The following is a 72,089-nucleotide window of genomic DNA, read 5'->3' as shown; positions in this document are numbered from 1 at the left end:
ACCCGGAACATCACTGCACTAAAATGCACACTGTATTGTATATTCACCACGAGCACTACAGCACTCACTATAGGACTGCTGACCGTGTATGTTTTGTCTGTGCGTGTCTATTTGTGACTGCCCCGTGCATTATTAATACAGAGCAGTACTCATAATTGTGTACTGCCTGTACTCCTTTATAGTTTTCTGCTGGTCAGTTTCGACCGTTGGATTATAAATAAAAACCCATCACTTCATCAGAACTGTGTTTGTCGTTGTTTGGAGCACAGCATCACCTCTACATCTGCACACTATAACCCACTTTTCCACATCTACACAATTAAAAACAAATAAACACAAAAACTGAATTTATACTGTTCTGTAGAGTAACTGAAGATTTTATGAGCTTCCTTTACATATACAGTTGTCACGGTTAGGCTTTGCGGTGAAGTCAGACCAGGATGTAGACAGACACAGTACTGGGGTGAGTGAAGCGCTGTTGCGCAAATTTATTGTGAATAAATAAACAAACAAATAAAAAGGCTGAACAAACAAAACAAACAAAACACTCAAAACAAAACGGCACGGTGGCCAAACAAACAAGACAGACAGACACGGAACAAAACAAGTATCGTGCTGGCGTTAAATCCAACACGAGTAGCCATTGTTATGGTCTTTCTCTAGTTCTCTTTACCTTACGTTCCGCCTCTGAACAACCCAACCTCGAGTGAGTGATTTGTGCCTCTTTTTATGAAACTGTGCCAGGACTTGATCTGCATGTGAACTACTTTGTGACACACATGTGCCCAAATACAAATATACATTTTAAATCATCCATGCTACATAACCCAAACCATACCCCATGCACCAATGCATACATACAAACAATAATACACCACATAAAACATAAAATATGCACAGGGGCATGGGTACCCTGCCACAAGCTTCCTGCACATGTACAGTAAATAACATTGTGTATTTAGCTTTGTTACATTAAGGATAGGCTTGATGGCATCAACCCAACAGCAGGGTATACCTAAACTTTCATTCACAGAAGTATAGTTGTGTTAAGAGGTTTGAAATAATAGTCAGAATGCACTGACTTTCAGCAAGAACAGCAATTAAGACTTGATATACTTTTTTCGAATTTAACAGTAATATATATATATATATATATATATATATATATATATATATATATATATATATATATATATATATGTATATATGTATATATATATATATATATATATATATATATATATATATATATATACATATATATATATATATATATATATATATATATATATATATATATATATATATATATAACATCAGTGCAAACAGCCAGGAGAGGACCAGAAGTCCAGAGGACAACAAGTAGCAAGATCAATTGGACAGTGACGGAAGCAGGGAAAATTCTTTAAAATACAGCAAATTCCCTGAAGCACCAGGGCAGCCAAAACAAAAACAAACCAGGCCTAGGTTATGTGCAGCCAGAGGCAGTATCAGCTAGAGTTTTGAAGTAGTAGAGAATAAAGACTTTCAGAAGCCCTGTCAAAGCAACCTAGCCAGAATGTAACTACAACAAGCAACTCCAATTCCAAGCAACTCTGAGATTTAAGTAGTAGGAACAGGTAGGCTTGTTTTTTGAGAACGATTGAGCTTCCTGGTTTCAGTGTACTGCTGATATCCCTATAGTTGGGTCATCTCCTTTACCAGTATGTGACACTGTATCTGTTCTTTCAATGATGAATTATGTGTAACTGTATAAACCTTACCTGACCTGTCCCTCTATAATCAGTACTGGTAGGTCTCAAGTGCACCAAACCAGCTGATCTGACTGTCAGCTCATTGAATAAAATGACATCATCCCATTCGTATGGACCAATAGGGTTCTCCTCTCTACTGCAGTAAAGCATTATAAATGATTCATATTGATGATCATTAGTGTCGGTAACTCAATGTGAACAGTTTTAGTTACAGAACAAAGCTTACAATTCATAGCAACTTTAAACCCACCCCCGACTTCTCTCAGACCTCCCACTTCCATTTTAAATTACGATTCCCAGTATGAAATAAAAAAAGACCACATTTGTAACGTGTCCAGTTCATAGGAGCTGATTTATGATTTAAGTCCATTCTTAAAAGATACCACTGATTCAGCACAAAAGATGTGGCTTGGTAACCCATTCCATATCCTCACCAAACTGTGTACAAACTGTCTCCTACCCTCTGTCCTAAGTTTGTCTCCACATAATTGTGGCCCCTGATCCAGGTTTATGTGCTGCACTTAATATAAAGTACAGGTTAAAATGAAAATTAAAATCAATTTAAGATTTTAATAGCTTTGTGGCAGAGCCGAGCCCTGCATGTAAATAGTCTGGCAGGGCAGGGCCCATCTTGTAAATAATGTGGTTTGTGTGTTGTTGGTGGTGGTTGGCAGGGATGGGGTTAATTTGCTTAAACCCACAGCTACTGTCTCTGTGTCTCTCTAACACTTTGCCATCCTATCACATATGGTGTCCTACATGGGATTCGAGTGCCGCAAAGAGTCTCAGAGCGGGACTGTGGTTTTAAAAAAAAGGCAAGGCAAGACCACACATCTCAAAGAGACATGGAGAGGTACGAGAGCTGGCTCATGGACCCCAGCACCCCCTGTGGCTGAGAACAGAGGGAGACACCTACTGGGGGACAGTCACCTGGATATCCTGGTGGATCTCATACACCTGAAGCCCGAAGTCCAGCTCAAGGGGATCAGCAGGCAGTACCCAGGGCTCATGGAAGCTGTGGAAACCATGATAGAGGTCGTGGACCGGGTCTATGAGGAGCAGGAGGCGGAGCAGTCCAGGTTGGCCCGGGCCGGTGCACCAAAGTGCTCCTGTTGCCTGTGCTATGGGCATGAGGAGGCCAACTGCCCGGAGTGAGCCCACATCTCCGGCGCCCAAGAGGGAGGAGGCTGAGTGTCTAGAGCCCAAGAGGGGGAAGCCCGAGCCTCCAACGCCACTGGGAGAAGCTTCGTTGTCTCCAGCTCTTGAGGAAAAGCTGCACCAGTCTCCAGCACGAGAGGGAGACTACCTGCTACTCCCGCCTTCCCCGCCAGAGTTGCCGCCGCCTCCTTGGCCAGAGGCTCCAGAGTGGCCATTGTCTCCTGAGGGTCCGCTCCTGCCATCGCCTCCCGAGGGTCCGCTCCTGCCATCGCCTCCCGAGGGTCCGCTCCTGCCGTCGCCTCCCGAGGGTCCGCTCCTGCCATCGCCTCCCGAGGGTCCGGGAACAGCCACATGATATAAAAAGGGAGCTAGAAGCTCCATTAGGGGGAAGAGTGTTTGGAAGAGAGAGAAGTTGTTGGAGCTGCATGGAGAGAAAGTAAGGAGGATACAAACTTTAAAACAATTGCTACACGTGCTGGGTTAAGACCAGCACGATGCTTGTTTTCCTTATTGTCTCTGTTTTTTTGTCACTGGGCTGTTTTTGATTTAGTGTTTGTGACTTGTTTTGTTTAGCCTTTTTCTTTTGCTCTGTGAGCAGTGTTTTCATTTGTTTTTGTTTAATAAATGTGCACCCCAGTGCTTAAATCCGCAGCTACTGTCTCTTATGCCTCTTTTCCACTGTACAACCGAGCCCTCACGGTGCAGTAAAGGGGAGCCTGGGTTGTTTATCCACTGCAGAGCCGAGCCGTGCTACTGACTTCACATGCAATGAAAGACAGTTGTTATTAATTATTGTTATTAATTAACTTGTTTGCCAAAAGATGCCCAAACAAATGGTGTTAAAAAATTAATAGACCAACGGTACAGCTGTATCTTATATCGCTATATTTTGTAAATATTTTTAGGAATGTCTTTATAATCAACACATTTTACTGATTATATCTGCTTACTAAAATTAAATCAGTTATGTTGAAGAAGAAGGTTTTAAAAATATGATTTACCAAAGATATCTCATTTAAGGATAGTTGTTATTGTTTTTTTCTAGTTGTTTTTAGTTTGGGTGCTTAAAAAAGAAGCTGCGCAAACGCAACAAGAGCCATAGTTGCATGCATGGTACAGCTGGACAGTATTTTGTTTTACTATATTTTTGTCAATAAGTTTAGAATTGTTTTATTCTCTTTTTTGCTTTATATTAATATAATAAAAGTCAAGGATGAGAAATTTGGTAGAACTTTGTGTTTTTGAGTGTGTGAGTTAAGTGTACCCTACCCGCAGTTTATGTCCATTTGCTAAATCGTCAGAAATTCGGGCATAAACTTTCTCATTTCTCCAGATCTTTCTGAACACTTCTATCTGCCCACAGAGAAACTAGAGCCTACACTTCCTCAGCATCCCAAGGCTGTACTTTTCTCTCCTCACACTCGCTGCCCTCCATGTTTGTTGTTTTTGCAACAAAAACATGTTTGTAGATGCAACATAGTGACGAAAATCCTTAACCCCGCCCCTGGCTCAGCTCGGCTCGCAGTCGGATTCAGATGTCTTGTGAGGCCAGAGTTTCACGGTTTGGTTCTCGCTCAGTTCGACAAATAGCCAATGGAGAACCACCCATACCCGTACCGTACCAAGCCCTCACGGGCCGGATGTGACAGTGGAGAAGGGGTATTAGTCTCTCTAACCCTTTGCCATCCTGTCACACGTTTAAAATAAAAATAAAATATGTAGGATGTCCCAAATTACATTATAGTCCTTGTAAATACCATTGAATAGGTTGATTACAAATCAAGCCAGTTAACCAGGCCCTCCACCCACATGCAGAAGTGTATTGCATTTAACTAGTCATTGCAAGGCAAAGTCATTAAGCAGTGATGAAGGAGAAGGAGAAGGAGAAGGAAAAGGCTGATGGGTGATATTCTAAAACAAAAAATGTAAATGGTACATTTTCAGGAGATTATGCTTGTATAGCAAAACAAACATGAGTGCATTAAAAGTAAATGCAATTTAAAATGCATGTTTAAAAACATCTGAGAAATTTAAAACTGAGTTAAAGAGAGCAACCATTGTGCTAAACAGTATTATAACCTTTAAGTGTTGTTCGGGGGGCAGGAGTCGGGCTCCTCCCTAGTTACATCAGCCAATCTATCAATGAACCTCCCTATTAATGCCCTGGATCGAATACTTCTTTGTCTTTCTTTTTCGTTTTCCACCGTCGTCCCCTCCTCCAAAACGCAGCACCATCTCTGCAACGGTCTCCCTCTGGGGGCAAGTGACGCTCATTTCCCAACCTTAGGCACAGACGCGCTGGCCTTGTCCTAACCCAGGAAGGTTCTCCGAGAGCCAGAGGAGGCTGTGTGGTCCAGTGGTTAAAGAAAAGGGCTTGTAACCAGGAGGTCCCCGGTTCAAATCCCACCTCAGCCACTGACTCAGTGTGACCCTGAGCAAGTCACTTAACCTCCTTGTACTCTGTCTTTCGGGTGAGACGTAATTGTATGTGAACTATGCAACTGATGCATAGTTCACATACCCTAGTCTCTGTAAGTCGCCTTGGATAAAGGCGTCTGCTAAATAAACAATTAATAATAATAATAATAATAACAATCTCTCTATCACTCTAGGTTCCCCTTGGGGGAAGCATCAATGCTCCCAGCCTTGGAGGCCGAAGAGAGCAGCTCTCCCTGAACCAGAGGGAAACCCAACTAACAACTTGCTTTCATCTGTGCCAGTGTCCCTCTCTGGCTCCTTCTTGCATGTTAATTTCCTTCTCTCCCTGTGTGGATCTGCCTTGGAAGTCTGGTCACGCTGACCTCCCTAAGCATAGGTGTTCCTTGTAAGCTGAGGCGACTTCTAGTCTTCTTAAATGTATCCACTATTCTCTTAATTTCCCTCATACTTCCCAGCCTTGGAGGCTATTGGTTCGGTCCCACCTTCGTGAGGGCGGCTCTCCACAAGCCAAGGGGAAAGCATGTCATCTTCCTAAAGTCACAAACACATAATTCCTATTTCAAGTCCCAGGGCTTTACTCCACACAGCCCTTGCTTCAGTCCTGAGAATGTACAGGTACTGTATCCCACCCTATTATTCAGTTATTTGACTCACACCCTCCACACACCCATCATGAAAAGTTGAGATAAAGTTGTAAATGTGATACTGTCACAAAGACGGCCAGAGTGGGTGGCGTCAGACCGGAAGCAGGAAGGAATACAGAGACAGTGGTTGTGATGAGCTGAGTGCAATGGCTGTACTCAGCGTTTATTAACAAATAAAAGGGTTGTAAACAGACAAAAACACTGGACACGGCACTTGACGCCAAAAGAAACATATAAACAAAACGACTAAACACTTAACAAACGGTGCACGGAGACAAACAAACACGGTGAGAACAAACACTTATCTTTACTATCTTTCTAATGATTTTAACTCTCCTCTCTCTCTCACCCGTTCTCCTCTTCCGAACACCCAACCACGACTGAGTGAAAATGTGCATCTATATATACTGTTGTGCTGGGATTCAATTACTAATTAATCATTCACTTGAATCCCAGCACGTGAATTAATTCTGTGCAACCCCGTGCTCACATATTACATTTAACCAGCACGTGAAGTGATTTGTGCTCTCCTCGTGCCTAAATACAAATCTACACTTTAAATATACGTGAAACACAGACCCGTTTATATCCCGTGTACCAATCTATACACCAACATTAACACACACACGCACGCAACATACAACACAGATCACACAAATGCACACAGGGGCGGGGCACTTTGCCACATATACCCCCCCTTGTGCGCAGCACACATGGCCTCAACGGCCACCTCCCCCCTTAAAAACCCAGCAGTCCAGAACAAAGTCTCGGGCTGGGAAGGGAGGCTTCAGTGGGCCCTTGGCTGGCAATGCTGTCAGCACCCCTGCCGGTAGTGGCACGGCTGACAGCCTGTTGGTCCCATCCTGCAGCGAAAAAGCTGCGGGGGCAGGTGGTCCCCCGACCTCCCCCTTCTTCGTAGCCGGCAGCTCCCTCCTGTGGGGCTCCGGCCACAAGAACTCCTGCAGCGAAACTGCTGCTGGGGAAAGTGGTCTCCAGACCTCGTCCCCCTTCTTCGTGGCCGGCAGCTCCCCTTTCTGGGGCTCCGGCCACCGTACTCCCTGCGGAGGTACGGGCAGCAGAGGCAGCTCCTGCTCCTCTGCTCCGGGCGGTGGCGGAGGCAGAGGCAGCTCCAGCTCCTCTGCTCCTGGCGGTGGTGGAGGCAGAGGCAGCTCCAGCTCCTCTGCTCCTGGAGGTGGTGGAGGCAGAGGCAGCTCCAGCTCCTCTGCTCCTGGCGGTGGTGGAGGCAGAGGCAGCTCCAGCTCCTCTGCTCCTGGAGGTGGTGGAGGCAGAGGCAGCTCCTGCTCCTCTGCTCCTGGAGGTGGTGGAGGCAGAGGCAGCTCCTGCTCCTCTGCTCCTGGAGGTGGTGGAGGCAGAGGCAGCTCCAGCTCCTCTGCTCCTGGAGGTGGTGGAGGCAGAGGCAGCTCCAGCTCCTCTGCTCCTGGCGGTGGTGGAGGCAGAGGCAGCTCCTGCTCCTCTGCTCCTGGTGGTGGTGGAGGCAGAGGCAGCTCCTGCTCCTCTGCTCCTAGTGGAGGAAGCGGTGGAGGTGGCGGAGGCAGAGGCAGCTCCTCTGCTCCTGGCGGCGCTGGCTCCATCCGCTGTGGCGGCTGGGCTGGTGCGCGCCGTGCTGCCTTCAGCAGCATGAATAGAGGCTGCTGGGGGACACCAGCCTCCTTCCCCTCTCCCCCCCAAAAATTTCCAGGGGGTTGGGCCTGTAACTCCTCCCCTTCCGGCCCTTGGGGCTGAACCAGCAGGCATTTTCCCTCTGCTGGTGGCTTGGGTCCCAGGGCTGTGGAAGCCCCGACTTGCCTCCCTTTGGGCTGTGGACGCACCGACTCCTCCCTTTTGGGCTGTGGACGCACCGACTCCTCCCTTTTGGGCTGTGGACGCACCGACTCCTCCCTTTTGGGCTGTGGACGCACCGACTCCCCCCTCTTGGGCTGTGGACGTTCGGGCTCCCCCCACTCAGGCGTAGGACGTTCGGGCTCCTCCCACTCAGGCGTAGGACGTTCAGGCTCCTCCCATTTGGGCTGTGGACGCTCAGGCTCCTCCCGCTTGGTCTGTGGACGCTCAGGCTCCTCCCCATAGCTGCGGAAGGGACAGTGGGCGAACAGGTGATCCTGGTCGCAGAGGAGGCACCCCGGCGATGGCTTGTTACATCGCCGTGGATGCCTGGCCCTTAGGCGGCACTCCTCCTCCCTGTCCTTCACCTCTTTATCCGGTTCCTCCTCCTCCTCACCTTGGAAGGGGCAGATCGCCACCGTGTGTCCGTAGACTCCACAGGCCATGCACCAGCCTTGGTCCTCGAGGCCCCCGAGGAGGTCCTCCAGGTCCCGGCAGCCGTCTCTCCAGCCTTCCATTTTCACTTTTTTTTTTTTTGAAACCAGTCCTGTGGGTTTTTTTTTTTTTTTTTTAAACACAAAACCCCCTCTCCTGGTCTGACGCTTGGAGGCGCTGTTATCCCACGATGACACCACGTGTCACAAAGACGGCCAGAGTGGGTGGCGTCAGACCGGAAGCAGGAAGGAATACAGAGACAGTGGTTGTGATGAGCTGAGTGCAATGGCTGCACTCAGCGTTTATTAACAAATAAAAGGGTTGTAAACAGACAAAAACACTGGACACGGCACTTGACGCCAAAAGAAACATATAAACAAAACGACTAAACACTTAACAAACGGTGCACGGAGACAAACAAACACGGTGAGAACAAACACTTATCTTTACTATCTTTCTAATGATTTTAACTCTCCTCTCTCTCTCACCCGTTCTCCTCTTCCGAACACCCAACCACGACTGAGTGAAAATGTGCATCTATATATACTGTTGTGCTGGGATTCAATTACTAATTAATCATTCACTTGAATCCCAGCACGTGAATTAATTCTGTGCAACCCCGTGCTCACATATTACATTTAACCAGCACGTGAAGTGATTTGTGCTCTCCTCGTGCCTAAATACAAATCTACACTTTAAATATACGTGAAACACAGACCCGTTTATATCCCGTGTACCAATCTATACACCAACATTAACACACACACGCACGCAACATACAACACAGATCACACAAATGCACACAGGGGCGGGGCACTTTGCCACAGATACCTATTTAGCAAACTTAAAACTTTGATATAAGCATATCTAACGAAGCCACATCTCTACTTCTCTGAAACTTCTTTTGCATTAAAATCGTATCATTAATCTTGCCGCATGAGTGTTTTTATTTTGTAATTCTGCAAAAAAAAAAAAAAAAACTCCACATAAACTTGTACTGATTGAAGCCATGAAAGGTTCTGTACTGTAGAAATACTAATGTGTGGAAAAGAAACACATCAATATCTCCAAAACAAGTATTGCATAATATATTTACTGAGAAAAAACAATACCATTTTACCTCAGTAAATATATTGAACTATGTATGGCAGGGAATAGGATGAAAATGTAGATAGCAATTCAATTACTTAAAGGGTGCAATTCTGTGTATTTTATTTTCCATTAAGTTTAAAAGCTCCTGAGCCACTTAAAGCCTCTATTAATTTGGTTCTCAACTGTTTTATCGACGAGAGTGAGTGAGCAATATATTAAATTGTCTTTGTGTTTCTAAAAGTTGGAGTTTATGTACAGTTATGTGGCAACTGCCTACAGCTATTTGGGGTGAAAATTGTACATATTTATCCTGTCAACAGAGGCAACTTGGAAAACAGGCTAATGAAATGCAAACAATAAATAAATAAAGTCTGGCAGCTATAAAAGGTCATCCATTCACTTAGTCGTAGATTTAGAGGTAAAACTATTAGAACTAAGCCAAGCAGACAAACGTTTTCGGCAGGGATGTTAATATATTACTTTGAAAAATTGTTGTACAGTATTATAAATAACTGATTACTTGATCTGCAAAGTAATCTGTTACTGATTACTTTCTTTTAAAAAGTAATATATTATGTACTGATTACTCATAGATCACTTGCCAATCTCTTTCAAATTTACACAAAATAATTTGGATTTGCTGTCTGGTGACGCACTGATGACAGTATTGACAGTATTTCTTAGAGTTTTATCCTCAGCTGTAACGTGACAATATGTAAAAGTGTTAACTCCAAATGGTATTTTGAAAAATATAATTTAAATAGGAGGCATACGTTTGAGAACCCAGGTCAATGAATTGTCCCTTTTTAGTACAAGCCACCTATCACCCAACCCCATCACTAAAACAAAAAATCTCCCAACCTCTGTCATCTCCGGCTAAAAACAGTCGACCAAAATATAGAAAATAATAGAAACAGCCCTGAATATTGTATTGAACTTGTGATATAGTAACGAGAGCTTAGTAGCAAGTGATTTTCAAATGAAATGTGTTAATTAAATCAATCTGTTAATGCTTTGAAATGTAGTCGATGAGGTCATTAATGAACGCATTTCTTATTAAAAAGCTTAATTGTCGCAGGTCATGTACATCATTATGACTAGATAAGAACATAAGAACATAAGAACGTTTACAAACGAGAGGAGGCCATTCGGCCCATCTTTCTCGTTTGGTTGTTAGTAGCTTATTGATCCCAGAATCTCATCAAGCAGCTTCTTGAAGGATCCCAGGGTGTCAGCTTCAACAACATTACTGTGGAGTTGGTTCCAGACTCTCATAATTCTCTGTGTAAAAAAGTGCCTCCTATTTTCTGTTCTGAATGCCCCTTTATCTAATCTCCATTTGTGACCCCTGGTCCTTGTTTCTTTTTTCAGGTCGAAAAAGTCCCCTGGGTCGACACTGTCAATACCTTTTAGAATTTTGAATGCTTGAATCAGATCACTGCATAGTCTTCTTTGTTCAAGACTGAATAGATTCAATTCTTTTAGTCTGTCTGCATACGACGTGCCTTTTAAACCCGGGATAATTCTGGTCGCTCTTCTTTGCACTCTTTCTACTGCAGCAATATCCTTTTTGTAACAAGGTGACCAGAACTGAACACAATATTCTAGACAAGGTCTTACTAATGCATTGTAAAGCTGTGGTATAAACTGTGATATTCTATATTCTATTTTCAAAAAATGACTGGATCTCATATTTTTCTATTGGTCCATGAGGCCATAATACTGGTTGAAGCTGGTTTAAACAAAAAAACAGTCCTTTACTTTAAAATGTTAAAGTCAAGTCATTTTTCACTACACTACTTAATGTGCTTGACCAAAACAAACAGTGGACCAAAATGTCATTTAAATTTGCAGGGGAACTTGTTACTCAACATGCATGTTAAGGAGATCAAGAAAAATGAATGGAAGCATAATTCGCTGTTATGGAAACTAACGTACATGGAGATGACTTTCCCACCAGCGAGCAGAAGCAAATTGTAAATAAAAAAATAATAGGAATATCTATTTTGTGTATAATTTGTAAACTTCATTTAAAATTTGGCATTTTGTCATGCATAATGTACAATTATTTAGAACACTTCACATATAAAATGCTGATTTACGATTATCTGGCGTGTGGGTAAAAATCGGACAGCACAGATTAAAAAAGTAAACTAGAGTTGCCAGCAACTTTACGGCTTCCAGTACCAGTACCAAACACTTTAGCAAATAGTGCAGAATGTCATTATTACATAGTAACCATAACCCTATGAGCACTCTATAAGGAGTTATAAGCCAGTTTTACATTTGACCTTTAGGAAAGGTCAGAGGTCACAGGCAATATCATTTTTTTATATTATTATTATTTATTTCTTAGCAGACACCCTTATCCAGGGCGACTTACAATTGTTATGATATCACATTATTTTTACATACAATTACATTCTTTTTTACACATTACTTTTCACACACAATTACCCATTTATACAGTTGGGGTTTTTACTGGAGCAATCTAGGTAAAGTACCTTGCTCAAGGGTACAGCAGCAGTGTCCCCCACCTGGGACTGAACCCACGACCCGTCGGTCAAGAGTCCAAGACCTAAACACTACTCCACACTGCTGCCCCTATAGAAAACACATGGGTTACAATATGTGTTCCATAGTAACCATGACCCTATATGCACTATCTCAGGAGTTATTAAGCCAGTTTTACATTTGACCTTTAGGAGAGGTCAAAGGTCACGGGCAATTACATTTTTTTTATAGAGCATACATGGGTTACAATATGTGTTCCATAGTAACCATCGTCCTATCTGCACTCTATAAGGAGTTATTAGCCAGTTTTGTATGTTGACGATGTCATCTAACATGGCCGCTATGTTTTTTTTTTTTTTAGTTTAGCAACTTCCCTTGAACAAAGACAACGACACTAGGATCATGTGTGCCAATTTTTGGTTCAATCGGACTAGCGGTTTCAGAGACAAAGGTTTTTGGAAGCCAGTTTTGTATGTTGATGATGTCATCCAACATGGCCGCCATGTTTTTTATTGTAGCAACTTCCCTTGACCAAATCTTAAAGACAACCATACTAGGTGTGCCAATTTTTGGTTCAATTGGACTAGCGGTTTGAGAGAAGATCTTTGTAGTTTGTGATTATGACGTCTGTACCGTGTGATTATGATGTCATGCAGCATGGCCGCCATACCACACAACCTATCAGCTTCTTACGAACACCAGTTAATCTTGCACTATCCCTCAACAAGTTTACCAACTTTCAGTACTCTGCAATAAGAGGTTTTCGAAAGACGAATTTTTACATTTAGGCAAAATGTTTTTTTTCAATCCAATATGGCGGCCAAACCATGTTCAATTAACATCTACCAACTTCCCATAAGCATCTACCATCCTACTGAATTTCATCAGTTTTTTAGCAACTTTTGGCAGGAATAAGAAGAAGACGAAGAAGAAGAAGAAGAATCCCAGAAATAACAATAGGCTTCCCAGCCCTATGGGAATAAATCTCATTCATAGCCACAAGAATAGAAAAGGCTAAAATATTTTCATAACTACAAATATTGAATTATCTAGGTAGTCTGTAAGAAATGAACTCTGATCATATACACTCTCTGTATCGTTGGCGTCACAGCCGCTGTCTGTTAAATTTCTGTTTCAAGGTGAGTTATATACTCTTTTGTAAAAACCCTCTTTTTCCAAGTGCAAATTAACTCCTGTTAAATGATGACAGTTAACACGGATTTGCTTTTAAATTCCCAAGCAAACAAAATAAATTGTCACAAGAAGCCCTGCTCATTAAGATATTAACATTATTTCATAAATCAACATAATTTCGGAAATCACATCAGCACGGTAAATTGAATAATGAAATAAGCATAATGACCACTTGAAAATGCCTAAATCAATGCTACATACCGATTTCTTGATTAACACTGGAGTTATAATTTACAACCTTTTGAAAATCCTGCCCATACCTATAAATATTTATGACATTTGTTTAACAATTGGACAATTAGTAAATTGACCAATGACATGTTAAATGAAACACCAAAAAGTGCAAGTTTATGTTAAGCTAAACATAAATGTTTAAAACAGAGCATTATTATAAAGGATTTGATTCAATTACATGCATCTACGTATCGACTCTGGCTCATACTTTATTTAGTTGCATTTATAGCAATGTGTTAACATGTCATTCTAACATTGCTATACACTTATTTTAGTTACATTTGTAAGTGCCAGTACCATGAAGTTAATTCAGACATGAAATGCCAGCATTACATTCTCTAAAGCAAGACTTCTTGTACCATGCAAGCAGAAAGAAAATGAATGTGAAGCAAGATGAGTGACATTTAGAAAAATTATCAATACTAAGCAAAGCTGTTGTATTATAACATCAAGATTTATTTTGGCTCGAGGCAAAGTTAAGATTAAAGAAGCAAAACTGTTATGATGGGGTAGCCTCATAAAACACCAGGCTATTATTGCATACTTTAATACAGAACTTAGAATTCAAGACATCAATTTCATTCTGTTATGCTTCTCTTTCATTTGGAATTCAGATAAAGTTGGTCTCAGCAACATTGCTAGTCATGATCTTACAAAACACAGATATTTATTTATATAACATAAGAGGTAGGGGGCTCTGGGGATATAGGGGAAAGAGAAATAGAGCTCACCTTCAGTTTAACGTTTTTTTCAATAAATCAAAACATATATTCAATAAAAAACAGTACCATATACATGTTAATACAGATACAATCCAACCACAATGAAAACAGTTTAATACTACTGATATAATCAAGTGCTACCAAGTGGCCATATCTAGTCTTTGAAACAGGAAGTGATCTACTTGTCCTGCAACAATTAAGCTTTTTAACAAGAAATGCATTCATTAACCACATAATCGACTACATTTCAAAGCATAACGGATTGATTTTATAAACAGATTTCGTGTGAAAATCACTTGCTACTAAAGATGTCGTTACAATACCACGAGTTCGATACAATAACACTGGTTTTTGAATCCCCCCCAGTATGTGTAGACATAAGTGATTATGTATTTGTAATTCTTTTTTTTTTTATTGATATTCTACACCTTATACTTTCATTTCTTTCAGTTGTCTAATGTTGATAACTTAAGTTGCTGCTGAAATATAAGCATAACCTTACAAGAGTGTTTTTGGATCAGGGGAAGCACTGAGACATGAAGAGCCTTGACAGAGACATTTTACAAGAAAAGTAATAATTAAAACATTCAAGCTGTCACAACAGCTTTACAATGTTCTAACCAGTGGGGGCTCTCCACATTCACATACAAAATAAGAAGCTTCAGTGGAAATTGTATAAAATATCATTGCACAAAACCAATTTGTGTTTTATGGAAAATAAATGTACCATAAATTCTATGATCAGGTAATTGGTAAAGAGAAAAAAACAATTGGTGTTCACATAACAATCCGATTAATATTCAGATATAAATAGGTTTGTCCTTATTCCATAGAATAAATGTAAACTCAACAGAAGCTTATTTGGTGGTGTTATTGATCTTTTAAAAGAATACTGCTTGTTAATGCTTATGTATTATATTTCCACATTACTGGAATGTCAACCAGTCATATTAAGGGCTTTATAAAAGGCTTTGGATTACCATATTCCTACATTTTATTTAATCCATTGAAAAACATTAAACAACTGTTTCACTGCCATTTAGTTTTAACTTCTGGTCATATCAATGATACAGATTTTCTACATATCCATTTTAATTAATGTTAATCAATCAGACATGCCATTCTCCTACATAATGCCCTCAGAAATGCTTTGTTTTTGTTCCATTTGAAGTAATTTAGCTTATTTAGAAAATATTTTTATACTAAAAGCATATTAGAGTCCTTGTATGGTCACCTAATTCTAATCTGAATAATTGAAAATAATACCTTTGTGAGCTTTATATACTGACAATGCAGTTACTTGACAAAAACAAGGGGCACCATTACCTATCTTAAAGAGAAACAATCTAAATAATCTAAGATTGCTTGTAAACACTGGGGTACCAGACAACAATATATATTTCACTGGGCTCTGCTGTATTCTCTTTTAACTAATGCATTATCAAGTAGATGAAAATATGGTGCCATTAATGCCATTACGTCACACAAAAATTATGTTTAGTTTTTATGCTGTGTGTCTCGTTTATGTAGTCTGCTGCATCTGCTTCAAAGTCAAAGATCTCATGAAATTGGCATTACAGATTATTATTATTATTATTATTATTATTATTATTATTATTATTATTATTATTATTTATTTCTTAGCAGACGCCCTTATCCAGGGCGTCTTACAATTGTTACAAGGTATCACATTATTTCACATTATACAGATATCACATTATTTTTACATACAATTACCAATTTATACAGTTGGGTTTTAACTGGAGCAATCTAGGTAAAGTACCTTGCTCAAGGGTACAACAGCAGTGTCCCCCACTGGGGATTGAACCCACGACCCTCCGGTCAAGAGTCCAGAGCCCTCAAACTGTATGGTGGCAAACTGTTGAACTCATGATGTACTTTAGCTGTGTTCATTCTTGTCTTTTTTAGTTTTTTGATTCAGGGGACTTTTTTCATTGGTAGACTTAATAAATATTTAATTTTTTCATGGAGAGCGATGCAAGGTCCATTTACTGAACCAAAGAATCAGTGCCGTGGGTTTAAAATGCGTCACGTGTCAGGTTAGAGTTTAGTATTCGGTTCTTGTTATGCAGATAAGTATCCATACATTATATGTAATGACCATTACAACAGCTCTTGATAGGTGTGCTTTCTCATATTGGGAATGGTTAACTATTGTTCTTAGCAAATCCCATACTAGCAGTCATCAACTACTTTCCCATCTTTTCGACTAGTTTGACATAAAGCACAGTGTCATGTGTTCAGTCATTTGCATTGGAATACTGAATAATTGTTTCTCTATCATTAAAAGGACAAGAGAGTGGAGAGGCATTAAAATCACTGCTTTAATTACACACTTTAATGAGAATGGTCAATGTATACATGAATCCGAGAGTATGACATTTTTTTTTTTTTTTATTTTAATACATTTTTACACGGTTTTCTCCCCAATTTGAAATGCCCAATCGTTCTCCGTATCCTGGTCCACTGCTGCAGCTCCCCTGGCAACTCGGGGAACGAAGGCTGGAACACTGCAGATCCACAGCGATGCCACCAGACTTATAGTGCCAGAGGACAACACAGATCCGATGGCTCCACTGCAGAACCGCAGGCGCCCTATCGGCAACAGGGGTTGTTGGTGCGTGGTGAACCGTGGATTCCCCTGCCGACCTAATCCCTCCCTACCCGGGCGGCGCTTGGCCAATTGTGCGCCGCCCCCTAGGAACCCCCGGTCATGGTCGGCTGTGACATAGCCTGGATTCAAACCTGCGATCTCCAGGCTAGCGCATCCTACACGCCACGCAGAGTGCTTTTTACTGGATGCGCCACTCAGGGGGCCTGAGTATGACATTTTTAACTTTTTTTTTAATATATGTCCTGTCTCATGATACAAGTATTTCAAAAGTGATAACTGGTGAATGTTCAGCATGACTACTTTGCTCAGTTCCCTGTTAAGAAATATTATTCATTCATAGAATAAGCATGATACCCCACTGTGAGGTATTTTGTGAACATTGCATGGTTTAAATCAAATCAAGTCCCCTGTTATTACTGTTACTCTTATTGAAGTATGTAATAGAAACAGGAAACTCAAGTCATACCTATTCATTTCTATATCTGTGTGTGAATGTGAGAGCGTGAGAGTCACTCAACACAGGCAGTAGGTAAAGGGCAAACACTTGCAGGTTTGGGTCAGGTTGCAGGTCTTATTTAAGCGGGTCTGGTCGAGGGTAAGAAGACGGTGTTGGAGCGGGAAGCGGGTCATAAAAATCGGACCCGTGCAGAACTCTACGTTATAGCATACATGCATTTTCATTTTAAACATGCAGAGTTGTGTGATGTACTACCGTTACAGATTCTATCCTGTCGGTGAGATAAGATGAGGTTAAAAGCTTTGAGTCTAAAACCATGAATGCAGAAGAGACCTGCTCAAGCTTCTGAGGTGTGTGAGGTCGCTGGTTCACTCCCAGCTTCCGCCCTATTACACAATAACACGTGTTTCTTTCAGAACTGCATTTTTGAGACCAATAAAATGCATAGATGTGCATGGCAGAGACATTTTATGGAGCTATTTTCTTAGCAAAAGAACAATCTATGCTCAATAGCTTATCAAGCTACAGTTTTCTAACTAATGAATTACCAAGTTTAAAAGACATATTTGTGCTGGTTTCCCAGGCAAATACTGCATCAGATATTCAATAAAGAGGAGGGAAGACTGCAATACAAAAAAAGAAGAAAAAAATGCAAACACACATAAGTATCATTGAGATTAGGTAATTGGTTTTTCAAGTATAATACAATAAACTGTTAACTAATTTAAGAATAAAAGAACATTTTAGAACTGCATTTAAGTTTGGTATACAGACCAGTTAGGATTCGTTACAAATAAAAAGCTGTTTCTAACTGAACTCCCAGCCGGTATTGAAGTTGGTTATTGATGCTGTTTGTTTCTGCAGTTAGTTTAAATTAAGGGTGTGTGCAACAATCGATTGCAATTAGAAATTTAGAGCAAAGGGACTTCAAATTGTCTGTTTTCTTAAACCAATTATCATGAAATCTTTTAAATGTGTTTAAAGGTACAGCATAACTCTGAAATAGCTAAAACTAGAGGAGACTAAGCGAATTTGGAGACTACTGTCTCCCTCGTTTTTATATCATCAAATGTTTAATTAAAATGAACCTCTGGGTTAAATTATTATCGTTTGCCTGGTAATCATATTGAGATTTATTCCGGTGGAAGATGTGTTTTATTCATGAGAAAACTATTATTGTCATGGAATTGAGTTAAATTATTAAAACAACTAAAAGATTAATGTTCGGATGACTCTTATACAGGGTTGACCTTAGGCTGTGCCAGGCCCTAGGCGGTGATGATTAAGTGCGGGGTCCAGAACATCAAATGAATGCTACAGTAGCAACTGTATCTTAAAGTTAGTATATCGGTGCATCATATAATCATATGCACCTGAATATACTAATGCTAAGATATGGTAAATAATATTAATGATATTAAAATGTAAATTAATACTTGTTTTAGTTTGCTTCAAACATAGTACGTATTCACGTTTTCTAAAATGACCATGCCCCAGTAGGCCTATTGAAAAATACTGTAATGCCTGATTCTTAAGTGGGTTCTGACAGGTCGGTGGAGATAATAACCAGGCAGAAATAAAAACATAAATTAATAATAATAATAATAATAATAATAATAATAATAATAACAAAAAAATCCCTCTTTGACACTTGACACTCTTTAACAAAATGTACCCCATATCTAATCACTAGAGCCAGTGATTTCTGGAAATTGCCGCCTTTTTCCGAAATTACCTTTCATTTCCGAAATCACTTTTGATACTTCAGATTACTTACGATCTCCCCCCTTTGCACTTCGTCCGTTTGAGCCGTTCACTTTGCACCAGTTCCTATGTGAAAAAAATGGTTAAGCTTGAAGTTCGCAGAAAATAATTCGTAAAGGATGTGCTCCATGTGGATGGAGGGAAGTTATTCTGTACAATTTGCAGCAAGGTTTTGGACTATGTTAAAAAGGATCGCATAGTCGACCACATTAGAGGCCCTTGTCATGTGGCAGCAATGGAACAAAGAAAACGAAGGGCAGAAAGAGAGGACATGACAGCAGCAAAGCAACAGAGCACAATTACTGGAGTGCTTGCACAACAAAATGAAAATCAACATTACAGAGAAAAAATAGTGCAAGATTGGGTGGAGGCCTGTTGTAGTGCAAACATCCCTCTCGAAAACAACATACAATCCCAAAATGAGAGAGTTCCTAAACGAGCACTTAAGAAATGGGGGCTGTATCCCTCAAGCAAGTACACTGAGACGGACCCATCTTCACCGGGTCTTTGAACAGCACAAGTAACAACTGACAGCTGAATTGAAGGGTCAGCACTTAGCTGTAATTGTGGATGAATACACAGACAGGCTGAACCGATATGTGATGAATACTCTATTACAGCTGATCCAGGTTTCAGACGATTGCCCAGCTGCTGCCAAGCTCGCAGAAACAGTGGCGTTAGAGTGTGTTACTCTGCGGTTTCACAAGCTGTGATAAAGACTCTTATACAACATGAAATTGACTTTTCAAATGTAGTGGCTTTTGTGATGGATAATACAAAGCACATGCGAAAGTTATTCAAAGACAGTTTAAGTGGCATTTTAACTAAATGCATTCACCTGACCTGCTGGGCACACATTACAGCTTTACTAGGTAAATGCTGGCGCCGATTGTATACAGACGTGGACCGCCTGTGTGCTCTAAAAGCTGTTCTGCAAAGCCCCACTCAGACGTGCTCGTTTCAGAGACTATCTTATCGACCACAGCATTCAAAGCCCGACATTACCGCCGGAACCCGTTGTAGCTAGATGGAATACTTGGTTAAAAGCCGTGGAGTATCACTGCCATCATGTGGAGTACTACAAAGGGTTGCTCAGGAAATCGAAGCAGGGCATGTGACTGCCGTTTTACTGCAGAGAGAATCGCTTGAGGCAGATTTAAATTTTATCCAAGCAGAAGCAACGGCAATTGTTCAGAAGTTACTTAAGTTTGAATCGCAGTCGACATTACCAACAGAAGTGTACAACATTGCATCAGATCTATTGGCAAAACTTCAGTACAAAGAACGGAATGCACAGTACAGTCTCAAACGTCAAGTATTTCACAATTGTGCAGAGAAACAGCAGGGATACCTAAATACAGACAAACAGCCAGCAAACAGGTTTTTCGGCGGAGTTGCAACTCTTGGATCCCAAGCAAGTTCCTGTACTCTCCCACAACTTCAGTGACTGAATAGAGTATTCCGCTGCTGAGTTCTGTACATGAGGGTGAGTGGGCCGTTTACTTGAACATTGTAAATGAACTCCCCAGTAACAATGAAATGTCTCTGCAATTTTTGGAACAGCATGGACAAGTGTTTGCCAGAATTTAGCCAGATTGCTCGAGTTGTTTTGGCAATCCCATGTAGTCAGTTGATGCTGAACACAGTTTCTCCAAACTTAAGCAAATGCTAACCCGACAACGTTACTGTATCAATGGAAAGTATAAAGATGTATGCCCAAATGAACTTTAATGTGTCCTAAGCATGTCTGTTAATATTCATGTGAGGATATTGGCACAAATACTTGTAATATAAAGATATTTGCATTAAAAAATGTAGTTACTGCTGCTACTGAGCTTGCTTTCTGAGTTAGGCTACATGTTTGTTTGTTTGTTTGTTTTATTTATTTATGTTTTTCTTTAATTATTGATATCATTTACTGAAATGAATGGACTTCTAGTTGACCTGAAGAAATTGTATTATTCCAGATTTCCCTGTACTGTTAGTTTGGTGCATAAAACAATGATCTAGCTTTTAATTGTAATCTTGCACTGCGAGAAAAAAAAAATGTGTTACATTATAGGGAGGTATGACACAGGCCCGGTTTTTGGGATGGAACTGCATACAGTCTCGCGTTTTGATTGGTCCATGTCTGTCACATGAATAAGTCGTCACACGAGTGGAAACGCTTCTGTGGTGGTGTACTTTTTTCTTTCAAGTAGCATATATCTATAATCGTTTTTGCGATATATTTTAATAATATAAAATGTATACACTATTGCAGTTTTGTTAGAGGATATATTAGTTTATCTCTTATGTAATCATAGTTTTACATATAGACTGCCCCTGTTTTCATTTACGTCGCAAATTCTGGGCCGCTTTGGTTTTTAGATAACGTCCCCAATTCTGGGCCGCTTTGCATTTTTGAATTCAGCCCAGTTTTGGGGACTCAGCTGACAGCCGAGTTTCTAAGTCATCCATGCAGTTTACCATAAACTGGATCGTGAATTCATTTGAGAGTAATCCTTAATACATGAATCAAAGTTAATGTATTTTTTACTCTCCCCAGAAATCTTTTTTTTTTATGAAAAAACAGAAATAAAATGTAAATGTTAAAAAAAAAAACATATTTCTTATTACATGAAGAAACTACATTGCACTGAAATAGGTTCATGAAAATTAATTAAATCAGTCGTTTTCCTTTATTAAAGGCTAATATCAAAACACATTTTTGGGAAGGAACATGGTATTCCGAAAGAAGGACATCTCATTTTCTTATGTAACGTCCATCAATATATTGTAGTGTTTCAGGTTCTTTTTGGACAAAAAATGAGACTGCAACTGTGAGTAGATGAAGGCCGTTTATTTTGACAATAATTAAATAATCACAAAATAAAATCATAAAGTGAGGGCAAGTAGACTGGGAGTCGACAGTGAAAATAAATGATTGTAGTAATTTTTCTTTTACCCTACCCTTCCCAGTCTTTTCCCCGCCCCTTTTTTGCGCAAAACCTGAACTCCAATTCCCCTCCACACACGTGTACCACCATGCAACCCAAGGCACACACCACCATGCAACCCCTGCACGCATACACCACCATGTGACCCCTGCACGCATACACCACCATGCAACCCCTGCACACACACACCACCATGCAACCCCTACATGCACACACCACCATGCAACCCCTGCACACACACACCACCATGCAACCCCTACATGCACACACCACCATGCAACCCCTATATGCACACACCAATATGCAACCCCTGCATGCACACCACCATGCAACCCCTGCACGCACACACCATGCAACCCCTGCATGCACACACCACCATGCAACCCCTACATGCACACACCACCATGCAACCCCTACATGCACACACCACCATGCAACCCCTATATGCACACACCAATATGCAACCCCTGCATGCACACCACCATGCAACCCCTGCACGCACACACCATGCAATCCCTGCACGCACACACCACCATGCAACCCCTGCACGCACACACCACCATGCAACCCCTACATGCACACACCAATATGCAATCCCTGCATGCACACCACCTCAACCCCTGCACGCACACACCACTATGCAACCCCTGCACGCATACACCCACCGTAGCAATTCTTTGCAAAATATATTTTCCGGTATTCAGCCCCATTCATGTCTATGGCAGTGTTAAAAAACACATTTTCAGTCATATCTCTCGAACCAGAGCACCTACAACCACCGTTTGAAGGGTTCTAGACCAGCCTGAATGTAATATGCCCAGTTTCGTAGCAATTCTGTGCAAAAAATATTTTCAGGGCGTTCAGGGTGTTCAGCCTGATTCATGTCTATGGCAGGGTTGAAAAACATATTTCAGGCATATCTCTTGAACCCGAGCACGTAGAACCACCATTCAAAGTGATAAAACGGTGTGGTGGTTCAAAGTGACGAAAAAATTCACTTTGCCAAGCCGTCCTGGCATCTGAACCATGAAAACGGTGACGCCTTGTGCAGGGCCCCATGGGGCCCCGCCACAAAAAAAATCAAGTTCCTAACCCCCACAGAACCCGAGACATGCCCTGTCAAAAATGTCCAAAAACTACCCTTTTCGGGTTCATATCTCAATGACCCTGGGGCCTAGAAACCTAGGGTCAGGTCTGGGGGCCCTCTTTCACAGGGAACCATCCGTTTTCAAATGCTACATTTTCAACAAATTTACACATTTTCAGCATGATGGCATGTCAAGGTTGCATTTCCAATAGCTTTTGAGCTCCAGGTTGGCAAAAAAAGTCTAAACTAGTGTCCTTTCTAGCTGGGGACACGTTGCTTGGAGGGATCGACAGGGGCCCCGAGGTGGACCTCTGTATCGATTTTCAAGTCTCGGGGACCCCCGGAACCCAAGATATAGCACCCTGAAAAATGTCTATGGGAAATCCCATTATAAAACCCCTCTGGGGCAACACCCACCATCTGGCGGTGGGGTGGCGTATGAACCCGTGGCCGATGTCTTTCTTTAGCTAAGACTCTTATGCACACAAAGAGTGCCCTTCTGAGTTCGTTGGCCCAGGGGTCATGGAGATACAGATACAATAAGAGACCACCCCCTTCCCTGTGGCAAATCCCATTATAAAAACACCATCGGGGTAAGGCTCGGCTAATGGTGGTCGTGGGTCGTACGAACTCGAAGGAACACATTTTCTTTAGCTAAGACTGTTGTGCATCTAAAGCGAGTTTGTTGGCCCAGGATTTGTGGACTCATGGGGTACGACAGGAGGACCCCCCCCCCCCCCCCGACCGCGATTTCATTTAGCAAAATACATACAAAGAATGTTTGTTATATATAAGACCTGAAATGTGCACATTTTGTAGTGTATTTATGCAACAGAAGCACCAATTTAAGTCCATTCCAAGTGTTTTGTGATCACAGTATCAGCTTGAGTGTATCGGAGCATAGCTTTGCACCAAAAGCGAGCAGAGCCGAAAAAAAGCACTATATACCCTATTCTTTAAAATGTCACTTTGCAGTGCAAATTTGAGGAATGCAACCACATAGCAACTTGCAAATTGGTACTGCAATTTAAAGGCCTGTAGTGTCAGACTGGTAGTCCCTAACTGATTCAAGTGTTTTTGGAATGATTCCTGCAAACACTGATTTATAAGAAAAAAGAGAGATTGACAAACATTTTGCTTTATATGCAGAAATGGGCAACTACAAGAGGGTGTCAAACAAGCTGTGAATGTCCTAGGAGGCTACAGAGTACCTCTGGGTATGAATCCAGATGCTCGCAGTACCTGTTTTTAGATGTCCGAAACCACTGTATCGCTGTATAACTGTATACCCTATATATCACTTTTTATTGTGTATTTGAGGAACGCAACCAATTACAAACTCCATTTGAATTGCTGTGCTATCAGAATATCAGTGTATAACTTTGCTGGGTATTGCAGTGTATGCTGGGTATCAAAAGGCCTTCACTTTTACAAAAGGCTGTCAAAATTTAAAAAAGGCTGTCAAAGTTACAAAAAAATAGGTGTGCTCCTAACCCAATACAAGTATTTGGATTCTGTGCATCCAAATACTTGTAGTTAAAAGTTTTAAAAATTAAGCCTACTGTTTGTTGTTCTGTCCTAAACCAGCAGTTTGTCACCCAAATTTATTAAATAAATGGGGGGGGGGGGGGGGGTGTCATCAGATTATTCTCCATTTTATTGTAACTGAGGTACCATTCAGTTGAGCGAAAATTGTAAAGGGGTACTCAAGCTGAAACCTCCAGATAGAAGGGGTACAGTTTCAAAAAAAGGTTGAAAACCCCTGACCTACAGTATAAACTATCAGGAATAGATAAGGGAAATGTTGACTAATACAATACAATAGGATTTATTTGAAGTTGTTGAAGGGCACTGGTCTCTTAAACCCAGAAGTTCTGATAAACCCCAATGCCTCACTATATATTTATGGACATTACATAAGCAAATGAGATGTACTTTTTTTTTGGTATACCATGTTCCTAAATGTTTTCTGGGGAGAGTAAAAATACATTAACTTAGAAACTCGGCTGTCAGCTGAGCAGAATATCTCAAAAACTGTCCTGAATTCGAAAATGCAGAATTCGGGACGTTATCTAAAAACCACAGCAGCCCAGAAATTGGGATGTTATCAGAGCGGCCCAGAATTTGGGACGTTATCTGCAAACCAAATCGGCCAAGAATTTGCGACGTAAATGAAAACAGGGGCAGTCTATATGTAAAACTGTGATTACATAAGAGGTAAACTAATGTATCCTCTAACAAAACTGCAATAGTGTATACATTTTATATTAAAATATATTGCAAAAACGATTATAGATATATGCTACTTGAAAGAAAAAAGTACACCACCACAGAAAGCCAATTCTTACATTTGTGCATAACATGATAATTCATATAAAGTAATCACCCATAGTTTGTTATATCAGTACAGCGTAATACCACATTATATTTTAATGGAAAGGTTGTGGAAAGCAGATCACTCTCTCCCAGCCGGGAAAGGGCCCAAATTTCTTTTTTTTTTTTTTGCCAAAAAAGCTGAAAAGCTGAGCTGAAAAGCTATTAGAAATCTATGATCACATGTCCGTCCACTTGAGGGTGAAACTGAAAATGTGACATTTGGAAACAGGTGGTTCCCTGTGAAAGAGGAGTCCCAGACATGACACTAAGACATTGAACGGGGGTTCTAGGCCCCAGCATCCTAGAGATATGACCCAGAGAAGGGTCTTTTTTTTGGCATTTTTGACGGGGCAGATCTCTGGTTCCGTGGGGGTTGGGAACTTCATTTTTGTTTGGGGGCTCCACACACGGTTGCATGGTTCTAGGTGCCAGGGCGGCTCGACAAAGGGTGTTAGTATCCTCACGGCTTGAGTTTTTGGGGTACCACTACACCGTTTTAGGAGGTAGTTTCTGGCACCCCTGAGTCTAGAACACTTTGAATGTTGGTTCTAGGTGCTCGGGTTCGAGAGTTACACCCCAAAAATGTGGGCGATTTTTTGTTATTGCTCTCTCCTGTAACTCGGCAACCCCTGGGAGGTTTTCACTGTGGGTGGTCTCGTTAGTTGCACAAAGGTCATAGCAAAGAGAGACCCGCCTGGTGTTTGTAGTCCTTACAGTCGCAGAGTTATGAAATACATTGTTTTCTATGGAAAACTACAGTCAGGCCTGAGGCCTATATAAACAAATCACTTTTTGGTTACTTCGCACTCCTGTAACTCAGCGACCCCAGGTTATTTATTTATTTATTTATTTTTACTGCCAAATGTTATAATGTGATTTCCCATAGGCAGACATACACCCCAAAACACTTTTTTAAAGGACTGCTGTAGAACAGAAGCACCTAGAAACTCCATCAGACTGTAATATGTATTTTTTGTATACAACTGTAAGTCGCCCTGGGTAAGGGCATCTGCTAAGAAATTAATAATAATAATAATAATAATAATAATAATAATAATAATAATAATAATAATAATAATAATAATAATAATAATAATAATAATAATAATAATGTGTGTTTCCAGAGCTTCATAATGATCCATACATCCACATGTTTTTAAGGAAAAAAAGAGATGAAAAACTGTATTTTTTATTATATGAAAATAAGACCATCTATACAAGGCTGTCTGAATGTCCAATAAAGCTGGAAATGGGGCACACAGTATCATGGGGACATGTAGATAAAGACATGCTTTATAATGGTGTCTATAATCCCAATGTACAACTTTGTCAAAAACGCCCACCAGGGGACGCTGTTACACGAGAGAGAAAACCTCAGGCCTGATTGTTCTGCCCGTCTCAGTGACGTCAACAACACGTATGCAAATAAGCTAAACAGCATTTATTTTACAAAAACGACAATATCTTAAAAACTACAAAAGATAAAATTCTGATATTTGCAGCTTTTGTTCTCCACACCTCCGTGGAATTCATGGTGTTATGTTTGGAATTACTATTTAATAAAACAAATATATATATATATATATATATATATATATATATATATATATATATATATATATATACATACAAGGTATTTTTAATAATTACTGACATCAAGCATATAATTAATGTCTCTAAAATATTATTATTATTTATTTATTAGCAAACGCCCTTATCCAGGCGGACTCAAAAATACATTTCAAGAATCACAGTACAAGTATTAATACAATTAAGAGCAAGATTATATATATATATATATATATATATATATATATATATATATATATATATATATATATATACAGATGTGCTCAAATTTGTTGGTACCCCTCCACAAAAAACGAAGAATGCACAATTTTCTCTGAAATAACTTGAAACTGACAAAAGTAATTGGCATCCACCATTGTTTATTCCATATTTCATAGAAATCAGACTTTGCTTTTGATTTTTTATTCAACATAATATTGTAAATAATAAAACAAATGAAAATGGCATGGACAAAAATGATGGGACCGCTAACCTAATATTTTGTTGCACAACCTTTAGAGGCAATCACTGCAATCAAACGTTTTCTGTAGTTCTCAATGAGACTTCTGCACCTGTTAACAGGTAGTTTGGCCCACTCTTCCTGAGCAAACTGCTCCAGCTGTCTCAGGTTTGATGGGTGCCTTCTCCAGACTGCAAGTTTCAGCTCTTTCCATAGATGTTCGACAGGATTCAGATCAGGACTCATAGAAGTTCACTACAGAATAGTCCAATGTTTTGTCCTTATCCATTCTTGGGTGCTTTTAGCTGTGTGTTTTGGGTCATTATCCTGTTGGAGGACCCATGACCTGCGACTGAGACAGAGCTTTCTGACACTGGGCAGTACGTTTCGCTCCAGAATGCCTTGATAGTCTTGAGATTTCATTGTGCCCTGCACAGATTCAAGGCACCCTGTGCCACGCGCAGCAAAGCAGCCCCAAAACATAACTGAGCCTCCTCCATGTTTCACTGTAGGTATGGTGTTCTTTTCTTTGAAAGCTTCATTTTTTCGTCTGTGAACATAGAGCTGATATGACTTGCCAAAAAGCTCCAGTTTTGACTCATCGGTCCAAAGGACATTCTCCCAGAAAGATTGTGGCTTGTCAATATGCATTTTAGCAAATTCCAGTCTGGCTTTTTTTTATGTTTTTCTTTCAAAAGTGGAGTCCTCCTGGGTCTTCTTCCATGGAACCCACTTTCGCTCAAAAAGCGACGGATGGTGCGATCAGAAACTGACATACCTTCACCTTGGAGTTCAGCTTGTATCTCTTTGGCAGTTATCCTTTGTTCTTTTTCTACCATTCGCACTATCCTTCTGTTCAATCTGGGGTCGATTTTCCTCTTGCGGCCGCGCCCAGGGAGGTTGGCTACAGTTCCATGGACCTTAAACTTCTTAATAATATTTGCAACTGTTGTCACAGGAACATCAAGCTGCTTGGAGATGGTCTTGTAGCCTTTACCTTTACCATGCTTGTCTATTATTTTCTTTCTGATCTCCTCAGACAACTCTCTCCTTTGCTTTCTCTGGTCCATGTTCAGTGTGGTGCACACAATGATACCAAACAGCACAGTGACTACTTTTCTCCATTTAAATAGGCTGAATGACTGATTACAAGATTGGAGACATGTGTGATACTAATTAAAGAAACTAATTAGTTTGAAATATCACTATAATCCAATTATTTATTATCTTTTCTAAGGGGTACCAACAAATGTGTCCAGGCCATTTTAGAATATCTTTGTAGAATAAGCAATAATTCATCTCTTTTCACAGCTTCTTTGCTTTATTCTATGACATACCAAAGGCATGCAAGTATACATGATAAAATAGCTTTTAATTTCATCACTTTTCAGGAGGAATGAAGCATTATTTCAATGAGCTGTAAGGGTACCAACAAATTTGAGCACGTCTGTATATATATATATATATATATATATATATATATATATATATATATATATATATATCAACCAATAGAACTGCATTTTTTGCACGGCAGTCCAATCATAAGTGAGCGGAGGCGGGACATAAACAGTTGAAGGTATTCTCAATTTCTATTAAAGGTCTTGGGAGTTTAACCAATGTGAATGTCAAAGAACTGCCCTGGTTTTGCAGTTGTTCAATCATTAGTGAACAGAGGTGGGACATAAATATGCTAGGGTAAGCGGTGTTGAATTTCGCACAGTATTGCTTATTATAGAGCTATATTAAAAACATCTATTTATAATTACTTTTTACAAATAAAAAAAATGTCATCAGACAACAGAGGCATTGTGGTCGATTTGGTTAAGAGTTCTTCTTGAAAATTGATTTTCTCAGACAAAATTGGAGATTGTTAAAGGGAGGTATATACCACAAATACCCGAACCGACACAGACCCAGTATAACCGAAGGGATATACTCACCACTTCCAAAATTTCAATTATTATAGGTATGCAAGGCATACCGGTAGCTGTCAATTAAATAATACTGCTAGTCTTTTGTTCAGTACAGAAAATGTGATATAGAACAGCACTGACTACAGCAGTCTAACAAAGTCGGCACAAAATCATGAACATTCCCAAAGCCATTTACGAGCCACTGTAACACTTAGAATTTTTGGACAAACCTGGATTGATGTTCAGCTGGATAAGCAGAAGCGTAGGAATAAAATACATCACAATGAGCAAGCAATAACTGTCTTTCAGAGGGCACGATGAAGGCACCAATTCCTCAAATAGAGGTTATTATGTTGAATTACTTTCTCTGATAGTTTCTATGACAGCATGTTACAATCACTTGTCAATAGCCACAGTATTCTCGGGTACCTCTAACAAGATTCAGAATGACTTAATCTCTTTGGTGTCTCAGGTTTTGCTAGATGCAGTGAAAAGAAGTTCATGAAGCCAAGTATAGTGCTGTAATGGTAAACGTAGCTCAGCTGTCTTGTGACTGACAGTGGCCTGAATGAACGACTGATCTGTGAGAATTTCTTACCTTTACTAAAAAAAACTAAAAATAATAAAAATCCTTTTAAAAAGACCACATTTCCATTGGGCTTATTTTATTTTTTTTTTACTATTGACTTAGAAGTATTACTATGCAGGACAGCCACTATAAGATTGTTACCTTTATTAAAAATGTGGACAGATTAATCTACCTATTAATCAACTAATTCCCATAAATTAGCTGATCAAATATTGTAATCGAGTGACAGTCTAGATACATAGATAGATAGATAGATAGATAGATAGATAGATAGATATGTGTTTAGAAGGCGGTTTTATTTATACAGCTGTTTATTGCACGGAATGGGAAATTAAAGGTGGGTTCAGTGGGTTTTTTCAACAGTGTTATGTTATCCTCGCCTATTTGTATTATATGTATCATTGTAGGTCAAAAGTGGCCTGGTAGCTTTTTCACTCATACCCCATCCCTTCACAATCTGCTTTTCTTTTTTTTGCTTATTCCAATCCTCTCTCAATACCAGCAACACCTACTTCACCAATTATAATTAGATAATTTTGTCCTCCTCATTTGAGTTATTTTTCATGTCCCTTCTTTTCCCTTTTAAGTTTGTTCTACTTGCTAGAACTATCCATTTCCCTCATTTCAGATAACGTTCTCTGCTTCACCTTTAGAGCATTTATTGCATCCACGATTATCTGCCACTTTTTTGTCTTGTCTTCATTAGCAAAACTCCCAGACAACTTGTCAAATAGAACAGATTTGTGTTGGCCAACCATTTATATAATTGTATCAATTTCTTCTTTGGAAAAAAATGTTTTTCCTTTGCACCCCTGCCATTGTGTAATTACTTAATAACACAGTATCATGTTGTTCCAATATCACACTGGGCTGCTATTGGAGAGATCGAGTTCTACTAGCCTACAATCTTCTGCTGATATAAATTAATCAGTTCCTAGCTGAACTAGCTGGAGAGTATACTGAGATAACTGGATAGTAATGAAGGCTTATTATGCAATCTGATTGAAGATTTTAAAAATATATATAATATACAATATTTTCTTATATACTAATGGTAGGTAAGTATACTGAACATCAAAAGAAAAGTATCACAATTATAACACATTTATTTTCAGAAAAAAAAAAAAGGTATATAAATCATGGACATTGACAAAATGTTTTTGGTTTCTTTTTAATCCCTCGATCATTCATCCTTGACCATGAAATGCTTGAGTGACTATGACTGAAGCATATGCACTTAATCACCTAATTAGTGAGACAGTTGATTGGACACTGGATATTGAGTGACTTCAGCTGCTGAATTGCAAACTTGAATAAAAGCAATAAAGAAAATCACAGAAAAAAAAACAACATGCCACGTCTGTCAAGAGAGCAGTGCCTTTGTGCAATCAGCATGTTGGAGGCTGGACTAGGGCAGCGTACTGTGGATCGCCGTCTTGGATGCTCACAGCCAGCAATTTCAAACCTTGCGAGACGGTATAACCAGACACACACTGTAAATGACAGGTCACAAACTGGGAGACCAAGAGTCACACCTGTCGATTGACAGATCATTTTGCAGCATCTTCATGTTAATCAGCACAATAAAAAGTCACTGCACCTGCTCTAAAACAGTTTTTCATTTTTCGATCACATCTAGTGAATTTTATCAAAATATAAGTGATACGTTGTTTTTGATGCTCAAATATTAAGTATTACAATTGTATTTGGAAATGTATTGTACAACTACTGATAAGCCTACTGTATGTTACTAAGGTTCTAAGTAACTATTTTGCTAACGAAAGGTCACGAAAAGAAGCAATAGAGAAAATACTGTTGAGGGAAGTATACTAGAGGGGTCATTACAGCAACTCAGGAGCAAAGCACAATCTACACAGTCAGCCACTTCAAAGTTTTAATGGTATTTTCACATCACGCTGCCAAGGCAATAACATCTAGAAACAAATATCCCTGTAAAAAAAATCTTGTAAATATCAAAGGTACAGAAAAAAGGAAAATGATAAATGAAAGTGTATTATTAATAACACTTCTACTGGTGCACAGAGTGGCAGAAAGGAATGTCAAATCTGTAGTAATTTTTGAACCAGGGCAGACTCCATCGAGTCCATCCACAACATCACTGCAGTAGTTAGTCGTGATTTACAGTGAGTGCATCGTGAACTACATCTATTCTTAAGGCTCTATTTGCTATACTGTATGAATAATAAATGTAACACAAAGAGACCATGATTTGGGAGCTGGATGCAATTTCCCACGCCACCCCACCGGTATTCAGCAGTACTGCAAATAAATATGGATATAATAGAAGCCATTCGTATACCCCCTAATAATAATCTGGCAATATGAGACAAGGAAATGGATTCAAAGCTCATTGTGTGCTTCTGAGTTGTGGTAATGGGGTGTCTCTATTGCTGTATGACTCGAAGGAAATAGTCTCCCTGGAGAAAGAGAGTAATTGTTCTGCATTCAAACAACAGCTTACTAACACTAAACTGCATTTCTTTGAATATTATTGGTGCCAGCCCAATGAGGCAGAAAATTGCATCTTGTCATTTAATTAAAATAAATAAATAAATAAGTAAGTGTTTTTATTGTATCCATCTTTTGGCTTTGCTTCACTTAAGTGGAAAGCTCAGCAAAAAAACGTGTGTGTAATATATATTATAATTATACAAAGCACACCAGCTTGGTTCTCTATCTGCAATCTGTTAAAAAAATTGTACTTAATCTGAACAAGGAATCATAATTTGATTTCAATATGCGCCAGGCAAATGAGCATGTATTAGGATATGCTGCCTAAGCAACATGACCAACAAAAACAACACACAGATTATTAAAGAGGTATTAGTAAATCTTATGGTTTTGAAAATTGCATTGATGATGATTAGGGCTGGGATTTAGTCACGGTGGTTGCGGGTGTCACGGATTCCGTGACTTTTGCTAATGTCCGTGATTTTTGTTGATGTGCGTGACTTGCGGGGATGTCAGTAAATTGTGTTCCATCTGTATGTGATTTTATTGGAAAGTGTTTATGTTATTAACATTACATTTCCCATTTTTAAAAAAATGCATTTATCGTTTATTTATTCGAATAAGTAATTACATATTTTGAACTCCGACACTGTACTTTGCTCAGGAGCCATTGCAGCCCTTGACACTGACAAAAATGAGTACATTTTCTCTCTGCCACAATGTTCTTGGGGAAAACCGGCGTTCCATTAAGCCAGGGGTGCCCAACCTACGGCCCAACAGCATTAATACGGCCCGCGACCTGCTTGCTGGCACAGCACAACTTACAGTGATTCACTGGTTTTATATTATAATTTTCACGTTTTGCATACGGTACTTGAATTGTTTTTTAGTGTTCCATGCAAGCCACATAAACTGCTCAGTAATGAAAGCACGTTAAGCGGTCTCCACAAGTAGAAAACAAAATGAGGTAGGCTACCTATGGTAACCATGGTAATAACTCTCATCGCAGAATCGTCAAGGTGGAGTTTTTAAGTTTTATTTTAGCCGTGGGTTTCAACTTTACACAGAATTCTTATAGAAGAAATACAAAAAAAATACAATGCCGACCTTTATATTTCCTGTAATCAACTGGACAGCATTTCTTTCGACTTATTAATATCTACGTAGGCTACTGTAACTGCACTGTAATATCTGTAACTGCACAAGAAAGATTTAAAATAAAAAACAGGATTATGAAATTGTAATGCTGATTAAAAACTTGGGGTGAAGTTGAAAGAAATGCTGTCCAGTACCATAAAAAAAAAAAGTTGATTACAGGAAATAAAGATCAAAATAATAATTAAAAAGCGGACAGAGAGGATGACATTGTATTTTTTTTTTTTCTGTGTGTGTTGTGTAAAAATAAAGCTGAATAAAACCATGACTAGCTAAAATAAACTTAAAAACTGAATTTTTACGCTTCTGCAATGACAGTTATTACCATGGTTACCATTAATACGGCAGCCGGCGTCCTTAGTGGTTGTTGCTCTGCAGATGAACTGCATCTCAAATATACGTCAACACTCACTAAGGAAACACATGGAAAAAAAACTGGACGCTTTCGGGCTTTTGGACATGCTCAAATCAGCGGGAGTCTGTCGCTGATGCAGTTCTACAAACCGAGTCAGTAAATGTGGATTACTTACCTACAAAAATGCCTCCAACAAAAAAAAACGGAAAGTGGACATTGAATGTCGTATTTTTCAGGATAAGTGGACTGATCAATTATTTTTCGTGCCTCATCAAAGTAAAGCATTATGTCTCATTGGTAAAGAAACCATTGCAGTGTGGAAGCAAAATAATATCAAGCGACACTGCGATAAGAAACACAGGTAAAAAATATGATGAATACAAGGGACCACAATGAATTGCAAAGATAACGTCTTTGAAAACAGAGGCCGGAGGTTTACAGCAAATGCTAAGGAGGAGACAAGAAGAAAATGCAGCAGCAGTGAAAGCAAGTTACCGCGTTGCTCATTTACTGGGGAGAGTGCAAATCCTTTTCTGATGGGGAGTTTATTAAAAAAAGTGCATGAATGTGGTAATGGAGGAAATGTGTCCTTAAAAAAATAGCCTTATGGAATCTTTAACACTCAAAGAATCGAAGATGTCGGTACTGATTTAAAATTACAGCTCAGTACAATTTTTCAGTAGCTTTGGATGAAAGCAACGATATTGCGGACAGTGCTCAGCTGCTAATTTTCATTCGTGGGATAGACGAGGCATTTCAAATCACAGGAGCTTGCCGCGCTCCAGACACTTCACGAGAGGACTACGGGCGAAGAGTTGTTTCAGAAACTTTCCGATATCATTAAGAGCCTCGGTCTGTCTTGGAATCAACTTGCCGCAGTGACAACGGACGGTGCTAAGAACATGGTAGGGAGCAAGACTGGAGTGATTGGTCGGGTGCGTAAGGAGGGTGATTCATGGAATGCTGAAAGACCGATGGAGTTGCACTGCATTATACACCAGCAGACACTGTGTGGCAAAGTTTTAAACTTGGAAAATGTGTCGTGGTTACCACTGTAAACTCAGTCAGGGCACATGGGTTGAATCACCGCTCATTTCAAGCTTTGCTGAAGGAAATGTATTCAGAATATGGGGGCGTGCTTTACCACTGTGAGGTGCGTTGGCTTAGCCGCGGAAATGTCCTCAAACGTTTTTTTGCCCTGCGGAATGAAATCAGTATTTTCATGAATGAGAAGTCTAAAAATGTCCCTGAACTCTCAGACCCAGTATGGTTGTGGGATATGGCGATTCTCACAGATATAACAAGTCACTTGAATGACCTAGAAAGGCTTGTTTCCCAGTTATACTCAGAAGAACTCAAGCTCTTACGACAACACTCAGAGAGGGGCACACTGTCTCATTTTTCGTCCTGCGAAGAACTTAGTCAGGACGAAAAGGTTAGTGTTCCATTCCCTTGTGCTTGTATGGTAAAATTACTAGACCTGTTGATTGAGAATTTTGAGGCCAGATTTTCCGACTTCAAGTCAAACGCAAACGACATCCATCTGTTTGAAAACCCATTTGTTGCTAAGGTGGATAATGTCCCTGCTTCTCTTCAAATGGAACTTACTGATCTGCAGTGTAACTCAGGTTTAAAGGATATGTTTCACGAGAAGAAATTGTCGAGTTTTACTCCCTGCTTCCCAACGAACAATTCCAAAATCTGCAAAAATTTGCTTGACGAATGTGCACAGTTTTTGGCAGCACATACATCTGTGAACAATCTTTTTCACTCATGAAACTGAATAAGTCTAAGCTGAAGTCTTGACTGACAGACGACCACCTGCATGATGTACTACTGATGAGCATTTCCAACTTTGAGACAAACTTTGAGAAACTGGTAGCGGAGAAACAACTTCAAAGTTCTCACTAAGTCAGTAAGTGTATATTTTTGTTTATTCGTAATTAGAGAGAGATAGTTATTTGCTTTTTACTGTTTTTTTTTTCTTCTGTCTTTGGCAATCTAATGCTTGTTTTATTTGACAGGTACAGTGTGTTGTGTGACATTTTAAAACTGGTTTATTTATTTATTTTATTTTGAAAGAGCTAGTCCTGTGCACAGAAACAGGCATCTGCAATCTAATAACAAGCAAAACGCAAATAAATAAATACAGATACTTTAAATTGGCAGGCATTGAAAACTGGAACCAATATTTATGATTCTTTTAAAATCTTATGAAAATATCTTGTTTGGCCCATGCAAGGTTGCCATTAGGTCTATGTGGCCCACCCATTCAAAAAGGTTAGGCACCCCTGCATTAAGCCAACAAACCTCTCAACATACAACATGCTGTACCAGAATAAAATGGGAAAAGAAAAATACAAAAAGCAGTGAACTTGCACCACAACAGATGAAATCGGTGAGCACAGAGACATTGTTTTTGAATTTTTTATTTTTACAGAGAGATAGACTGCAAGTCTTCTTTTTATAATTGGATTGTTGCTGTCCTGTCCTGGCCTTTGTTTTTGTTTTGTTTTTTTGGGGGGTTTTTTGGGATAGCAAAAAAAAAACGTGTTTCAACTAAGCTCTTCAATCAAATATATTCGTAAGTGTGTGTGTGTGTTTGTTATACTAACTGCCAGCATTCGCTGCGGGACATACATTGAACAGTTTTCTCTTTTTTATTTAAATTATTGTTCCACTTGTTGTTTAATTGTTGTACGGTTGCACTTAATTTAATGTACATGTCTCTTGTCAGCCCCACACCCTCTTTGTGTTATCCTTGTGTGTGTATTTGTTGCCCCCAAAGTGTGTTACGCTTCCCGTCTGCTTACCCTTTCCCCTGTTTGCGTCTTTATTCTCTGCTTAGTTCAACACTTATAAATGCTACTGTTAGTTAGTAGTCACAGTTGCAGAGCAAATAAAAAAGCAACACATTGAAATTCCATTTGCTTGTCTCGTCCTTCTTTGCTGAACCTGTGCGCACCAGGCGCCACAATATGCTTTTATTAAAGACCTTTTTTTTTAAATCCCTGTGACTTTATTCTCCCTGTCATTTTCTGTGTGATTTTGAACGCATTGACCGTGACTGCGCCGTGATTTACGTCCAAATTTTCCATGACAAACTCCTAGCCCTAATGATGATTAGCAGGATAGGTAATTCAGTGCAGTAAACAAACATTTTCACACAAAATCTTTACAAAATAAGAGAAACAGTGACATCGAAGGCACAGGACCTATTTTCCGATATATATAGACAAGCGCTGTTAGGTATATGTAGCCGTGGTAGCCATCTTCCTGGCCATTGAAGAGGTATGACACAGGCCCGGTTTTTGGGATGGAACCGCATAACAGTCTCGCGTTTTGATTGGTCCATGTCTGTCACATGAATATGTCGTCACACGAGTGGAAAAGCGTGCAGGCATTTTTAACATTGTGATCAGATAGAGAGAGTGATCTGCTTTCCACAACCTTACCCTTAAAATATAATGTGGTATTACACTGTACTGATATAACAAACTATGAGGAATTACTTTATATAAATTATCATGTTGTGCACGAATGTAAGAATTGGCTTTCTGTGGTGGTGTACTTTTTTCTTTCAAGTAGCATATATCTATAATCGTTTTTGCGATATATTTTAATATAAAACATATACGCTATTGCAGTTTTGTTACAGGATACATTAGTTTATCTCTAATGTAATCACAGTTTTACATATAGACTGCCCCTGTTTTCATTTACGTCCCAAATTCTGGGCCGCTTTGCTTTTCAGATAATGTCCCAAATTCTGGGCCGCTTTGGTTTTTAGATAACGTCCCAAATTCTGGGCAGCCTTGGTTTTTAGATAACGTCCCAAATTCTGGGCCGCTTTGGTTTTTAGATAACGTCCCAAATTCTGGGCCGCTTTGGTTTTTAGATAACATCCCAAATTCTGGGCCGTTTTGCATTTCCGAATTCAGCCCAGTTTTGGGGAATCAGCTGACAGCCGAGTTTCTAAGTCATGTATGCACAGTTTACCATAAACTGGATCGTGAATTCATTTGAGAGTAACCCTTAGTACATTAATCAAAGTTCATGTATTTTTTACTCTCCCCAGAAATCTTTTTTTTAATGAAAAAAACAAAAATGTAAATGTTAAAAAACGTATTTCTTATTACATGAAGAAACTACATTGCACTGAAATAGATACATGAAAATTAATTTAAGCAGTCGTTTTCCTTTATTAAAGGCTAATATTAAAACACATTTTTGGGAAGGAACATGGTATTCCGAAAAAAGGACATCTCGTTTTCTTATGTAACGTCCATCAATATATTGTAGTGTTTCAGGTTCTTTTTGGACAGAAATGAGACTACAACTGTGAGCAGATGAAGGCCGTTTATTTTGACAATAATTAAATAATCACAAAATAAAATCAGAAAGTGAGGGAAAGGAGACTGGGAGTCGAAAGTGAAAATAAATGATTGTAGTAATTTTTATTTTACCCTACCCTTCCCAGTCTTTTCCTCGCCCCTCTTGTGCGCAAAACCTGAACTCCAATTCCCCTCCACACACGTGTACCACCATGCAACCCTGGCACGCACACACCACCATGCAACCCCTGCCGCATACACCCACCATGCAACCCCTGCACGCATACACCCACCATGCAACCCCTGCACGCACACACCACCATGCAACCCCTGCACGCATACACCCACCATGCAACCCCTGCACGCATACACCCACCATGCAACCCCTGCACGCATACACCCACTGTAGCAATTCTTTGCAAAATATATTTTCGGGTATTCAGCCCCATTCATGTCTATGGCAGTGTTATAAAACACATTTTCAGGCATATCTCTCGAACCCGAGCACGTAGAACCACCATTCAAAGTGATATAGACTCAGGGGAGCACCTCGAACCACCCCCTAAAAAGGTGTGGTGGTTCACCCAAAAACTCATGTCATGACGAAAAAATTCACTTTGCCAAGCCGTCCTGGCATTTGAACCATGAAAATGGTGACTCCTTATGCGGGGCCCCATGGGGCCCCAACGCAAAAAAAAAATCAAGTTCCTAACCCCCACAGAACCTGAGATACGCCCTGTCAAAAATGTCAAAAAACTACCCTTTTCGGGGTCATATCTCCATGACCCCGGGGCCTAGAAACCGGGTTGAACTTCCTAGGGTCATGTCTGGGGGCCCTCTTTCACAGGGAGCCACCCGTTTTCAAATGCTACATTTTCAACAAATTTTCACATTTTCAGCATGATGGCATGTCAAGGTTGCATTTCCAATAGCTTTTGAGCTCCAGGTTGGCAAAAAAAAGTCTAAACTGGTGTCCTTTCTAGCTGGGGACACGTCACTTGGAGGGATCGACAGGGGCCCCGAGGTGGACCTCTATACCGATTTTCAAGTCTTGGGGACCCCCGGAACCCGAGATACAGCACCCTGAAAAATGTCTATGGGAAATCCCATTATAAAACCCCTTTGGGGCAACGCCCACCATCTGGCGGTGGGGTGGCGTTTGAACCCGTGGCTGATGTCTTTCTTTAGCTAAGACTCTTGTGCACGCAAAGAATGTCCTTCTGAGTTTGTTGGCCCAGGGGTCGTGGAGATACGGGTACGATAAGAGACCACCCCCTTCCCTATGGCAAATCCCATTATAAAAACACCATCGGGGTAAGGCTCAGCTAATGGCGGTCGTGGGTCTTACGAACTCGAAGGAACCCATTTTCTTTAGCTAAGATTGTTGTGCATCTAAAAAGAGTACAGAAGCACCAATTTAAGTCCATTCCAAGTGTTTTGTGATCACAGTATCAGCCTGAGTGTATCGGAGCACAGTTTTGCACCAAAAGCGAGGGGAGGCGAAAAAAAGCACTATATACCCTATTCTTTAAGATATCACTTTGCAGTGCAAATTTGAGGAACGCAACCACTTAGCTACTTGCAAATTGGTACTGCAATTTAAAGGCCTGTAGTGTCAGACTGGTAGTGCCTAACTGATTCAAGTGTTTTTGGAATGATTCTTGCAAAGACTGATTTATAAGTAAAAAGAGAGATTGACAAACAGCATTTTGCTTTATATGCAGAAACGGGCAACTACAAGAGGGTGTCAAACAAGCTGTGAATGTCCCAGGAGGCTACAGAGTACCTCTGAGTATGAATCCAGATGCTCGCAGTACCTGTTCTTAGATGTCCGAAACCACTGTATCGCTGTATAACTGTATACCCTATAAATATCACTTTTTATTGTGTATTTGAGGAACACAACCAATTACAAACTTCATTTGAATTGCTGTGCTATCAGAATATCAGTGTATAACTTTGCTGGGTATTGCAGTGTATGCTGGGTATCAAAAGGCCTTCAAACTTTTACAAAAGGCCGTCAAAGTTACAAAAAAATAGGTGTGCTCTTAACCCAATACTTGTCTTTTTAATTCTGTGCATCCAAATACTTGTAGTTAAAAGTTTTAAGAATTAAGCTTACTGTTTGTTGTTCTGTCCTAAACCAGCAGTTTGTCACCCAGATTTATTAAATAAACGGGGTGGGTCGGGGGGGGTGGGGGGGGGGGTCATCAGATTATTCTCCATTTTATTGTAACTGAGGTACCGTTCAGTTGCGCGAAAATTGTAAAGGGGTACTCGAGCTGAAACCTCCAGATAGAAGGGGTACAGTTTCAAAAAAAGGTTGAAAACCCCTGACCTACAGTATAAATGATCAGGAATAGATAAGGGAAATGCTGACTAATACAATACAATAGGATTTATTTGAAGTTGTTGAAGGGCACTGGTCTCTTAAACCCAGAAGTTCTGATAAACCCCTATGCCTCACTATATATTGATGGACATTACATAAGCAAATGAGATGACCTTTTTTTTTTTTTGGTATACCATGTTCCTAAATGTTTTCTGAGGAGAGTAAAAAATACATTAACTTTGATTCATGTACTCTTAAATGAATTAACGGTCCCGTTTATGGTAAACTGTGCATGCATGACTTAGAAACTCGGCTGTCACCTAAGCAGAATATCTCAAAAACTGGCCTGAATTCGGAAATGCAGAATTCGGAACGTTATCTGAAAACCAGAGCAGCCCAGAAATTGGGATGTTATCAAAGCGGCCCAGAATTTGGGACGTTATCTAAAAACCAAAGCGGCCCAGAATATGGGACGTTATCTAAAAACCAAAGCGGCCCAGAATTTGGGATGTTATCTGCAAACCAAATCGGCCCAGAATTTGGGACATTATCTGAAAAGTAAAGCGGCCAAGAATTTGGGACGTAAATGAAAACAGGGGCAGTCTATATGTAAAACTGTGATTACATTAGAGATAAACTAATGTATCCTGTAACAAAACTGCAATAGCGTATATGTTTTATATTAAAATATATCGCAAAAACGATTATAGATATATGCTACTTGAAAGAAAAATGTACACCACCACAGAAAGCCAATTCTTACATTCGTGCACAACATGATAATTTATATAAAGTAATTCCTCATAGTTTGTTATATCAGTACAGTGTAATACCACATTATATTTTAAGGGTAAGGTTGTGGAAAGCAGATCACTCTCTCTATCTGATCACAATGTTAAAAATGCCTGCACGCTTTTCCACTCGTGTGACGACGTATTCATGTGACAGACATGGACCAATCAAAACGCGAGACTGTTATGCGGTTCCATCCCAAAAACCGGGCCTGTGTCATACCTCCCATTGAAGCCACAGTGAACAGCCCCATCTTGTGCCACATGATCAGGGTGCCTAGGATGAATAATTTGAGTGGGGTTTTATTTCTTTCTTCTTTTTTTTTTCTTTTGCACATTTTCAATGAATCCAGGTTTTGTTGTTGTTGCTTTTGGTCCCTTTTGTATATATGGCCACTACACTACATGTTGAAGTTTCATTGTGCACTGTCAGATTTGAGCTGGCCATGCTAAAATATTTTTTACAAACAATAAATGTTTTTTTCTAAAAAGTGTCTCTCTTTTTGAGTCTAGTGTGTGCACATTAATTTCATGTACCTGTAACCTTTATAGTTAAAGAGTTCTAGCCACAAATCTAACAACAGTAAAACACAGGCGAAAATAGCTGGATAATAGCTGGCTTTACCACAACAAGGATCTCTAATCTCTTGCCTGAACAGTCTCCCCGAGTGCTGCCTCACCCTGATTTGCCATCCGCTAGCCATCCCCTGTGTTTACCATAAGGTCTGCCCAAATCAAAGCTAGTATATGATACTAATGATGCTGTGGCTGTTTAGCAATTGTGGCAGAGTAGGGGGAGGATATGTGACAGGGCAGAGATCCTGTGTTTTTAAGTGTGAAGGTCATGTGGCTGGCGACCATCTTGGTTCAGGAGCGGAGGTACAGCCTGAGCTAAGATGGCCACCTTTGCACAGCCACATGGCCTTGATTAGAACAACTTGAAAATGAGTTATGGGTTAATGGTTTAATTGTTAATTGGGAAATTGATTAGTTGGTTAAGACACATGTGTGCAGTTACCCCTGCATAACAGCAAGGCAGGGAAAGTAACCTGACAAGAAGGGGCTTTACCTCACAATGGAAATGCATCAGATCAAAACCGAATGACAGGCTTTGTGACTGGAGAGTAACACATCAGCAAAGCTTTCTCTGAACTACTCCTACCCCAGTGTTTTACCAAGCTGTGAGCTGTAATAGGTAATGTGATTTTTCCACTCCTGGTGGATATCGCACCACAGAGCACAAACCCACAGTTCAGAACTACTTATTCCCAAAATAAATACATTCACAACATGATCTGTGATGTAGCTTCCTTGTGGTTCATATTTTGTTTTACTCTTATCTAATCTGTAAACAGGCTCTTGAGAAAATCCTCAACTACATGTAGCATTAAGAATACATTTCCATTCCCATAACTGAAAAGCTCCTGTTTAAATAACCTTGGTGTTCTACTGAAGGCAGTTCTGAGCTTTATTGTATCATGAACTCTCACTGTAAGAGACCCTCATGCATATTGTATGTATCTACAGACTACAGTAACTCAAACCTTGAAGCTTGCTTGACAACACCAGCATAAGAATCCATTGAGATAGCCATTTCATTTTCAAGGGGTCCTCACAAAACGACAGTCAACAATCATCCAACAGTCAAACCTTCTCAACCTTTTCCCTTGTTTGATATAAAATGTCCATGGACTAATAAAGCTTGCTTTGTTCCCTCGCCATCCTATAACCCATATAATAGCAAAGAACAGCCTGACTGCCCCCCACCTTTTATTGTACTGAATATCTTTGTGTTCTTTTGTTTCTAATGTTTTATGTTAAAAAAAAAAAAAATCTCATTGATACAGATTCTATTTATTGCAAACATCTTTCTCATTTGTTCACTATCACTCAATTTAAAAAAGCTATTATAAACCTTTATATAGAAAATGGCATTTTCAATATAATGATAACCTTTGCTAATAACTTATGTTATTGTGTAGCCATTCATTTGATAATAAAGCAATATAACGAAAGAGCATCAGATTGGCATGAGGGGTTTAGAACAAGATTTGACAAACCTACAGAAAACTAGAAAGGACAAGTTACAAGGTCAACAGTAATAACATGGCCACTTGTCCAGACAGAATCACCGTTTTGGAATATCAAGAAGATCAATATCAAGCCACAAAAGAAAACAAATTATTGCAGCTATCCCAAAATCTGATATTACAGAAATTAGAAATAATAAGAAAGATTACACAATTAGACATAAACACAATGTGCATGCACATTTATTGAGATGGCCTGCATACTGTTATCATTTATGTGGATCACGTGTGGTTTTTCTCACACAATTTCACACGTAAATCATATAATTTGCACATTGAGGTGAGCACTGTAATGGACTAGCAGAAACAATAATAATGAAAGTGAAAATGCCTTTTGGTGATTTATTCAAGTATTACAAAGTTTTGAATTGTGATTTAGAGCTCTTCTTTTAGGTATCATGCATCGTACTTTATTGCCACCTAGGGTATGCACTACTGTACACTGCACTGGATCATTTTTGAGCAGGTCTGTAGTGTTGTGCTGATATTATGACAAATTGTAATACAAAAAAAAAAATACAGTATGGATTGTTGGCGTCAAAGATTTTTAAAAGTAGCAAGTTTGTACATATATATATATATATATATATATATATATATATATATATATATATATATATATATATGATCTCTTGGTTTTTATGAGACTGTACTGTAGAAAATGTTATTTTGAAGCAAAGCCACATTTTTAGAAAGGAATCAAACACAAACTTTGTTGCACAAATGAAAAGTTAATTTATTGTTCTGTGTAATTTTTTTTTTTCTTACTTGAAAATGGTATTTAAAAATGGAAACAAAATCAAGATATTTCTGCAGTGGTCTTGCAATGCATACAGTGCTCCTACATTTTATTTATTTTTTGGTGGCCAAATGAGGCAGGCTGTACAGTTGCTTAAACACAAACTAAGAAATGTGGAAACCCAGTTTAAAAAAGGTGCACGATATCAGTAATAGAAATATTTAAATATACCCTCCCATATTTCTATATTAATTAGGCTATTTGCATTTGAAGGAGAATGTCTCTCCCTAAAAGAAAACTACATGGAAACCCAAATTACTACCAAAATAGCGTGAGAAAAAGGTGAGTCTTATTCAAATTTTTCCATAGAAACCCAGCCAGTGTCAACAGCAGCTAATTGTATCCCAGCATTCTTTAATTGAACTGCCCCTTGATTAAGACTTACCTTAACCTCTTGCATTAATGATGTAAGGTAAGTCCTATAAGTACAGAAATTGATTTCCACATTCTCTTCCAATGTAAGTGAAATCATATGCTGTTCAGCATTAAAGCTTTTGCAACTAATCAAAAATTAGGGACCCAGATAAAACACCATCTGGTTCTACATATAACATCAATTAACCTTTGCTTTTAAGAGTGGTGTTCTAGCTGGTACTAGTCACCTCTATAATCACCTTTCTATTTCAAATTGGGTCAGGGTTATCAAGGTCATCTTTGTGAAAGAAAAACAAATCTGTTAACAGATACAGTCCATTGTGCCTTGAATCTAAGAGGCAACTTTCCATTTTACAAATGTCTGTAGACAAGTATAATGCTTATGATGCTGTTTATTTCAGTATATAAATGTTATTATGTTATGACCAGCAAGACTGGATTCACAGACAATTTGTACCACTTTTGTTAGAGAACAATATTCTTGTGATGGGATTTGCTGACATATAGCTGGATCTAACTAAGGCTTTACAGCAGGGAAGATAATACACTAAACCAAAGTGACAGCCAGGCTTGCAGTAGGAAGTAGTAAAATGGGTCTTTGTTATGTTGGTATAACTCCACTCTTCACAAAACCATAAATTAAAATACAAAATAAAATAAGTTTTCTGAGAAGGAGCTGAGAGTCCTTACGGCTGAGGTCACTCAGCATGAAACTGAGTTATCTGGAAAAGCCTCAGCCAATATCAGTTATGCTAGTATCCTTAGGAAATTATATGTATTGGCCTGCCCTTTTTAGCATGACTCCAGAAATTTGCCTAGTACTCTGGAAAAGGTGGACTGGGCTGTCCCTCCAGACATTCCAGGAACCAGAGGCTAAGTAGTGCAGAGAACACAGCACTTTCACATGTGCAGGGATAGCGGTCCCTAGATCGATGCTGGGGTCTCGCTCATCCCTTAACTCAGGTATTAGGTCTAGGATGATCTGCAGAATGAGACGATACGCTTTAGCACCGCATCCTCCGGCATCCCAAACAAAAGTTCAGTACCTTTTTGTCCCACTGTATCTTAATCTCTAGAGTCAGTAAACACATTTACAAAGGGTGTTTTTTTGTCTAGCAAGTTACTAATTAAAAAAGTCCTAATTAAAATTATAATTAAATTAGCATCTTTATATGATGGGTATCATAATTAACATTAACAAGTCTGTTTAACCATTTTGGAGCAAATTAACTATCAAGACTTGATAGACAAAGATGATTAGCACCAAACTAAGATGCCAGAGGGTCTCACCTGGTCACCTTTCTTGGTCCTGGGATTGGAAGACGTCCACTTACCTTTAAATCTACAAAGCTGTTGTGGGGAGTTGCTATGGTGAGGAAACTTAAAGGTAGAACAAAGACGGTGTAGAAAATCAAATAATTCCATCACCCATGTATCAGCAAAGATATTTGGTTTCCAGTTTTTATATTGTTTCCTTTTTTTTGTCACATCCTTGGAACTTTTTAAAGTTTGAGCTCAACAAGGTTCATACAGTAGCAATTAATCCTTTACTAAAGTCCTATACAAGATGTCTCTTGTTAGTTAGCTACAAGGGCTTTTTTGTCATCAATGTGAGCATAAAGGTAAAATAATGAGATTAAAGGTAAGATTAGTTTTATATTCTGCGCCTTTGCAAATTGTAATTGCTAATTGTTAATTGCTGCTGCTAACGAGATGGAATGAGTCTGATGTTAATTTGTTCATTACAGGGACACTCTAATGGACATCACAGGTGCGATATCTAACAACGTATGGTAGTATAGTAATCTTCATCACAGCCCATATGATCATGGATGTCTACACCCATGGAAGATATATTGGTGTTTTAGTAGGTAAGCTTTGCTTGTCAAGGACAGTGCAAATACTTTACTGTTGTGCCATGGTATACCAGTAAGAAAAAAGGAAAAGAAAAACAGCCGCATCATTAAAACATTTTTCTCCTTAGAGTGTATGTACTGCCATGGCTGTCAAATTTAATTCAGGATGATTCCTAAAAAGTAAAGCAAAGGGAGAAAAAAAGAAAGAATAGTACCAAGAAAAAAACAAACAAAGGGAAAGCGAGAGGAAGCAGAAAAAGAAAATCAATGGGAAATAAAGTTGCCATATAAAAATTATAAATTTTACAGCACAAAACCAAACATCAAACATGACAAACTGTAAAACTAAACATCACAATGTAATGTTTTGTATCTAAGATAATGTTGCACATTCCAAATATATTGTTTATCTCAACATGATGAACAAAATTAGGCCAAAGTCCTGCTTTAAAGTTTATTCAAGACTGAACTAACGGAATATGATATTTACTTTCAAAGTACCCCCCATGGAAAATAGAAAAGCACTTGAAGAATAATAGACCACAATGGCTTATTTCTTCATTTAACCACACCTAATGTACTACAACTATTGGGGCTACTAAATTCTAAATATTGCATCACCAGTTAGAGTCAGCGTACTCGTCTGTAACCCTTTCCCAAATAACCCAGGTAAATGTACTGGTGTAGTGTTATGTTCTGGTATGTTATGCTGTTTTTAGTCTATTTTTTATGTAATTTATCATATTTTTCTAATGTAATTTATCATATTTTTCCACCATTAAGAAAATAGTATGTGAATATTTATCATACGCAATACATTGTACATTTTGTTTACTTGTGCAACTTTGCGGTGGACTTCTCATTTTGTCTTGTTTGTTGTGAATGTATTTTTTTTCTTTTTAGAGAAACTGATTGTCTGTTTCCAGTTTAAGTTTGCCAAAAATATATATATATATATATAGATGTATAATTAACTTTTTTTGTGTGTTTTTACTTTTATGGCTCTAGAGCTTTGTATGGAGGAGGACGCTTAATCAGATGATTTAAACTAATCTCGGGATAGAAATAAAACGTAGAAAATGTAACAGTATTTAAACTCCCGCAGACAATTACATTTACAAACTTTTTGCAACTGATTTTGTGAATCATGGAGGAAAACATTTCATTAACTAAAGTTTAATATATATATATATATATATATATATATATATATATATATATATATATATATATATATATATAGTGTTTAATAAAAATAAAAAATAAAAGCAAAAGGTTAGTATGGTTTCTGAAGTACTTTATAATGTTCCCCAGAATGTTGTAAAAAAAAAAAAAAAAAAAAAAGGACATCATTTTCAAGATGCTACTCTAAAAAAAATGATTTTTAGTGAATTTTTATAGGGAGAGAGTCAAACACAGCCTGGTCCCACTGAAAAATGCTTGGTCCTGAAAGGGTTAAATAAGCATGTACCACTTATGCACAGCTGCAAAACACTCATTAGAAAGTGAAACATGTACCTCCTTTTCACATTAGCGAAACACCCATCAGATCGCAATTGATTGCACATGTACCAAAATCTGATAGAGTACCACTTTCTCACATTACATGGGTCGTATTTGGGTATGTGTACCACTTTCTGACAAAGTACCACTTTCTAACACTACAACTGTATTTCCTACACTAAAGCAGGAAGTGATTAGGGAGGAGTCAGCTGACTAAGCAGTGTTGCCACTTGTTTGATACGTCACAAGATCCTTTAATCACCTCTGCTTGGTCATATTAAAAATGTATGTGGATGAGGTGAAACAAAAGATGGCACAGGGTTTATATCATTTAGTGTATATTAATTTGAGAGGTAAATCAGAAGTGTGGAATTATTTTGGAATCATAGCGAATTAAAATAATGAACATGTGACTGGATTTGTTGCTTGTAAAACGTTTTTGTGTACACGCTGTATAGCCTATTGTATAAACTCAATCTGTGGATAATGGTAGATATATCTGTGTGTGAATGTGCAAGTGTGAGAGAGTCAGTTGACGCAGGCAGAAGGTAAAGGACAAACACTTGTGGGTTTAGATTGGGTTGCAGGTCTTATTAAAGTGGGTCAGGTTGGGTCACGGGTAAGAAGACGGTGTTGCAGTGAGTTGCGGGTTCGGCTCTGATCCTGTAGTAGCGAGTCCGGGTAGGAAGCGGGTCATAAAAATCACACCCACGCAGGACTCTGCCACAAGTACAGATGTTTCACAATTCAGAATATATGTTATTTTTTGTTGTTGCATTCATGCATAAAATGAATACAACTTTTTACTTAACATAATTTAGTTTATCAAATAGTGAAACATTTTGTATTTTTTAAGCAGGAAATTAAATGATGAAATCTGTCGAAGTATCTAATTGGAATTTGTTTTTGTACTGTTAAGTCCAATACAAACTATGCTATGTGATGTGCATTAACATCTAGCTTGGTATAAATGTGCAGTTCCTGAGTAACTGTCACACAATACATTGAATGCAACAGTTCTCTAAAATTGTGAGAGGAAAGGAGACATCAAGTTTTATTTTAATTTAAAAAAATGAAGGCTCAATTTAGCATTTTCATCACATCTGTAGTCTCACATCATCAGCTGTCATAATGGAAGAAACCCCCATCCCCCCTCCAGTGATGGTGCAATACCGTAACTCCCCTAAGAAGCTAAGTTAAGAATATAAAATCTATGCATGGGAATAATGTAACAGCACAAATGGTTCTGTTTTGAATCAAGTGCAAGGCAAAACTATATAAAAAGCTATATTGAGAGAAGAACGGAATTATTTTATTCCAGTGACTCCCCCTTCCTGCATCAAAGATATTTATTTCTAATTCCTTTACCATTGTTTATTCCTCTCAGAAAATGTGTCTTTGAGATTTTTCTACGCAACAGCGCCCACCACAGATACAGTATATGTGATCTTTAAACTTTATCATACAGCATGTTCCGAAGTCTTGGGAAACAACTGGATTCAGTAGCACCTAAAACCGGTGCTGTGTAAAAAATAAAAACAAAGAACAACAAAAAAAGAAAAAGCTACTACCATTTCATATTTGACCCGGACAGCTGAACTCTTTACCCTGTTGTTTAAAAAGCATTGCATCTACCCTCAAATGAAATGAAAACTGGAGCCCAACTGTGGAAGGAATTACTTGGATCAGTGTTTCTCCAACCAGAATCTCATTTATGTGCTGAATTCTTAACCTTTTATAAAAATATATAAAAAATACAAAAAAAACATTGGCTCAGAAAAAGTGTAAAATGGAGAGAAAAAAAAAACCTTATTAAAGTTGTGTTTAGCTGCTGAATAAGATATTTGAATCAGAAACTAAATTTGAATCTTGAATGTCCTGAGGGTCAAGAACTGGATAATAATTCAGTTGTCTTTACTTACACATACAGTGTTTGTGTGTGTTTTTTCTATTTTGGGTTAGTCTCTTTAACTTTAGCCAATTGCAATTAATACCAAGTCAAGAGTACACACTAGTTACACATATCAATTTAACTAGTATGTTTGTGTTGAATACCACTTTTTTTTTACATAGATAAATAAAAATACTTATCTGTAGATGCTAGCTATGGTTCTGTTAATACTGCTCAAACAGGTTTGATACCATGGTCCAGTCTTTGCATCAAAATTCAATTTGCACCACTTTTTGCAAAACTTCAGCACACTCCTGATGCCTTAATTTAAAATAAAGTCCTTCATTAATCAGACCACCATAAATATAATTTCTGTGCCTGCAGTTTGCACTTACTTCCTTTAATAGTGTATTAATTGTACAACTACCTTTCATAAGAATGTAAAAGCAAGGGAAACATATAGTCCATGAGCCGGAGGGCTTGTTGGTACCTTTTGGGTGGGCAAATTCCCCCGTACATTTTCTGAAAGCTCTTAACCTGTACTTTACGGAAATGACTGGTGGACTTGTCAGAAATGTAGCTTAGGGGCTAAAATTGTGTTGCCATGGCAACCAACTCCTGCATTTAAGCGATATACCATATTAACATAAAATTGAATATATCAGGAACTGTAAAGGCTGCGGATGTTTTATGATACTGGCTATTATTCATTGGTCACATGACCTTGGTGATCCAAGGTCACAGTCACTGGCTACAGCCAAGGTCAAATACATATATTTCCATGCCAAATCACCGATATAAGCATCACCATCTCCATTTGTTTTTCTCCTTGTGTCCTAGGCTTTAGGACTATAGAACTAGGTTATATGAAGTTTTTCAGTTCTATAGGCGAATTATTTCAGACAGAATGACCATTTAAACATGGGGGTCAATCATCTAAATTTGTAAATGTGTTTTTGGTGCATTTTCACATTGGAATATTGCAAAAACTAAGTTAGACTCCAACATTTTTTTGCAGTTATTTACCTATATGTATACTTCTATGAAATGACCTTTCTGATAAGACTCTTATCATAGTGTGTCCAGGAAAATGACCTAAAAATCATATGTTTTACCTTCACAAGTGAAAAAAGGCTGATTTAAAGAATTTTTCATGTCCAGGTTAACATCAATTCACTTGAGATTTGTTTTCCAACATTATACTAACATATATACAAATAAAAATAATTGCAGGAATTTCACCAGTTTCCTGTTGTAAGATTATTTTTGTTGTTATTCAGTACAAATAATTATTTCAAACTTATGTTAACATTTATGTTTACAAAAGTAATAATTAATTTAAAATATTCAGAATTAATAAAATAACATCAGTTCTATAATTAATAAAATAATAGCAATAAATAATATGTTATTGTTGTTCAAATGATAAAATAAGTTAACTGCTTAGAAACTCCTGTTAACATTAAAACTGTTTGACAGTAGTCTGTCACTGTTGTCTGTCTAGGTGTACGTATAAAGTTATTCAAGGGCCTTCTATTGAATTAGCTTGATTGACAAAACAGGAGGTGAATTCAGTTAGAGAGAAGTAAGCCTGGTATGTACTGACTGAGATCCGACATCATCACTGGCCCACAGGTGAAAATAAATACATCTTAAATAAACTCCCATCTGCTATCTAAAGATTTAATACTGGTTATGATCGTGATTGAAAGTGCTTTACTAATCAAGCGATGGAGTGTGAATCCGATATTCCCTCAAAGTGGCCATGAACAGAGACATATATAATTTGTGGTGCTAAGGCTCCTACCACATAACTCACCAAACCAAACGACTTGAATGTCAAGACATTGGGCCTTCTTGCCATCAATACCATCCCTATGATCCATGACAGTCAACAAGGGATACAGCGAAGGCCTCATCATCCTCCAGAGTGTATGAAAACATCTGTATTTTGTGAGAAGACAAAGTACACAAAAGGGAACCATTCCAGAGAACCACTGTATCAAGCAACAAATCAAAAGGTCAGATGTCACTCTTTGGAAAGTGGCACAAGAAAATACTGATATAAAGATGTTGGCGTCAAGGGGCTTGGTGGCAGCTGAAGCACATTATCACAGTACATGTTATAGGGTGTACACAAGACAGGCAAAACACAAAGGCTGTGAACATAATAAAGAAGAGACATACTCTGTAAAAGAAAAAGAAAAGACTGGTGGCCAATATGAACTGTCTAGGCATCGAAGACATTAAGCCACATACAAAGAAATCTATTCAGAGAAAGTTGGAGGCATAGTTTGGTAACAGCCTTGAGATTATATCAGATGATAAAGGCAAACTTGTTGTCATACCAGACCTCTCCAGAAGTATGTTAGTCGAGGAAAATCTTAGATTGATACCTGAACTGGAATTACAAAAGTCAAAAGATCATAATAATGCTATGATGTAATGGGCTTTGGACTTAAGAACAGATGTGAAGAAATCCAAAACTAATAAACCATGGCCTCCAGAGTCAGAGAAGCTTAGCAATAATTACCTCCCATTTCCTAAATCACTCACTGACTTAAATTACATAAATTAGTATATGAAGCCCTGCTGAGAATAGCCTGGAAACGTTTTTATACTTTAATGGATGAAGGACACCCGGCTGATTTGCCTACGATCAATGACACCATGCTCCAGGCAGAGAAGCTGCACGACAGCATAACCCAAGAACAGCTTATTAACTTCCTCAGCCATCCATCTTGTATGAGGATCTTCCAATTATTCAACACCTACCTGAACTTCTTGAGGCATGAAAATGGAGATCTGTCAGCATTCTGGATGAGTTGCATCGATATGGTTTAGTTGTTGGGCTTATTTAAGCATCCAGAGAAGGGCACTGGCTTCTTCACCTTGCTCTGATAAGAGCCGTGATACCCTGGACATTTGCTTACGATAGACAGAACTATGTGAGATATCTGCCTGTATACTACACACAAATTACCAGGTTGGAAACATCATGACGTATATCATCATCTCCAAAATGGAGGATTTTCTCAACAAACCCATTTGGAAGAATCCCTGTGGATCAGACAATTGAGGAGATGGCCAATAAGGACACCTAGACAGCAGGTGGGACTAAAGGATAAGGTCTTAAGGGTCTTAAGGCTGGAGCAGTGAGTAGGTATTACATAACTGTACAGAAGTTCCAGTATTAGGAATCTAAGGCAAAAGGTACAAGGTCAGACATCATGTCTCATACAGATCTTGAACCATCCAGGATACGGAAAGACGAAAAGGATGTGCAGTCACTAGAAAAATACTGGGTTAAACCCTTTGCTCAACCAAACAAACTAACCTGTCTCTCCACTGGTTCTGTAGCACCTGAGAAGATCTGATACAGGCCAAGAAAAAAGGAGATGCCTACAAAGCCTTCAGACACAACAGGTTAGAAACAGAGAAGCCCACTTAGAAATTCCACGATAGGCTACCAAAGCAAAAACTAAAAACTTTCAGTGGCATAGGAAAATTCAGCAAAACAAAAGTCTCAAACAAGGAGATTATGTTAAAGGCAGATCACAAGCTCTTATGACACATGATTTTGATAGCATCAAGTAGAAACCTGGACTTAAGGGAAGTCTTACAACATCCACTAGGGCCTCTGCCCTGGGCCCTTGCCAACAGTGACGGTACAATGAAGACGACAAACAAGGCAGCCCTAGCAAGAAATGTTGAGAAAAGGGCGCCACCAGCTGAAAAAATCCCTAATCCTTCTGTCTGCATCATAGATGGAATGGCTCTTGTGCACAAAGTAAGTGCTGAGTAGAAAGCATATGGGACAGGATTTTCAAAAGTTCGTAAATGATAACTCCAGTGTTAATCAAGAAATCGGTATGTAGCATTGATTTTAGCATTTTCAAGCGGTCGCTGTGCCTATTTCGTTATTATTTATTTATTATTATTTATTTCTTGGCAGACGTCCTTATCCAGGACGACTTACAATTGTTACAAGATATCACATTTTTACATACAATTACCCATTTATACAGTTGGGATTTTACTGGAGCAATCTAGGTAAAGTACCTTGCTCAAGGGTACAGCAGCAGTGTCCCCCACCTGGGATTGAACCCATGACCCTCCGGTCAAGAGTCCAGAGCCCTAACCACTACTCCACACTGCTTGAATTAAATAATCGTCCTAATGTGATTTTTGAAATTATGTTGATTTACGAAATAATGTTAGTATCTTAACAAGCAGTGCTTCTTGCAACTATTTATTTGTGTGGGAATTTAAAAGCAAATCTGTGTTAATTGTCATAATTTATCAGGAGTTAATTTGCACTAGAGGGTTTTAATTAATAAAAGAGTATATAACTCACCTTAAAACAGACCGTGTCTGTGACGCCGCCGGTACAGAGAGAGAGTTTGTACAGGACCAATACTGTAGATTTTATTTTAATTATATAACTGAAATCTTGGTATAGAAAACGGCATATTAAATATTACAATAAAGTTTCCTTAGGTGATTGCGGATTTGCAGTGTGTCCTTGGCTTTTAACATCTGTGTCTAATCCACACAAGAACCAAGAACAGGCATAGGACACACAGATCCACTAGGAATGTGATCGAGATTATTGACATGGATTTTGCATAAACGTGTTTATAATTTTGTCATACTTCCCCCACACTTTATGTACAATGTACACTTTCACCTTCACACGTTTAAAGCATATACAATGTTCTTATAATACTGGAATTCTTATAATACTGGCAGCAGTGTGGAGTAGTGGTTAGGGCTCTGGACTCTTGACCGGAGGGTTGTGGGTTCAATCCCCAGTGGGGGACACTGCTGTTGTACCCTTGAGCAAGGTACTTTACCTAGATTGCTCCAGTAATAACCCAACTGTATAAATGGGTAATTGTATGTAAAAATAATGTGATATCTGTAAAATGTGAAATAATGTGATATGTTGTAACAATTGTAAGTCGCCCTGGATAAGGGCGTCTGCTAAGAAATAAATAAATAAATAAATAAAGTGTTCGGTGGCTACTTCTAATCATGTTGAGTTTATTTATCGCAGAAGTGAGCAACGAGAACCAGAGAAAATGCATGATTTGAGGAATTCACTGAACAATTAATTATAAACAAATTGTGTATTGGGTTAGGGAGTTCTATCGTCATTTTAAAAGCTTAAGAAATATATAATTAAGTGTTACATACATGGTATACATGTATAATATAACTAACAACTACAAACACAAATGGCACTTCAAATGTATTTATTTATAGCCTACAATCGTACATACTAAAAAAATTCCAACCAATATACATAGATTGGCTTACAGTATTTTTTTTTCTTTTTAACCAAAAAAAGATTGCAAAATGCACATTAAGAGTTGTATATAGTAAGTGGTGGTAAAATATCCCCCCGAATGAGAGTAAATGACTAGTGGGGTTTAATCTGTGTCGTCCAATTTTTACCCACATGCCAGATAATCATAAATCAGCATTTTATATGTGACGTTATCTACGTAAATGTACAGTCTGGTGTGACTAAATGGCTCGCTTTGTGGGAGCTGTCTGCCTGTACGCTAGTTTCCGTAATAGAGAATTATGCTTCACTTTCATTTTTCTTGATCTCGTTAACATGCATTTTGATTAATTTGTTCCCATTATTTAGTCATTGAGACAGGCAGTGATGTACGTGACCTGCGACAATTAAGCTTTTTAACAAGAAATGCATTAATTAACAGCCTCATCGACTCAATTTCAAAGCATTAACAGATTGATTTAATTAACACATTTTGTTTGAAAATCACTTGCTACTAAAGCCCTCGTTACTATGCCACGAACACGGTTTCGATACCAGCTTGTGTCAATATACTATTAATCTGTGACAGTTCTAATCTTAATTTGTGAAAAATAAACACTTCAAGCTTTTACATTACCATTTGTAGCCTTTTTGCCAATACTTGTAAACTGTGTTGGAAAATATATATTGTATTTTACCTGAAATTAATATTTTTCACTTTGACCTTGGTTGTAGCCAATGTCATGTCATGAATAGCCAGTACCATAATACATATAAATGCATAGTTTAATCACATCCATAACCTTTACAGTTCCTGATATATTCTGTTTTGTTTCTTTGGTGTCAAAGTTGTTGGAGTCGGTTGCCATGGCAACTCAATTTCAGCCACTAAGCTACACTTTTGACAAGTGCACCAGACATTTCCGTAAAGTACAGGTTCTGAGCTTTCAGAAAATGTATGGTGCAATTTGTCCATCCGAATGGTTTTGGGGGTCTAGCTCATGGACTAATACTGTCTATCTGCCTTGAACAATCATCCTCCTAACAATTAAAATAAGAAGAAACCAACACGGTCATGCTATACCGTGAAAAGTCATTGCTAATTTAAAACCCAATGCTAGGAGCCTGAGGTTTCTCTTCCTTTTTTCAGTTCAAATCTAACTGGACAGTAGCAATAGCATTTTAATCAAAGTAAATATTACTGCCAAGGGCAATCACCTTGTGTGAAAGATACATCGAGAGTCCTTATTAATCGAGATGAATCACATTGCTCTCAAAAACATGAGAGTTTAGCGGTTGACACAAGATGTCTCATCTATTTACTGCTAGTCAGCATTTTCTTCTCATAAAATAAATACAACAGCCAACCTACCGTTTAGTAACAGGTACCACAGACCTTTCTTATGATGTTCTACAATACTGCTTGGTTTCATTTGAAATGTTAATGAATTTCCTTCAGCCAACCCCTGCAACAAAAATACATTGCCATGCCTGCTTGCCCTAATGCAAAACATTTCAGGAATAAAAACATGAACTGAAAGAAAGGTGTGCAAAAAAAGTTTGTATAAGACTACAAAGAAGTGCCTTGTTTAGTTTTTAACTCACATCATAAATAGTTCAAGATCAGTTTTGTTTAGTAATGTTTTTTATTTCGAGTTTTGTACAGTCAGGTTTACTGCTATTGTAGTGCTTTTCAAAAAATACATTAAAGAATGAGGAAATATAACCCAAGATTGAACTTTTTGTTGAGAAGCAAACTTATTTTCTGTATATATACTGTATTTCTCAACATAATTTACAGGATAGGCTTGCAAAAATAATCACATGGAATGCTATTGAATAATACCACCATTAAACAAAATAAAGCTAGAAATATACATTTTATGTGAATAATAATAAGTGTGTCATTCATTAAGTCCAGATGTAAAAATGTTCAATATAAAATATAAAAAATTAATAGGATATAAAAAATAAAATCAGAATTCAATGAAAGAAGACATATCCAAATAAAAGTTACTAATGTCACAATTGAGGTCTAATTAACTTTAAAATAATAATTTTAATAAACAACTCCTGACATTACTGTATTCATCATCATTTTAACATCAGGCAGTTGTCTTGGTTGTATACCCAATCTGAAAGTTGCAAGGAAGGACAAAACAAGCAGCTCATAGCCCATTCAGTGACACTAGATAAACAACATAACCCCACTTTCACCATGCAGGTCATATATTTTACCTTTTATTTTATTTGATCTTTTATCTTAACCTTTGACTTGCAGTCCAACGTACTCAATTCTTTCTTTTCCCCTCTGCTAACATGTGTCTCGAGAGCGTTTAGCGATAGTTCATCTGTTCACACCCGAGGATGAATGGTACATCAGCAGATTCCTTATGATAAGACCATTACATTTTTTTTTGTGGCGCCAACACACCCCTAAGAACTCACAAAACTCACACCACTGAAGACATTGATAAAGACTTTTAGTTGAAACGTTTGTTACAGAACTTTACAAGTTTATTTTAGTGTTTTTCTCCATTCCTGTTGCGATGCTAAAGTCAATAAAAGAGCAAGTACCATGCTTCCCTTTGCCACAAGGTTTGTGATTTAGGTTTGACCGTTTTCAGGTTCCTTAATAAGCGTACATGAGTTGCAATGCAAACCCTGGAATTGACATTTCCACTTGAGCAGTCAAAGCGTGTTGCAGAAAATCAAGTCATGGCATTGACATGGAACAAGACGTGTCCCTGTACTGACAATCATCCAGTCTGAGCTTGAGGCATCCGATATCAGTTGTCAGAGTCAGGGATGTTTTTACATCATTGATAAATAAAGGGCAAAAAAACCCAAAAAAAACACAATATGCAAATTCTTGACATTGTGGTATCCACTCAAAAAGTAACAAAAAAAACTGCATTAGTGTGACATACAATACATGTTATGAACATAACTAATTTATACATACTAAATGTAGTATAATGAAAAGGTGAATATGCAGGACAAACACCAAAATGTAAAAATACATTTGACAGTGGATTTGTTATGATCCCTACAACAACAACTAAACCTCATTATTACTGCTCATTACTACTTTTTACTATTTCCAGTATTATATTAATGTGAAAAAAGAAATACTTAAAGTTAAAATTACTGGATAATATACAACAAACAACATTTTTGGAATAAGAATTATATTTTATTCAAACAACCCTTTAAGTTTTTATGTAAAAAGTCCTTCCCAACCAATATTTTCTTTTTTCTCCTTGTTTCTACAGGGCACATTCTCTCCATGGTGGACCTGCCACACCACCTTGTAGACCTGGCGGTGCATTCTCGAGGCTCAGTCTTTACAGAACAGGATGCTGAGGGTCTTTATTCCGTTTGGCTGCTAGAATCTACAACAGTGGAGCTCTCCCCAGAGGGAGACGGTGCTGGAGGTAGTCTTTGCCGCAGTATCGAATTCAGCTCTCGAAACTCCAGCAGGATCAGCTCCATCACGCCCCTCATCTCTGTATTGGCCTGCCATTGAGATGCCAGTATCCTCTCCTCCATCCGTATGAGCTGTTCATCGGTGGACCTCCTTCTAAAAGAGGAGCCCCTTGCTTCTAAAGAGCCTATGCTGACGCCCGCCTGTCGCCAGGCAGGTGTGATGCGGTGACGCCGAATGGATGGTGTGTCTTCTGGTGAGGAGTCTCTCCGGGCACTATTCTCATCCCACAAGGAGGCTGCCTCGGGCTCATCCCCCTGCTCCCTGCCTGCAGACATTATTTTTTCTGGGAAGAAAAAGAATTATGAAATAAAGCTGATTTCGGATTAATAATGTAGATAGGGTTATAGGATGGTAAACTAATTGGTATGAGGGAATAGCAACACAAGCAAGGGATTGAAGACCGCAGTCAGACAGTAAGTGGACAGCAGTGCTCCTTATTGACTGGTTTGTGTATCGTTTGGACAGTTCTGCACTGACAGAGAGACGGATCACCGTGCCTCCTCCCATAGGCTCTCTCGAATACCAAATTGGTTGTTTATTTAATAGTTCGTGAAAGTGTGTGGTGGCATGAGGCACATAAACCTCAATCGGATTGACTGAGTTTTTATATATTATGATATATGATTAGGGTTTCTGATTTTCAGCTTTAACCAATAAAAAAAACGATAAAACACCCTTGATACAAAAAAAGTCAAATCAGTTTATATCCAATAAAGACTGGAAATGGTTACTCAATTCATGTTGACTTCACCCCTTTCCCTGTGAAAAAACTAAATAAAATACCTACCAAAAAAACTAACTTTTACCAGTGCAGTTGTGCAATGTCCCTCCTTTCTGACTGTATCTCACATTGATTCGTTCTGAATGCTTTAAACCCATCCTACATTTCTATTGGAGGATTGTAACACGCTTGCAAGATTTAAAATGAGATGTTCTTGCTTGCAAGACTTTAAGCTATATAACAGTACAACGTATTTACATGCTCGTGGAATTTAGAACAGAATTGCAAATTGTGGCAAAATGTTAAAAAAATGCCTAAACACACAAAACCCCAGCAGAATATGTCCATGAATCATAAGGATTTTGTTGTGGAAGACAGCAAAGGAAAGAAGGTACAACAGAAGTATGCAAGTACTGTCGTGTTACTATACATATTGTGATAGAAAAAAAACAAAGTAACCGAAAACAATCATTTCATACAGTTTATAAAAAGCGAAAGCCCCACCCCAAAAAAAAGATTTATTAATTTCATTTTTCGGTGCTTATTTTTTAGCTATTTTCGAGTTATACAATACTGTGCAAAAGTTTTAGGCAGGTGTGAAAAAATGCTGTAAAGTAAGAATGCTTTCAAAAATAGACATGTTAATAGATTATATTTATCAATTAACTAAATGCAAAGTGAGTGAACAGAAGAAAAATCTAAATCAAATCAATATTTGGTGTGACCACCCTTTGCCTTCAAAACAGCATCAATTCTTCTAGGTACACTTGCACAAAGTCAGGGATTTTGTAGGCATAAAGTCAGGTGTATGATTAAACAATTATACCAAACAGGTGCTAATGATCATCAATTCAATATGTAGGTTGAAACACAATCATTAACTGAAACAGAAACAGCTGTGTAGGAGGAATAAAACTGGGTGATGAACAGCCAAACTCAGCTAACAAGGTGAGGTTGCTGAAGACAGTTTACTGTCAAAAGTCATACACCATGGCAAGACTGAGCACAGCAACAAGACACAAGGTAGTTATACTGCATCAGCAAGGTCTCTCCCAGGCAGAAATGTCAAGGCAGACAGGGGTTTCCAGATGTGCTGTCCAAGCTCTTTTGAAGAAGCACAAAGAAACGGGCAACGTTGAGAACCGTAGACGCAGTGGTCAGCCAAGGAAACTTACTGCAGCAGATGAAAAACACATCATGCTTACTTCCCTTCGCAATTGGAAGATGTCCAGCAGTGCCATCAGCTCAGAATTGGCAGAAAACAGTGGGACCCTGGTACACCCATCTACTGTCCGGAGAAGTCTGGTCAGAAGTGGCCTTCATGGAAGACTTGCGGCCAAAAAGCCATACCTCCGATGTGGAAACAAGGCCAAGCGACTCAACTATGCACGAAAACACAGGAACTGGGGTGCAGAAAAATGGCAGCAGGTGCTCTGGACTGATGAGTCAAAATTTGAAATATTTGGCTGTAGCAGAAGGCAGTTTGTTCGCCGAAGGGCTGGAGAGCGGTACACGAATGAGTGTCTGCAGGCAACAGTGAAGCATGGTGGAGGTTCCTTGCAAGTTTGGGGCTGCATTTCTGCAAATGGAGTTGGGGTTTTGGTCAGAATTAATGGTCTCCTCAATGCTGAGAAGTACAGGCAGATACTTATCCATCATGCAATACCATCAGGGAGGCATCTGATTGGCCCCAAATTTATTCTGCAGCATGACAACGACCCCAAACATACAGCGAAAGTCATTAAGAACTATCTTCAGCGTAAAGAAGAACAAGGAGTCCTGGAAGTGATGGTATGGCCCCCACAGAGCCCTAATCTCAACATCATCGAGTCTGTCTGGGATTACATGAAGAGAGAGAAGCAACTGAGGCTGCCTAAATCCACAGAAGAACTGTGGTTAGTTCTCCAAGATGTTTGGGCCAACCTACCTGCCGAGTTCCTTCAAAAACTGTGTGCAAGTGTACCTAGAAGAATTGATGCTGTTTTGAAGGCAAAGGGTGGTCACACCAAATATGGATTTGATTTAGATTTTTCTTCTGTTCACTCACTTTGCATTTTGTTAATTGATAAATATAAACTATTAACATGTCTATTTTTGAAAGCATTCTTACTTTACAGCATTTTTTCACACCTGCCTAAAACTTTTGCACAGTATTGTATAACTCGAAAATAGCTAAAAAATAAGCACTGAAAAATGAAATTAATAAAAAACCAAAAAACAGAAGCCCTATGTTATATGAAATTGTTACATTGCAACTTGCATCCCAATAGGCTTATACAGAATTACACAACCAAAAATGTTTGTATTAAAACCATAACCAATAGTAAAAAAAATAATAATAATAATAATAATAATAAAAGGTTTTAGCACAGTACCTAATCTTGTTTAATACTATAATATAACAAATCTTAACCTCTATTTAAACCTTTGGGCATTTATCCATGTATTTTCCTTTATTCTTCTACATTATAAATTGTATAATTGCATTTCTTCTAAAACTACAAATGTTAGGTCAATCATGTTATGTTTGTTTTTTTATATTATACCTCAACACCAGTCAATACTTGTAAAACTCAATTCCCCCTCTCGCATTAAAGCTACACAATTTTCTGTAACCTGGCATAGATACTGTAGTTTGTCATATCATATATAGAGGATACACATGGACTTTCATTGCGTACTGTAGTAATTCCATGAATGAGAATGAATAGCCAAATAACCGACACTATCCCGAAGAGTCTGAGTAGGTTATATAAGTCCATCGTCATGAGTGAAATAACCACAAGACTATGAACGTTATTTTTTGTTTGTTTGTTTGTTTGTGTTTGTTTTAACCTAGGCTATCGTTTACACCTGGATTCAGATACTTACTTTCCTTAGAGTAGATCAGTCTTGTTAAGATGACTCAAGCCCTTATACAGAACCCCTCATTTTTAAAATTTACCTTGGTGCGCTGTGTGACCATCCTCACAGACAGTCATGTAGGAAGCCGAGCCTTTGCGATGAGAAGTGTTGGCCTCTTCCTCGTCTGAAGGAAGCACTTGTGTCTCCTGAGCCCAACCTTTCACTAAAAACATTTTTAGTTAAAAAAAAATAATAATAATAATAATAATAATAATAATAATAATAATAATAATAATAATAATTTTATATATATATATATATATATATATATATATATATATTTTTTTTTAATAAATTTAGTTGTTGCCAATAATTTTTTTTATTATTTTCTCCCAATTTGGAAAGGCCAATTATTTTATTATGCTCAGCTCACCGCTACCACCCCTGCACTAACTCGGGAGACCAATTGAGCGCCGCCCCCTGGGAGCTCCCGTCCTCGGTCGGCAAAGGAATAGCCTGGACTCAAACTCGCGACGTCCAGACTATAGGACGCATCCTGCACTCTACGCAAGTGCTTTTACTGGATGCGCCACTCGGGTGCCCCGGCGACTACTAATATTTCTAAAAGAAAAAAAGAAAAAGAAAATGGGTGGAATGTCTAATTTTGTGGCAGTGGTTTTATAGCTAATAAATAAAATGGCAGTTTGTCATGGAATTATTATAATGTCGTGCGTATTGAATTATACAGTGTGAAGCGGCTCATTCGTATGCGAGACATGCATATACACTATATATACACATGGTCATGTGATGCTGTTTAACCAATCACAGGTTGTTATTTTTCCAAGCCACTACTAGTGTGTGTGTGTGTGTGTGTGTGTGTATATATATATATATATATATATATATATATATACACACACACAGTGCCTTGCAAAAGTATTCAGACCCCTGACCAATTCTCTCATATTACAAATGGTACATTGAAATTTTGTTCTGTTTGATATTTTATTTTAAAACACTGAGACTCAAAATCAATTATTGTAAGGTGACATTGGTTTTATGTTGGGAAATAGTTTTAAGAAAAATAAAAAACTGAAATATCTTGCTTGCATAAGTATTCAACCCCCACACATTAATATTTGGTAGAGCCACCTTTCGCTGCAGTAACAGCTTTAAGTCTTTTGGGATAAGTATGTACCAGCTTTGCACATAGTGTTGGAGTGATTTTGGCCCATTCTTCTTGGCAGATTTGCTCCAGGTTGTTCAGGTTGGTTGGACGACGCTTGTGGACCGCAATTTTCAAATAGTGCCACAGATTCTCAATGGGATTGAGATCAGGACTTTGACTGGGCCACTGTAGGACATTCACCTTTTTGTTCTTGAGCCACTCCAATGTTGCTTTGGCCTTGTGCTTGGGATCATTGTCCTGCTGAAAGGTGGATTTCCTCCCAAGCTTCAGTTTTTTAGCGGACTGAAGCAGGTTCTCTTGCAGTATTTCCCTGTATTTTGCTCCATCCATTCTTCCTTCAGTTTTAACAAGATGCCCAGTCCCTGCTGATGAGAAGCATCCCCACAGCATGATGCTGCCACCACCATACTTCACTGTAGGGATGGTGTGTCTTGAGGCATGGGCAGTGTTAGGTTTGCGCCACACATAGCGCTTTGAGTTTTGGTCAAAAAGCTCTATCTTGGTCTCATCTGACCACAAAACCTTTTCCCACATCGCAGCTGGGTCACTCTCATGCTTTCTGGCAAACTCCAGACGTGCTTTCAGATAGTACTTTTTGAGTAACGGCTTTTTTCTTGCCACCCTCCCATACAGGCCAGTGTTATGCAGAGCTCATGATATGGTCGACTGGTGCACCATTACTCCACTCCCAGCCACTGAACTCTGTAGCTCCTTCAAAGTGATTGTTGGCCTCTCTGTGGCTTCTCTCACAAGTCTCCTTCTTGTTTGAGCGCTGAGTTTTGAGGGACGGCCTTTTCTTGGCAGTGCCTGGGTGGTGTGATGCAGCTTCCACTTCCTGATTATTGATCCAACTGTGCTCACTGGGATATCCAAACACTTGGATATTATTTTGTACCCTTTCCCTAATCTATGCATTTGTATTACTTTATCTCTAACTTCTGTAGAATGCTCTTTGGTCTTCATTTTCCTTCAGATTCACAGCCTGACCAATGATCCTTCAACAGTGGGGTTTTTATCCAGAAAATGTGACAGCAACTTTAATGGTTCACAGGTGGAGGCCAATGGTAAGGTAATTGTGTCCTCCTTAGGGCAATTTCTTTCATCAGTGTAAACAGGGAGCTTCCACAGCACAGGGGATGAATACTTATGCAAGCAAGATATTTCAGTTTTTTATTTTTCTTAAAAATATTTCCCAACATAAAACCAATGTCACCTTACAATAATTGATTCTGAGTTTCAGTGTTTTAAAATAAAATATCAAACAGAACGAAATTTCAATGTACCATTTGTAATTCAGTAATATGAGAGAATTGGTCAGGGGTCTGAATACTTTTGCAAGGCACTGTATATGTTCACATAACTTATCATTAGGTTCTCACGCGAGTACCAGCAGAAATGGTTTGGTAAAATTAGGGGTCATCAGCCAAGTCACTGTCTATCTCTACCTCCTCCTCCCACAGTTCAAACAATTGGGATGTCAATTGGGATGTCAAGGACCAGGGATGCAAATTTGGAGCTAGATTCTAAGGCCAGGGTACCTCATATAGCACGAGTGACATTAAAGTCTGGCTCCACTAGATAGGTTTCATTTGTTGTTATTGATAGTATATATATATATATATATATATATATATATATATATATATATATATATATATATATATATATATATATACACACACACTGTATATATATTTTTTTTTTATTATTATTATTATTCATTAGCAACCATAGATGATGAGTTTCTCATTGGGTTTGGACTACTTGAATGACCCACCCACACTTATCCACATACACAGGAGAGGTGGTTTGTGTCATTGTAAGGGGGGCTTGATTAGGGCGGTATTTAATAATTTTGTGCCAGTATGTTGCCGTGGGGCTATGAACAAGTTCAAGTTTAAGTTCAATTCCAACCAAAATCTTTAATTCCCATCAAAAAGTGGCATTTCAACATCACACAAGCCTAATTTTACTTTAGTGAAAAAGTTGTCTACAATTGTTTTTTCATTACAAACCTGTAATTTAGTTGCTCTTTGCTGATATTAATGTTCATCTTTCATATGGAAATGTGTGTACTTACTAATAATTTAAACTCACATTCATTTAATAATAAACATTTAGGTATATTATGTCCCCGAATGACTATAACAAATGTAGAAATAAATGCTGATTGATAAAGTGGGCGACTCAATATTTACCAATGTAGCTAGGGCAGCAGTGTGGAGTAGTGGTTAGGGCTCTGGACTCTTGACCGGAGGGTCGTGGGTTCAATCCCAGGTGGGGGACACTGCTGTTGTACCCTTGAGCAAGGTACTTTACCTGGATTGCTCCAGTAAAAACCCAACTGTATAAATGGGTAATTGTATGTAAAAATAATGTGTAAAAAATAATGTAATTGTATGTAAAAATAATGTGATATCTTGTAACAATTGTAAGTCACCCTGGATAAGGGTGTCTGCTAAGAAATTAATAATAAAAAAAAATAAATGATGATATAATGAAATCTTTTAATAGATTTCAGCACATCATTGGTCTAGGGCAGGTAAATTTCACATACTTGGCGCAACAATTTTTACTTATTTATTTGCTGTATTTTGGTGCCTAAGGATGCGAGAAGTGGGAGTGCAGGCGGTGTGGCCGTACTCACAACTGTTCTTGTTTAACGTATGAGCAGTGTATGGTTACGCTGCACTGCCTGTAATATTGTTGTGAATCAGCTGTTTCAACCAATTAGCATTGCTGTGTGAGGGCGGGTGCTTATTGTTTCAACCTATCAGCACCAAGCATTGCCCTGTTACAGCGAACGTTTACTTTCCGGAAGTCTCGTAGCAGATGGTTTCGCTCAGCAGTCTGATGACAAAATGTGAAAAAACGTTCTCTAGCATCCAGCACTACATTTAAAACAAAGCTGAGCAAGGAATATTTATAATTGTTAACATATGTATGTAACTATATCTATCAATAAAATAGCCATTTTATACATGTTATTGTTCATGTTTGTTTAGCACTTCCCTTTGATAAGCTGCATGCTGGAATTATAGGCATTGTACAGCAGATATGCCACTGGAACTGGTTCTGCCATTTGGTGCTACTTGTGTTTGTACTTAATAAATGCTCAGTTAGTAAATATTCTATATTTTATGCTGAAACACCCGTACAATTTTGTGGGTTTACTTTTACAAAAACAGTAACTTCAAAAAGACTGAATAGTAAAAATGAGGTTTACCAGGGCTTCTAAGCAAACAAAAAAAGACACCTCGCTCAGCAGTTTTTCTTTACCTTTGCCCCACTACTATTAAACAAAGTTAGGCGCCCCTGGTTTCAAGTGTCCATTAACACTAGAACTGCCATATTTTCGAACTACCTAGAACCGCCACATGGGTCACTTTGACCCATACATTTTTAAACTGCTTCATTATGAAAATGAAAGACATACTATCGGATACAACTGAAAAGTTTTACTCATGAACATCATATCTAACATTTGCATTGCAGAAACACCGTATTTAAATGGAAAATTAAACATAAAAGGCTTTATTTTTTAGATGAGCGCATATACAGCACGGCTACAAACAGTGAAGAAATATAATAAAATATACATTTCAAAAGAAACAGGTATGTACATATACACGTGTACAGGTGTAAATGGGCATATGTACACACAAAACTATAAAACCGAAATCATTGTTTCTAATACTACATAAAAAGAAACTATAACACTACTTCCGGTATGACGGCTGTATTGTACTCTATGGAGAAGCGTATGCGTCTGCCAGCTGACTGTGCCTGCATCCAGGAGCTGTGTTGTAAACACAGACACAGTTCCACTGAACACTATTGTGTAAACACATGTAAACTGGCACATACAAACCTGTAAAACCAAAATGCTTTTTTTTTCTAAAAGTAATATAAAAAAAGAATATATAACATACATTTCATATTAGGCACATAAGTTGTTATCCTACCTGTCATTTCAGTCTGCTGCATGCATTTGACTGCAGCTTGCCGTATTCCAATCAAAATGACTACTTTCAAGATTAAATATTTCCTTCTGATATCTTCCCAGTTGCATTTGTGGAACAAAACAAAGGAATATCGTCTCCCAGGTACATTGAAAAATAAGCAACTAGGCTTTCACTGAGTTGGCATCTTGACAAATCCACAATCATAGCAATCTCTGTCTCGTAAGTCAGTCTACAAACAAAGAAAGGCTTGAAATAAAAAAAAAACGCATGTGCTAGGAGGAGGAGGCGTGTCTTGTTTGCTGCATTTACAAAAAAAATAGAATATCTTACATTATATTAAAAAAAGACATGTATTGTAATGCATGGGTCACATTGACCCACATGGCGGTTCTAGGTAGAACTGTTTATAACTTTATCATTTTTGCGATTCTGGCTATCAAACACCGTCAGGATATTTAATTAATAAATTTAGGAAAAGTCAAAAAAACGGACACACACATACACAATTTACAACGGAAGAGTAATTAACATTTTAAATGCAAAAAGGGTCAAACTGACCCGCATGGCGGTTCTAGGGTTAAAAGAAAATGATTGATGTTATGAACTGGAGTAATTCCACCTAACAATCTCAATTATTATTATATTTCTTTATAAAACCTTGAAGCAGCCAATGACAGCGCTAGCAGGGATGGACTTTTTAGTGAATTGGAACCCTCCGGCCTTAAGTGAAATATGGAGACTGGTATTTACTTATGGTCAGTTACCTGGAGATCGTTGACAAATCCCAGAGACCATGAGACTCAATAGAAAATCGGGAGGTTAGGCAGGTGTGGGTCACAGCCAGATAATATGCTTGACCTTGCAAATGTGAGCACCTCGCTGCCTATATGAAAAAAGGTTTTCTGTTCAATTTACTGACGGTACGCATTTGCGACTTAAAAACACTATGGAAGTCTGCATACCATCCTCTGCTGACTCATCTTGCAATGTGCTTACCATCCTCTGATGACTCTGGGGTTTGGAAGCCTGCTTCAAGAACACCAAGGCCTTCTACTTCCTCTGTGGGAATGAGGCTGGCGACCTTCATCTCCCACGGTGTCAGGGTGTCCACGGTGCGCCAAGTGGCCCTTGTGAGGTCTGCCATCCTCTTCTTAACCTGCCTTCTGGCATCATTCCACCGCTTCCTGCAGCTGGTGCCATCTCTGGGGACCTTGCCAACAGCACTGATGTTCCGAGCAATTTTGGCCCAGGTCCGGCTGCTCTCAAGGGGATTGGTGGGAGTCTCTGGAGTACCAAAAAGTGTTGTTCGATTTTTTTCAACTTCTTCCAAAAGGTGGTCCAAATCTGCATCTGAAAATCTCTGCTTTCTCTTTCGTGTGGGGCCTTCCTGCCATCTACGAGATGCAGATGAAGTCCCGGGTGTGCCACTGGAAGAGCTTCCTGTGGCATTCTGCGTGGCAGTATTCATCTTGTGTGTGTCTCTGTGCTACATGCGTAAAGATATATACAGACAAAAAAAAAAAAAAAAAAAAACACAACATTTGAAGCCACAAAATCATTCAAACCAAAGAAAAAAAAAAACACTTGGGAAAAGCCCACCCACACAACTTGGCATTGGTAATAAGAATGACACCACCACTCGCTAACATTAACGTCAACAGCCTTGCAACAGTAAGGCCGTGAAAATGGAGCTCTGTGTGTTGCAATGCTTCTCAAACAATGCAGTCAGGTGTGCATGTAGTGCAGTGCCGCTGCAGGAGGCGGGAAATTTGACACAACATACCAAAAATACATTTGGATGCAAAGTCCAATCCAACAGTAATACTAACCCCAAAAATGCAGCTATTCATTTAGATTTAAAGACTGCTAGGTATATATATAGCTTAAAAGTGGGTTAGGATACATTGTGGTTTACAATTGGAGATAAAACATTTGGTTGCAGCAATCCTTGAACAGAGAGTACATTATTCTTAAGAGTGAACACACTATTATCACAAGTACTGGTAATTGGCACCAGTTATTACTGTAAAACTGGTACAAAATCCCCAATCGCAAAGCATAAAAAGAATTACAGTACAACCCTGTCTTAAAAGTACAGTACAAATCAGAGGTCTTGTCTACACATCTCAGAACAGTGTGACACACAACATTACAGAGTAACAGTGGTTTTTGTATAAAGGTATGTATAATTATATATATATATATATATATATATATATATATATATATATATATATATATATATATATATATATATATATATATAATTTATTGAATCTGGTTTTACATTTGATTTGTACAGCTATTTGTGAAAAATCTGCATTTTGAATTAGTCAGATTCTTGTTTATTTTGAATGCACTTGTTTACTGAATTTAATGAGAAAAATGATCATGGACTTGGTAGTTTAAGAAGGTTGCAAACAAGTTGCAGGAATATGTATTCTCTCAGCACCACCACTTTACTGAAGATAAAATTTCTAAACACAACTGGATTGTTGCATTCTTCGAGATTCTGAGTTTTTAGAACTGTATACCCAAAATCTGATTTTTGAAATAATTTTTAATAAATGTAATAATTATTATTTAAATTATTTTACTTTTTAATTGAAGATTAACATTTTATGGATTATCAAAGCTGTAGTTTATGTATCTGAGGGAATGTTGTGTGGACTATTGTAGTAATGCTTTCAGCAGATATGCAGCTGATGCACTTGCATAATGTTTATGCTACTTGTTAAATATCAGTTTACTTTATGAATGGACAATGTATCTACTTGCAGTATCTACATCAGTTTAATGTAGTGCTGTAAATTGTTACACATTTTGCGTTATACTAGGAGACTTGAATACAATAACACACTAAACCTATTTTGTAATTGTGGGGAAGTTTTCTCTTATCCTACTACAACATAATACTAGAATTTAATCTATAAATCTGAATATACAGCATGCATGCATATATATATATATATATATATATATATATATATATATATATATATATATAATATCTCCAATTACAAATCATTAATAATACAGCTTGTTGTGATGTCCCCGTAGAGGAAGTGGGGGTTCAATTCCCTTTCGCCTATATTAATATTGATGTGGTGCCCAGAAGTACACACCTGCTTTCATTTTAAATTACAAGTTTTGATGTATAAACCGTAAACGATCTGGTCCAATGGAACGTGCTACTAGTTCCCCTGTGATGTAGCTACGTACCGGTATGCAGATTATCCAACTCGGGGTAAGGAACAGAGTGTTAAAAATAATTCGGATTATACTAAATAATAAACATTTTCCAAAATAAATACTACCGACCGACAAGAGTTGAATTCAAATATGTAGTTAAATAAATTATCTTATTTTAGACCCTAAAACTGTCAGCAATGACCCTGCCTGCAGCAGCACTGTGCACTGACTCAGCAACAAAAGTACTACCAGGATGTTATTTTCTTCAGTATTTTCTGAAACCGAAACTAACCGCAAAAGCTCTATTGGGAACACTAGCCAGCACTACCTGTACACTACCTTCAAACACGTATGTGAAAAGTCTGGTCAACATCCCCAAAACATACCATTCCAACCTCACCTATCAACAGAGTACTGCCTTTGTTCTCCAAGAGGAAAATTAGTCTAGCTTCCTACACACTCTACTCTCTACGTAGCTTCCGCTAGACAGTCAGTGAGGTTTCATTGAAACTTTCAGGCTTTGTCTGGAATTTTGGTAGGTACTCTGATTGGCTAAGAGATACTGACGTCGTTCCTGTTTACTACGTTTCGAGGACTAACGTCTTGTTTTATTATGAATCATTTCTAGACGGGACTTGTTTTTGCATAATAAATACCGGTGATTAAAAAAACTGCTACCACTGGGCTAGCTCGCACACTGCATTCAAAACACAGTCTTCATGATTGTTCATTTTAGATGACAATGTGTTATTGTCATATGACATTCACGTATTAGTCACAGTACAACAGGAACAATAAGCAATATTAAAACCAACATACAACTTAAATAGATGATCTACTGATAATATGCAGGAAAGTTTACAAAACGCTAATTATATTTTTATATTTTTCATCTAGAAAGCACGAGTGCGAGAACAAGGAGCATTTATTTGGTGGACTGTATTGTTTGTAATAAACAAATATGAAACGTTACTTTTAACATTTAACGTAGCCTGTGTTACGTAAATTCAAATATATATTTAAAAATAAAACGAAACGCGATCACGGAAAGTGGCAAAGATGTTAATAATATTAATATTATAATATCATTTTAATGATATTGATAAATAAGGTGGTAGACTTACCTTTAGCAAGCAGGACACTTAATTACACATTTCACTAGTAAAGTATATTCGTGTTGGACACCCCGTGTACCCGCAAACAAACTTACGACCGCACCAGGTTTTGGTTTCCATTCCAGCTGAGATCGTGAGTTGAAGTTGAGTTCAGTTGGAATGGAAACCAGAAGACACAGGGGCCCACGGATGCGTTCGTAAGTTTGTTTGCGTCAATTTGGTGCTGCTGCAGGCTACCTCATACAGGGCCAGCTAGGGTGACCACTGTCCCTAAAGATCAATTCCCGGTCCCGGGCTAAATGACTTTGGGACGGAATCTGTCCCGGATTCATAGACAGTGCAATCTACAGATTTAGCGCCACAGTCAAACCATACCTAGCATCTGCTTCGTGCACAGCCCTGTCCCTGCCGCATCATTTTGCAATACCTTCACAGCCCCAGAATAACTGACACTGGATAGCCAATCTAAGACATAAAACTATACAGTCGTACTGTCATGTGACTTTGTAC

General features: G+C 38.5%; 1 protein-coding gene across 4 annotated transcripts; it reads right to left on the bottom strand.

Annotated features, from left to right (window-relative positions):
* Positions 1-56,687: 56,687 nt before the first annotated feature.
* Positions 56,688-71,702, bottom strand: LOC117410885 (uncharacterized). 4 transcript variants are annotated; one of them, XM_034017795.3, is made up of 4 exons: positions 71,589-71,702; positions 68,269-68,758; positions 62,216-62,338; positions 56,688-58,833 (listed from the first exon to the last, which is right to left on the bottom strand). In XM_034017795.3, the coding sequence occupies exons 2-4, from the start codon at positions 68,738-68,740 to the stop codon at positions 58,433-58,435; spliced, it is 996 nt and encodes a 331-aa protein (XP_033873686.1). In that variant the 5' UTR covers positions 68,741-68,758; positions 71,589-71,702; the 3' UTR covers positions 56,688-58,432. The 4 variants fall into 4 exon arrangements, with proteins under 4 accessions (XP_033873686.1, XP_033873684.1, XP_033873685.1 ...); XM_034017793.3 differs by lacking the exon at positions 71,589-71,702 and adding an exon at positions 70,865-70,982; XM_034017794.3 differs by lacking the exon at positions 71,589-71,702 and adding an exon at positions 70,804-70,970.
* Positions 71,703-72,089: the final 387 nt, after the last annotated feature.

The sequence above is a fragment of the Acipenser ruthenus genome, chromosome 6 (assembly GCF_902713425.1).
Source record: "Acipenser ruthenus chromosome 6, fAciRut3.2 maternal haplotype, whole genome shotgun sequence".
Lineage (NCBI taxonomy): Eukaryota > Metazoa > Chordata > Actinopteri > Acipenseriformes > Acipenseridae > Acipenser > Acipenser ruthenus.
Note: the sequence above shows the minus strand (reverse complement) of the source record. Positions and strands in the feature narration are given on the sequence as shown.

Coding starts and splice junctions, on each gene's coding strand:
- LOC117410885 (XM_059025656.1), bottom strand. Junction 62,339..68,268: donor CCCAGAGTCATCAGAGGATG/GTAAGCACATTG, acceptor AAATGTTTTTAG/TGAAAGGTTGGGCTCAGGAG. Junction 58,834..62,215: donor TGGTCACACAGCGCACCAAG/GTAAATTTTAAA, acceptor TTTTCTTCCCAG/AAAAAATAATGTCTGCAGGC.